The sequence below is a fragment of the Mesocricetus auratus genome, unplaced genomic scaffold (genome assembly GCF_017639785.1).
Source record: "Mesocricetus auratus isolate SY011 unplaced genomic scaffold, BCM_Maur_2.0 Super-Scaffold_6731, whole genome shotgun sequence".
Taxonomy (NCBI): Eukaryota; Metazoa; Chordata; class Mammalia; order Rodentia; family Cricetidae; genus Mesocricetus; species Mesocricetus auratus.
The window spans coordinates 3,993,780-4,065,868 of record NW_024429185.1 but is presented as its reverse complement, the minus strand read 5'-3'; the positions used below and the strand labels follow the sequence as shown (position 1 = coordinate 4,065,868).

The 72,089-nt window shown below is 38.9% G+C and overlaps 1 protein-coding gene across 1 annotated transcript; it reads right to left on the bottom strand.

The window, feature by feature from the left end:
• Nucleotides 1–18,694: 18,694 nt before the first annotated feature.
• Nucleotides 18,695–62,844, bottom strand: LOC121139158 (vomeronasal type-2 receptor 116-like). The gene is made up of 4 exons (XM_040742281.1): nucleotides 62,790–62,844; nucleotides 61,644–61,789; nucleotides 54,764–54,887; nucleotides 18,695–19,623 (listed from the first exon to the last, which is right to left on the bottom strand). The coding sequence occupies exons 1-4, from the start codon at nucleotides 62,842–62,844 to the stop codon at nucleotides 18,695–18,697; spliced, it is 1,254 nt and encodes a 417-aa protein (XP_040598215.1).
• Nucleotides 62,845–72,089: the final 9,245 nt, after the last annotated feature.

Below are 72,089 nucleotides of genomic sequence, written 5' to 3'. Positions count from 1 at the left end.
ATAATCCTGAACAATAAAGGAACTTCTGGAGGTATCACCATCCCCCACTTCAAGCTCTACTATCTAGGTATATTAGTAAAAACAGCTATGTATTAACATAAAAAACAGACAGGTGGGCCACTGAAATAAAAATGAAGACTCTGATATTAATCCACATGCCTACAAACACCTGAGTTTTAAAAAAGAAGCTAAAACTATAAAATGGATAAAAGAAAGAATCTTCAACAAATAGTGCTGACATAACTGGATGTTGCCATGTACAAGATTGCAGATAGATCCCTATCTATCACCATGCACAAAACTTAAGTCCAAATTAATCAAAGACTTCAACATAAATCCAGGCATACTGAACCTCTTAGCAGAGAAGTTCTGAAGTATCCATGAATGTATTGTCACAGGACATCAGTAGCACAGTCACTGAGATCAACAATTAATAGGTGAGACCTCCTGAAACTGAGAAGCATCTGTAAGGCAAAGGAAACAGTCAGAAAGACAAAATGGCAACCTGAAGAATAGGAAAATATCTTCACCAACCCCACGTCTGACAGAGGGATTAACTCTGAAGATTAGCATGACATGTAAAAGCTTTCCAATATTGATTAAAAACATGAGGTTTCACTCCAAAGTGGATTGTTTTATGAACTTAAAGATGACTGTGTTATGAAAAGGCTTTGCCACATTGTGTACATTCATAGGGTTTCTCTCCAGTATGGGCTCTTTTATGTATTTGAAGATTACTGTGACATGCAAAGACTTCACCATATTGATCACATTCATAAAGCTTCTCTGTAGTATGAATCCTTTTATGTATTTGAACATGACTGTAGCATGCAAAGGCTTTCCCACACTGACTATATTCATAGGGTTTCTCTCCAGGATGGGTTGGGTTTTTATGTATTTGTAGACCACTGTTCACATACTTGGCAATAAAGGAAACCTCAACAGGTATAAAAAAATTGGAATATCCCCCTGTATCTTATAAGACCACCATGGCTTAAAACTAGAATTCAACAATAGCACAAATTGCAGAAAATGATGTTTCTCTGATTTCTTTCTCAGCCCATTTAACATCTTTATATAATAGGGCTGTTGCCGTAATGACAAATGGCACAATTGTTGAGGGTATAGGTAACTGTTTATTGTAGAAATTACTTACAAGAGAAAACGGGCAGCCAAGATGAGTCAAACAGATTTCCGCCACCAAACCAGAATCTGAAAAGAGAGCTAGAGTGGCTGTGCAGCAGTCTTTTATAAGTACCTCCATACATGCTTCTAGCCACGCCTACAAGTGGGCCTGGCTAGTGGCATAGTTCACCGCCATGCCTCCAGTCATGCTCAAAGTGGGTGTGGTTAGCACTGCCCAATCATTACTACATCTGTATTCTCCATGGCTACTGGCACAGTCCTAAGTCTCCTCCTATATAGGGCTACTGATTTTTTTGAGTTAACCTTATATCCTGCCACTTTGCTGAAGGTGTTTATCAGCTGTAGGAGTTACCTGGTGGAGTTTTTCAGGTCACTTGCATAAACTATCATATCATCTGCAAATAGTGAAAGTTTGACCTCTTCCTTTCCAATTTGTATCTGCTTGATCTCCTTTCTTGTCTTATTGCTGTAGTAGACCTTCAAGTACAACATTGAAGAGGTATGGGAGAGTGGACAGCCTTGTCTTTTTTCTGATTTTAGAGGTATTGTGTTGAGTTTCTCTCCATTTAGTTTGGTGTTAGCTATTGGTTTACTGTATAATGCTTTTGTTATCTTCAGGTATGTTCCTGTTATCCCTGATCTCTCCAGGACCTTTATGATGAAGGGGTGTTGGATTTTGTCAAAGGCTTTTTCAGCATCTAGTGAGATGATCATGTGGTTTTTGCTTTTAAGTTTTTTTATATGGTGAATTACATTGCTAGCTTTCCATGTGTTGAACCATTCCTGCATCCCTGGGATGAAGCCTACTTGATCTTGGTTGATGATTTCTCTGATGTATTTTTGGATTCAATTTGCCAATATTTTATTGGGTAATTTTGCACCAATATTCATGAGGAAGATTAGTCTGTAGTTCTCTGTCTTAGTTGTGTCTTGTGTAGCCTGGGTACCATGGCAATTGTAGCCTCATAAAAGAGTTTGACAATGATCCTTCTGCTTCTATTGTGTGGAACAATTTGAGGAGTGTTGGTGTTAGATCTACTTGGAATTGCTCATTGAATTCTACACCAAAACCATCTCACTCTGGACTTTTTTTGTTGGAAGATTTTTGATGACTGCTTCTATTTTGCTGTGGGTGCTAGCCATATTTAAGTTGTTTATCTGTTCTTGATTTAATTTTGGTAGGTGATATTTATTCAGAAAAATCATACATTTCCTTTAAAATTTCCAGTTTTGGACCGACAGCCTCCAAAACAGAGAAACCCTGTCTCGTAAAACCAAAAAAAAATAATAATAAGTGTGGAAAACATAGCAGTCGACTAATATTCTAGAGCTCATAAGAAAATAGAGCAGAAATAAAACAGCATAGATGAGAACATGAAAATAAATTTCCTTCTTCTATGAAATACCAAATAAGGGTTTCAGCCTTCTTTAATTAAGGGGAAATTCATGTCCTTTTAATAACAGTTAAAATTCCTTTTATGGGAGTGATATATCATAACTAGTGGAAAAGTATTTCAAAACTTCATTCTTTTGAACATTAGTATTCCTGGAGTGTCTCTAAGTGTTCTCACAACATTCGTGCCCAGAAGTACACTTCACCAAGGAGTTATCCCAGTGAAAGTTCTTGTCAAATAACATAAAAGCATTTTTTAAAATGTGAAGTGCAGAGATATGCTCCTGTGATTCTGATAGACATTGCACAGCATATTTACTATGTGAGGTTTTATTTAAGTGATGGTTCTCAATAGGAGTCTACATGAATTATTCATTTCAAGAGACATATTTAGAAGGTTAGTTCTACCACAATAGATGAATTTAGAGTACAACACCTTTGAGTCTGTGAAATAATAAGAAGTATGGACACAAAGTTCACAAGACCTGTAAAATTTGTAGTTACTACCCTGTCTTGTTGCCTGTTTTTTTTTTATATTTGGACAGTTGATTTTCGGTTTTGTTTTTACTTCTAAGCATTCATTCCACCCAGACATCATTCTCTCTCTATACAGGATTATGTTTGGCATGCACTTGTGTGAGTTGAGAAGGCTATAAACACACTTCTCAAATGGAAAAAAATCTAGATTCTAAATCTGCTGTCTAAGTTGGAGTTTATTTCAATTTTAATTTACAAAATGAATTGTATTTGGTCTGTTAGCTATTTCCATATAGCTTATGTTTGCCTAAATTTAAAAAAACCCTCTAAAAAATTTCCAGTTTTGTAGAGTACAGGTTTTCAAAGTACGACCTCATGATTTTCTGGATTTCCCCAGTGCCTGTTGTTATGTTGTCCATTTCATTTCCGATTTTGTTAATTTGCATATTATTTCCTTTTGGTTAGATTGGTTAAAGGTTTGTCTATCTTGTTGACTTTCTTAAAGAATCAACTCTTTTGTTTCATTGATTCTTCGTATTGCTTTCTTTATTGATTTCAGCTCTCAATTTGATTATTTCCTGGCATCTACTCTTACTGGGTGAGTTTGCTTCTTTTTGTTCTAGGGCTTTCAGGTGTTCTGTTGTTTCTCTAGTGTGGCTTTTCTCCAGTTTCTTCATGTGGGCACTTAATGCTATGAACTTTCATCTTAGAACTGCTTTTAGGGTATCTCATAAGTTTGGGGATTTTGTGCCCTCAGTTTCATTGAATTCTAGTAAATATTTGATTTCTTTCTTTATTTCTTCCTTTACCCAGGAGTGAAGCAATTGATCATTGTTCACTTTCCATGAGTTTATGGGATTTCTTAAGTTTGTGTTGTTGTTGAATTCTAACATTAAGCTTTGGTGTTCTGATAAGATACAGGGAGTTATTTCAATTTTTTGTACCTGTTGAGGTTTGCTTTATTGTTAGTATGTGGTAGATTTTACAGAAGGTTCCATGGGGTGCTGAGAAGAAGGTACGTTATTTTGTGTTTAGATGGAATGTTCTATAGATGTCTGTTAACCCCAATTGGGTCATAACTTCTGTTAGTTCTTTTGTTTCTTTGTTATTTTTTTTCTGTCTGGAGGTCCTGCCTAGTGTTGAGAGAAGAGTGTTGAAATCTCTACTTCTAGTGTGTGAGATTTTATGATATGTTTTTAGTAGTGTTTCTTTCACAAATGTGGGTGCCTTTGCATTTGGGGCATAGATATTTAGAATTGAGACTTCATCTTGATGAAGTTTTCCTATTTTGAATATGAAATGTCCTCCATATATTTTGATTCATTTTAATTTGAATTCTAATTTGTTAGATACTAGGATTACTACACCAGCCTGATTCTTGTGTTCGTTTGACTGGAAAATCTTTTCCCCACCCTTTATTCTGAGGTAACCTCTATCTTTGACATTGAGATGTTTTTCTTGTATGTAGCAGAAGAATGGATTCTATCTTCATATCCATTCTGTTACTTTGTGTCTTTTAATAGGCAAGTTGAGACCATTGACACTGAGGGATATTACTGACCATTAATTGTTGATTCTTGTTTGTTTTGGATTTATTGCTGGTGGTGTTATTATGTGTGGGTTTCCCTCCCTTTTTATTTTGGTGTTTGGTAATGTGAGATTATCTATTGCCTATGTCTTTGTGGGTGTATTTATCTTTGTTTAGTTGAAGTTTTCCTTCAAGTAATATCTGTAGGGTTGGGTTTTTGGATATGTATTGTCATGGTATATATTGTTTTCTCCATCTATGGTACTTGAAGGAAAGTAGTCTGGGTATAGTAGTCTGAGCTGGTATACTTCTTCCATTAGCATTTGTAGGACATCTATCTAGGAGCTTCTGGCTTTCATAGTTTCCATTGATAAGTTGCCTTTAATTCGGATAGATCTGCCTTTATATGTTTACTTGACTTTTTCTTTAGCTGCTGTTAATATTTTCTCTTTATTCTGTAGCTTTGATGTTTTGGTTATTATGTGGTGAGGGGACTTCTTTTTGTGGTCCAGTCTATTTGGTGTACTGTAAGATTCTTGAACTTTCATAGGTACATCCTTCTTTTCTATTCTTAAATTTAAATTAGAAACAAGGTTGCTTCCCATGTAAATTCCAGGTCCCTATCACTTTCCCTCCCCTCCTCCCACACCAAGACCCTCAATATCTCTCATTTCTCCAGAGAGGGTGACCCCTCGATGGTAGTGTCCATATTCTGTCATTTCATCCAGGCCAGGGACTAGACCCTTTCCTGAGAGTCCAGGGTAAGACTGCATCTCTCATTGTAGGATGGGCACCCAAAGTCTATTTGTATACCCAGGATAAATACTGATCTCCTACACAAGGCTCAATAGATTACTTAGGACTCCTTACTGACACCCACGTACAGGGGGTCTTGATCAGTCACATGCTGGATTCCCAGGCATCAGTCTGGGATTCAAGAGCTGACCCTTATCACGTCAGCTGTTTCTGGGGGTTAAACCAGCACACTCTTAACCCCTTTGCTCATCAATCCTCCCTCTGAGTCACTGGATTCCTTGAGTTCACCTCAGTATTTAGCTGTGGGAGTCTGCTTCTTCCATCAGCCATTGAATGAAGGTTCTGTTTCCCAGACTCTGGCCATGGGATTGTAGGCTGGCACTCCCCAGATCTATGTCTAAAATCCATATATGAGAGAGTACATGCCATGTTTCCCTTTTTTATAACTGGGTTACCTCACTCAGGATGGTTTTTTCTAGTGCCGTCCATTTGCCTGCAAATTTCAGGATTCCATTGTTTTTTTCTGGTGAATAGTTCTCCATTGTGTAAATGTACCACATTTTCTCTATCCACTCTTCGTTTGAGGGGCACCTAGGTTGCTTCCAAGTTCTGACTATTTTTGATTTTAGCCATTCTGATATGAGTAAGATAGTATCTCAGAATTGTTTTCATTTGCACATAATTCCAACAACAACAACCATTCCAAATCAAAGAAGAATAAGCAATCAATGGTCATTAATATCCCTCAATAGTAATGGCCTTAACTCACCCATAAAAAGACACAGGCCAACAGAATGGATTCGAAGACAGAACCTATCCTTCTGCTGCATACAAGAAACACACCTCAGCCTCAAATAAAGATATTACCTCACAGTGAAAGGCTGAGAAAAGATTTTCCAATCAAATGGACCCAAGAAACAAGTGGGGGTAACAATCCTAATACCTAACAAAGGAGACTTTAAAATAAAATCAATCAAAAGAGATGAAGGAGGTTATGACATTCTCATCAATTCTGAACATCCATGCCCCCAAATACAAAGGCATCCACATTCATAAAAGAAATATTACTAAAACTTAAATCACATATAATTTCCCACACACTTATAGTAGGAGATTTCAACAATTCACTCTCACCACTAAACAGGAATACCAGACAGAAAGTCAACAAAGAAGCAAAGGGTCATTACAGAAGTAATGACCCAATTGGGATTAACAGATATCTACAGAACATTCCATCCACATAAAAAAGAATATACCTTCTTGTCACCACCACATGGAACCATCTCAAAAAGGAACACATACTTGGCAAAATATAAAACTTACAAAAAATTGGAATAACTCCATGCATCTTATCAGACCACCATGCATTAAAATTTGAATTCAACAACAACACAAATTGCTGAAACCCTACAAACTCATGGAAATTGAATGATACACTATTTCACCATTCCTGGGTCAAAGAAGAAAAAAAAAGAAATTAAAGACTTCCTAGAATTCAATAAGAATGAAGACACTACATACCCAAACCTATGGGACACTTTGAAAGCAGTGCTATGGGGAAGTTCATTGCACCAAGTGCCCATATGCAGAAACTGGAGAATAGTTACACTAGAGAATTAACAGCACAGCTGAAAGCTCTAGAACACAAAGAAGCAAACTTCCACAAGAGGAGTAGATGCCAGGAAATGATCAAATTGAGGGCTGAAATCAATAAAGTAGAAACTAGAGAAACAATACGAAGAATCAATGCAACGAAGAGTTGGTTCTTTGAGAAAATGAACAAGATAGACAAACCTTTGTCCAAACTTACCAAACAGCAGAGTGTGAACATACAAATTAACAATATCAGAAATTAAAAGGGGGACATAACAACGGACTCTCAGGAAATTCAGAGAATCATCAGGTCATACTTTGAGAACCTATACTCCACAAAATTCGAAAATTTAAAAACATGGACAACTTTCTGGATAGCTATCACTTGCTAAAATTAAATCAAGAACAGATAAGCAATTTAAATAGACCTATAACCCCTATGGAAATATAAGCAGCCATCAAAATATTTGAACCAAAAAATGCACAGGTCCAGATGGCCTCAGTGCAAAATTCTAACAAAAATACAAGGAGCAGCTTATACCAATTCTTCTCAAAGTATTCCACACAATAGAAGCAGAGGGGTCTTTGCCAAACTCTTTCTACGAGGCTACAATAACCTTAATCCCCAAGGCACACAAAGATATACAACTAAGAAAGTAACCTTCAGACCAATATCCCTCATGAACATTGATGCAAAAATACTCAATAAAATACTGGCAAATCGGATCCAAGAACACATAAAAACATTCACCACGATCAAGTAGGCTTCATCCGAGGGATGCAGGGATGGTTCAAAATATGAAAATCCATCAATGTAATCCACTACATAAACAAGCTGAAAAACAAAAATCATATGATCATCTCACTAGATACAGAAAAAGCCTTTGACAAAATCCAACACCCCTTCAAAAAAAGATCTTGGAGAGATCTGGGATAACAGGAACATAATTAAACATAATAAAAGTTATATACAGCAAACCAACAGCCCACATCAACTAAATGGAGAGAAACTCAACGCAATTCCACTAAAATCAGGAACAAGACAAGGCTGTCCACTCTCTCCATACATTTTCAACATTGTACTTGAAGTTCTAGTCAGAGCCATACGACAACAAAAGGAGATCAAGGGGATACAATTTGGAAAGGAAGTGGTCAAACTTTCACTATTTGCAGATGATATGATATTTTACATAAATGACCCAAAGAACTCTTTCAGGGAACACTTACAGCTGATTAACACCTTCAGCAAAGTGGCAGGCTACAAGGTCAACTCAAGAAAATCAGTAGCCCTACTATATACAGATGATAAAAGGGCTGAGAAAGAAATCAGAGAAACATCACCCTTTACAATTGCCACAAACAACATAAAATACCTTGGGGTAACACAAACCAAACCAGTGTAAGACCTGTATCACAAGAACTTTGAATCTTTAAAAAAAGAAATTAAAGAAGCCCTCAGAAAATGGAAATATCTCCCATGCTCTTGGATAGGTAGGATCAATGTAGTAAAAATGGCAATCTTGGCAAAAGCAATCTACAGATTCAATGCAATCCTCATTAAAATACCAGCACAATTCCTCACAGACCATGAAAGAACAATATTCAATTTTGTATGGAAAAACAAAAGACACAGGATAGCCAAAACAACCCTGTTCAACAAGGCAACATCCGGAGGCATCACCATCCCTGACTTCAAGCACTATTATAGGGATATAGTCCTGAAAATAGCATGGTATTGGCACAAAAATAGACAGGTAGACCAATGGAATCAAATTGAACACGCTGATATTAACCCACACATATATGTACATCTGATCTTGGACAAAGAAACTAAAAATATACAATGGAAAAAAGAAAGCATCTTCAACAAATGGTGCTTGCATAACTGGATGCTGGCATGTAGAAGAATGCATATTGATCCATGTATATCGCCATGCAGAAAACTTAAGTCCAAATGGATCAAAGACCTCAACATAAATCCAGCCACACTGAAACTCTTAGAAGAGAAAGTTGGTGGTACCCTTGAACAAATTGGTACAGGAGACAGCTTCCTGAGCATGACACCAGTGGCACAGACAGTGAGATCAACAATTAATAAATGGGCCTCTTGAAATTGAGAAGCTTCTGTAAGGCAAAGGACACAGTCAAAAAAACAAAAGGGCAGCTCACAGAAAGAGAAAAATATTCACTAATCCAACATCTGACAGAGGGCTAATCTCCAAAATTTACAAAGAACTCAAGAAGCAAGTCTCCAAAACACCAAAGGATCCAATCAAAAAGTGGGCTACAGAACTAAATAATTTTCAATAAAGGAGTCCAAAATGGCTGAGAGGCACTTGAGAAAGTGCTCAACATCCTTCGCCATCCAGGAAATGCAAATCAAAACAATTCTGAGATACCATTTCACTCCTGTCAGAAACGCTAAATTCAAAAACACCAATGACAATTTATGCTGGAGAGGTTGTGAAGAAAGGGGAACACTCCTTCACTGATGGTGGGAGTGCCAACTTGTAGAGCCACTTTGGAAATTAGTATGGAGATTCCTCAGAAAAAATGGGAATAAACCACAAGACCCAGCAACTCCACTCTTAGGCACATATCCAAAAGATGCCCATTCATACAACAAGAATGTCTGTTCCACTATGGTCATAACAGCATTATTTGTAATAGCCAGAACTTGGAAGCAACCTAAATGCCCCTCAAGCGAAGAGTGGATAGAGAAAATGTGGTACATTTACACAATGGAGTACTATTCAGCAGAAAAAAACAATGGAATCCTGAAATTTGCAGGCTAATTGATGGCACTAGAAAAAAAACCATCCTGAGTAAGGTAACCCAGTCACAAAAAGAGAAACATGGCATGTACTCTCTCATATTTGGATTTTAGACATAGATATGGGGAGGGCCAGCCTACAATCCCACAGCCAGAGAGTCTGGGAAACAGAACCTTCATTCAGTGACTGATGGAAGTACAGGCAGACTCCCACGGCTAAGCACTGAGCTGAACTCAAGAAATCCAGTGACCGAGAGTATGACCAAAGGCGATAAGACTGTGCTGGTTTAATCCCCAGAATAGCTGACCTGACAAGGGTTAGCTCTTGAATTCCAGACTGATGGCTGGGAATCCAGCATGGGACTGATCAAGACCCCCCTGAATGTGGGTGTTAGTGAAGAGGCCTAGGTAACCTATTGAGCCTTGGGTAGTAGATCAGTATTTATCCTGGGTATACAAATAGACTTTGGACTCCCATTCAACAATGAGAGATGCACTCTCACCCTAGACTCTTGGGGGAGAGTCTAGGCCCTGCCCTGGATGACATGACAGTCTATGGACACCCCCATGGAGGGCCTCACCCTCCCTGGGGAAATGAGGGTATATTGGGGGGTTGGTGGGAGGGCTCAGGGGAGGGGAGGGAAAGGGAGAGGTACCTGGAATTGACATGTGAAGCAACCTTGTTTCTAATTTAAATTCAAAAATAAAAAATATATAAAAAACAATGGAATCTTGAAATTTGCAGGCAAATGTATTGCACTAGAAGAAACCATCCTGAATGACGTAACCCAGTCACAAGAAGGCAAACATGGTATGTACTCATTGATATATGTATTTTAGACATAGAGCAGAGAATTGTCATCCTGCAGTCCCACTGCCATAGTTTGGGAAACAGAGAGCATCCTAGAAGAAGTGTGCATGGTACCCCAGAGAAGGAGAATGGGACTGGATCTCCTGAGGGGATTGAGTGCATGGGTGGAAGAAATGGGAGAGGAGAGGAAGATGGGGGAAAGAGAGGGGGAGAAGAGGAGGGGAGAGGAGGACATGGGGGAGCAGGAAAATTGAATCATGTGAAGAATAGAGGAGAGCAGGATGAGAGATATCATACTAGGGGGAGTTATTATAGGTCTGAGGAGAGATATGGCACAAGTGAGATTTTCAGGGATCTACAAGGATGACAGCAACTGGCATCCAGGCTACCTTAAATGCCCTCCACAGATAATGAAAATAATGACTACCTTATATGCCATCCTAGAGCCTTCATACAATGGCTGATGGCAGCAGAGTCAGACACCCACAGCTAAACACTAAACTGAACTCTTGGTACCCAGTTGAAAAGAGGGAGGAGTGATGAACAAAGGAGTAAAGACCCTGCTGGTAAAACACACAGAGGCGGCTGACCTGAACAAAGGGGAGCTCATGGATCTCAGACTAGAGACTGAGAGGACAGCATGGGACTGATCCAGACGCCCTGAACGTGGGTGACAGTATGGAGGCCTTGTCAATCTATGGAACCTCACATAATAGATCAGCATTTAGCCCATTCCACATAGACAGATGCCCTCTCAGCCTGAACACATGGGGTAGTACCTAGGGCCTATCTGGAATGATATACAGACTATGAAGATCCCACATGGAAGGCCTATATCTTCCTTGGGGAGTAGAGGGGGGAGTTGATTGGGTCGGGGTGGAGGGAAAGAGAGGGAGCTGGGATTGACAAGTGAAGCAAGCTTGTTTATAATTTAAATAAAAAAGAATTCTGGGAGTTTCTACTGTACTACTTTTCCATATTATCCCACAAATAAACACCAATTTCAGTCATTTCTCATTCTCTTCCTATCCCACCTGATCCATCCTGTTCTCATAAACTTCTGTCCTCAGCTTACTTGCAAAATCCATCCTATTTTCCCTTCCCAGGGAAGTTCATGCACCCCCAGCCCAAAGTTCCCTTGTTACTTAACATCACTGGGCTGTGAATTGCAGAGTGATTCTCCTTTATTTGACAGACAATGCTCACTTATAAGTGAGTGCATATCATGTTTGCTTTTGGGGGGGTTCAAAACACGGTTTCTCTTTGTAGCCTTGGCTAGTCTCAAATTTACAGAGATCTGCCTGCCTCTGCCTGTCTAGTGCTGGAACTGAAAGTGTGTACCTCTACTGCCCAGCATATATCTTGTTTTTGTTTTTGAGTCTGAGTTTGGTCACTTAGGAAAAATTTTTCTAGTTCCATTGATTTGACTGAAAAATTCATGACATCATTTTTATAAACAGCTGAATAATACTCTGTTGTGTAAATGAATCACATTTTCTTTTTCATTTATCAGTCTCTGAGGTACATCTAGGTTATTTCTAGTTTCTGGCGACATTGGATAAAGATTTGGTAACCATAGTTATGATAGTGTATTTGTGGTAGAATGGAGTGTTATTTGCATATATGCCCAAGAGTGTTATAGCCAGATCTTGAAGGAGAATTATAACATGTATTCTTTCCTGCCAGCTGCCTGGGTCTCCCCAATGTCTTAGCCCCTAAATAACACAAAAACATTATACTAATTATAAAGGTGTTGGCGATTTGCTATCATTTCTTAATGTTGAGCTCTGACTAATTATTAACACATAATTACTGATACATATTTTTTTTGGTTTTTCGAAACAGGGTTTCTCTGTGGCTTTGGAGACTGTCCTGGAACTCGCTTGGTAGTCTAGGCTGGTCTCGAACTCACAGAGATCCGCCTGCCTCTGCCTCCCGAGTGCTGGGATTAAAGGCGTGCGCCACCAATGCCTGGATATATATATTTTTATAAGGACTTATCTTTCCAAGGATGCAGGGTCATGCATCCTCTCTTACTGGGATCACATGGCAACTCTCTACTCTTGACTACATTTCATAGAATCCTCCTCAACTCCTAGTCCTACTTATCTTGCTTCCTTATTGGCCAACAGTGCTTTATTTATCAACCAATCAGACAAATATATACACAGAAGGACTTCCCCCATCAGAGATTGATTCCCAATTTTCTGAGTGACCTTAATATTGATTTCCAGTGTGAAAGTACAAGTTTCCACTCCTACCAGCAGTAGAGAATTATTCCCCTTGCTTTTTATCTATGTTATTGATATTAGCTTTTCTTGCAGGTATAAAATAGAACATTAAAGTACTTTTGATTTGCAGTTCCCTGATGGACAATAATATTGAACATTTCTTTAATTTTTTCTCACCATTTGAGATTCATATAGTGAGACCAGTCTGTTTACATCTATACTCCATTTTATAAATTAATTCTTTGTTTTTGTCATGGTTATTTTCTAGAGTCATTTATGAATAGTGTATATTAGCCCTCAAGATCTGGAGTTGGTGAAAAATATTTTCAATTTTGTATAATGCCATTCTGTCTTTTGACAGTGTCCTTTGCCTTACGGAAGCTTTTCAGTTTCAATGGGTCCCATTTATTAATTGTTGATCTTAGTGACAATAGTAAAAGCGTTTTGTTTAAGAAGTCTTTTGTGACAGTGTACTCAAAGCTGTTCCCTAATTTCTATTCTAGCAGGTTCAGTGTATCTGGATTAATGTTGAGGTCTTCCATGCATTTGGACTTGACTCTTGTACAGGGTGATGTAAAGAATATATTTAAATTCATTTATATGTAAACTTCTAGTTAGACAAGCACCATTAGTTGAAGACACATTCTTTTTCCAGTGTATTTTTCCATATTCTTCATAAAAAATCAGATGGCAACAATGTTTGGATTCATGACTGTTCATCAATTGCTTTCTATCAATCCACATATGTGTTTTAATGACAACACCATGTGGATTTTAGAACTACAGCCTTATGATTCCGCTTGAAATCAGGGATCATGATACCTCTGTCTATTCTCTTATTGCTCATTATTGTTTTTGCCATCCTGGGTTTCCTGTTTTTCCATTTGCTATTGAGCTGTCTTCTCAAAGTCAGTGAAGAATTATGTTGAAATTTTTCTATTATGGTATCTCTTTTCTTGCTTTCATCTATTCTTCCCCTGACTCAATCTTCCTGCTCCCTTACATCTTCATCTCCCCTCCTCGTCTCCCCTTCTCTTTCAGCTAACTTCATTACCCCTCCCTCCATGCTCCCAATTTGCTCAGCAGATCTTGTCCATTTCCCCTTCTCCAGGTGACCATGAATGTCTCCTTTAAGGAAAGAGATACAATTCTTAAGAGTAAAAGACAAACTGCTCAACACACTCTGAAAAAGACAGAGACAAAACTTTCCAATAAACCAAACAAAACTTTTCCTGGGAAATAAATAAAAATTTTCAATGAGGGAAGGCAAAATCTCACTCTATGCCTTAGATGGGGGAATGTTGGGATCCTGTAAAATTCCTTCTGTAGCACGAATAATAAAAACACAGAGTCAGATATTTGGGTTCAAGCTGAGAATCAGAAAAGCAAAGCAACAACCACTTGAGGTTCTCACCTCCACCAAGCTCAGCCCAAAAAGGGGCAATCCTATCCTCAGTGTGATTGCAGACTTCAATGTTCTCCACCAAACCTCAGACTGCATTGAGACTGCATTGAACTCCTGCCTTATATACCTCTCTAGTACCTGTATTAAAGGTGTGTAATCCCAAGTGCTGGAATCAAAGGTGTGAGGTCTGTTTCTCTTTTAGACTGGTTCACTCTCATGTAGCCTATGGTGGCCTTGAACTCACAGAGAACCATCTGCATCCATCTCCTGAGTGCTGAAATTAAAGGTGTAGCAACCACTGCCTAAATTCATTGGTTAACTAGTGGCTTAGGTGTATGGCTAACTGGTGCCTTAGTGTGTGTGTGTGTGTGTGTGTGTGTGTGTGTGTGTGTGTGTGTATGTGTGTCTGTGTCTGTGTCTGTGTGTCTGTATGTGTCTGTATGTGTCTCTGTGTGTGTGTGTGTGCATTAGGAGTTAACTACATTTATGGCTAACTAGTAGTTCAGTTCTGCACTCTGATCTTCAAGCAAGCTTTATTTGTTAGATTACAAACAAAATGTCACTATGACCATTCACATTCCACATAAGGATTCTGCAGAACAGCACCAGAATATGACTCACCAAAATGCCTTCGTAGATGCTTGCTGCATTTATCAGCATGGCAGTTCACTTCTATAGTCCTTGAACTGAAGGAAGCCTTGGAACTTTGTAACATCCCAAAGCACAGTACTAGGAGGTCGTTCAGAAGATATGTTATGAAACAAAAAGCCCACAAGATCATCAAGTATTGGGGTAACTTGAATATAATTGGCCCTCAGAAGCTCATAGGGAGCAGCAGTCTTAGGAGGTATGGCCTTGTTGAAGTAGATGTAGCCTTGATGGAGGAAGTTGTCACTGAGAGGGGTTGACATTGGTGTCTTATACGCTCAGGTTACAGCTAGTTCAATCCACTTCCTGTTGCTTGTGAATCAAGATTTTGGACACTAAGCTCCTTTTCCTGCACCATATGTGCCTGCATGCTATCATGTTCTGCCATGATGATAATGGACTAAACATTTGAACTGTAAGCCACCCCAATTAAATTATCTCCTTCATAAGTGTTGCAATGATCTTGATGTCACTTCGCAGAAATAGAAACCATAACACAGAAGTTGGTACCAGAGAATGAGGTATTGCCGTGATAGGCTTGACCATACTTGTTTTTATAGGAATATGGACCTTGGAACTGTGGATTAGAAAAGCAGTTGAACAATTCAAGTGCTGCTTAATGGACTGTATTAATAGGAGAAGTGGTTCTTCCCAGGGAAAAGGACTCTAATTAGTTGTCTAGGACTGAATGGTCAGCCCTGAAAATATGCACACAATTGACATTATATAGAGTCAACAGTTTATATTCAGGAATATATTTGTATATACAGAAACATTATACATGCAATATTAATTTGTGAAAAGGAGGCCATGAAAATTGAAGGAAAATTAACAGGGATATGTGGAGCCATGTGGCGGAAGAGAAGGGAGAAATGTTGCAATTAAAATGCAATAAAAAATAAAAATAGATATACAGAATTTGCCTTCACATTTCCAATATGTTCTATGATACAAATGAGAAGTTACAGGATAGGAGACCTTATTTGTCATGATAGAAACGATAAGTGCAATTAGAACTCAGAAATTTTCTGTTTTTTTTTTTTTTTGGTTTTACGAGACAGAGTTTCTCTGTATTGTTGTGGAGGCTGTCAGTCAGGCCGGCCTCAAACTCACAGAGATCTGCCTGCCTCTGCCTCCCGAGTGCTGGGATTAAAGGTGTGCACCACCACCGCCCGGCCTCAGAAAATTTCTTAAACTTAACATAGTTTCTAGGAAAGCACTTGGTTTTTGCAAGAATTATCCCAGCTCATTCCTTAAAGAGATATGACCTAGTGTTATAGGAGCTTCCATTTCTTCTTAAATTCCCAAGTATAAATGTAGCCAACACAGTAGTCACAATGACATATAGTGATAGTTGAGGTGATGTGTTTTGGAGGTTGATTTGTTCATTGGTAAGATTAATATTCTCAGGAAGTTTCTGTTCAGCATAGAGCACCATTATATCCTTCCTCAGATGCTGATTCTATGGATTGTTTTACCTTAAACCCCAGAGAGTCAAAACTATTAATGTAAATAAGTATAAGAATGATGAAGTATTAAACTTCCATATTATACTTTATTGAATATTCTATTTAGAAATTTTAGGTACTCTTTTTTTCACAGATGCATGCAGTCATTTTTGTAGGAATGAACCTCATCAGCTTTTTGTTCTCCAGTTTGGCCTGCTTGTTCATGTCCCCCTGTTTCAACTTGTATTTGGATGGTCACGCTGGTGAGATTTTATAGTACATGTTCTAATGTTACTAGGAGATACAATCGCAAGGTAAAGTCTCTGATCATCTGTTGTCCTAATCTTTCCCATCTTTCTTCCACAATGTTTCCTTAGTCCTGTGTTTGGGAGTGTTTTATAGACATACCAATTGGGAATAGGCTCAAAAACTCAACCATTTCATTGGTTGTAGTGTTCATTGAATTGTTTTAGGCAACTCCTACTTTTTGAATATGATAGATGCTCTCTAAGTCCCCATCTAAATACATCCCTAACACTAGGTACAAAAGGAAAATTTCCTTCTAGTATCCTTATATGTAGCCATCACTGAAGTAAATTATTTCACTTCTGTCTGTCACAAAAAGGACTCCTTCATGAGTAAAGGAGACTAAACTTATTTGACAATTTCATAATTTTGATTTTTTATTACTAAATATTGTCTATAGTGTACATGTGCCACATTTACATTATCTATTGTGTGGTTATATGACCTTCAGATTATTTCCATTTTAAGCTATTTTAATAAGGAATTGAACATAACCAATCATGTATCTATGAAAAATGATGTTGAGTTCATTGAATATGCCAAGGAGTGGTATGGTTGGGTCACATGGTAGAACTGTTTTTAGTTTTTTGCGAATTCTTTAAACAAATTTCCAAAATAAATGCTCCACTTTGTAATTCAACAAACAGTGAATTATGGTTCCCTTTTCCCAAAATACTCTCTGGAGTTTGTTGTTAGTTGTTCCTTTCATTTTGATGGCACATTCATTAAGAAAAGTACATTTGTGGCCAGGCGGTGGTGGCACACACCTTTAATCCCAGCACTTGGGAGGTAGAGGCAGGCGGATCTCTGTGAGTTCGAGGCCGGGCTGGGCCGACAGCCTCCAAAACAATACAGAAAGACCCTGTCTCATAAAACCAAAAAGAAGTACATTTGTCTTGAAAATTCTGATGTCTTTATTGACTTACGTTTGTAACATGAAAAATAAGAGACATAGAAACAAATATTGGAGTTCAACATGAAGATCAGAGAAGCAAACCAGCTGGCCACTATCTCTCACCTCTAGCTCAGGCTGAATTTGCTGATCCACAAGATCTTGACCAAGCCCCAAAGTTCTGCCTTTCCTCAGCATGGCTGGAGAATGAATGCTCCTATCTTCAATATGACCGGAGAATGAATGTTTGATATTTAGTCCTTGCTCATGTCTTATATACCTCCCATGAATCATAGGATTAAAATTGTAAGCTATAATTCTCTCTTAGATTGATTCAATATTGTGTAGATCTCGGTGACCTTCGGTGATCTGGGTGACTCATAGAGATCCAATTACCTCTTAATCCTGAGTTTTAGGATTAAAGGTGTGTACCACCGCCTCCTATCTTCTGTCTGCTGGGATTAAAAGTTTCTGTCTGGCTTCTGTGGCTTCTGGCTGACTTTGCTCTCTGAATTCACAGGAAAGATTTAATAAATCATAAATAATATGTAACTATAGATATGTTGATGTGGTCAATGGATACTGAATTTTCTTCATTCTTATGTATTATTCATACACATTTCTTTGGATTAACTGAGATTTTGCTGCTGTGATTGGGAGAGATTGGATTTTTTTCAAATATCAAATGGTGGGAAATAAAATATGCACAAATGGATAGTCTCCAAAAACATCAATACAGAAAATTAAGCTAGTGCTTCATAGGAGAAGACTTACAGAGAGTTAGAGCTTGAAACTGTTGAAAAATTTAAAGATGTTCAAATAAACGTTGTTAGATTATACTATTAATGTTAGCACATGAAGTGTGTATATGAATATATTTAATGCTAATTAGAAAACATGCAAATACATGTAGAATTTAATGTATTAGTATACAAAAATGTAGTGTAACAGTAGTTTGGCAAAACATAGTGTGAGATAAGGAAATACAGATATTCAAAATTTGGTTTTGATAAAATAGTGTCAAAAAACAGAATATCTGACCTGGGTAAACAAGAGATACCTTTCACGATGACAAGAAGGAGGTACATACTTAGAGCAAGAATCACACATTTATGACAATAAAGTGGGGGAAGTAAATAGTGACATGCTGATTGTGACAATTTGTAGTAATTCAAATGTTAGAATAATCCTAGAACCATATGTAGATAAAAGCAAAAGGAAGAGTTCAGTTTGATGATTGAAGTGTATTGTAACTGTCCCAAGATCCCATTTAGAAAACAAGCATGTTTAATTTTCAGGAGGCATTTTAGTTTGAAAGTGTTTCTTGTTCTTACAATAATAACTATAATTTTTTTCTGACCTTGACAAAATAACATAGCACTTTTGGAGAAAAATGCATCCAAGTAGCCCAGCACCAGAAGCCAAGATAGATATTACCTCAGTGACCACCACAGACCTGCCCTTGGTGCTTTGGTAGACAGGAAGGAAAGTAACCCAAACACTACAAAATACCAGCATGCTAAATGTCAGGAATTTGGCTTCATTAAAAGTATCAGGCAGGTTTCTCACCAGGAAAGCCAGGGTGAAGCTCCCCAGTGCCAGGCAGCCCAGGTATCCCAGGACACAATAAAAGGCAGTGACTGAGCCCTTGTTGCACACAATGGTGATGTGATCATATTCTGAATGTATATCTATGTCAATAAAAGGAGGTGATGTCCCCAGCCAGATGCCAATGAAAATAAGTTGGATCAGAGTGCAGAAGGGTACTATGAAGTTTGGTGCTCTTGATATCAGTAACCACCTCATCCTTCTTCCTGGAGAAGTAACTCTGAAGGCCAGTGCCACAGTAACAGTTTTGGCTAAGACAGTGGAAAGAGCCACAGTGAACACAGCTCCAAATACGGTGTGCTGCAGAATGCAAGTGGTTGGGTTGGGATGACCAATGAAGAGCAAAGAACAGAAAAAACAGAGGATGAGGGAAATGAGCAGAATATAACTAAGTGTTCGATTATTAGCTTTGACAATTGGAGTGTCTTGGTGTTTTAAAAAGACCCCCAAAACAGAAACTGTCAGTCCAGAGAAGCCCAAGGATAAGGAGGTTAAAATCATCCCCAAGGTGTCTTCATAGGATAAGAAGGCCACACGTTTTTTAATGCAGTGAATTCTCTGCATGTTAGCATATTGATTATCTGCACACCTCAAACACTGCTCCATATCTATTGGGAAATAAAAAGTTTTGAGAGAAATTTATTAGTAAGAGACAAGAAAATGAAAAGGTGCCCCAATTTGATATCTCTTGTCATCAAATAAGACCTTCAGTGTTTGGAACATTAAATTCCATCTAATGGAATATAGGCCATTACCTGTGATTTTATTGGTCTCCACAAACTAATAGTAATGTCCTCTTTCTAAAGAGAAAATGATGGGATTCCTTAACTAGAGACTTCAGCCCTGATGATGAATGTTGATAGTAATGACGCTTAGTCTGAAATCTACCACAAGAAAATGTGAAATACTACCCTAGCTATAAACGCTTTAATCAGCAATTGTTGAATAAAGTTTCTGCCTTGCCATCCTGATCCCACAATTGCTTTAACCCCCAATAAATTCACAGGAACTATATTAATTGTAAAATGTTGGCCAATATCTTGGGCTTCTTATTGGCTATCTCTTTCTTAATTTCTATTCATCATGATCTTGGCTTACCAGAGAACACCTGCCATATTGTCTCTTCATGGGCTCTACATGAGGACTCTATCTGCCTACTTTTGCCAGGAATCTCCCCAACTCCTAACCCTGCCTATACTTCCTGCCTGGCCAATTAGCCAATCAGTGTTTTATTCATCAATCAATAAGAGAAACATGTATACAGAAGGACATCTTCCATCTAACAATGGTGACCTATCTGCAAGATACATAATTACAACATTGGACAAACATTGTGGGAGTAACCAGCCACTATTTATTCAGATTTAGGGCCCACTCTATGAGAGAGACTAGCCTGACATTGCTCTTGTGCATAAGAACAGATCATTAGATAGGCCATAGGTGTAGGAAAATATCAAACACTGATGTTTTGCTGATTGAATACAGCAATGAAAGAACAGCTAACAACATTCTGCTATGCTGCTCATAAATCATCAGAAAAGCTTCATCCTGCAGTGAATGTGAACAAATACAAAGACCCAGAACTAGACCATATGTAGAGAGTGAGAAATCTTAGAATATGCATTCCTTAATGAGATATCTATCAAATTCCCCTCAGGAATCAAGTATCTTTGCTGAAAAGGGAGCTGAAAGTTCATAAAAGCCAATGGGGATGGAAGTGTTCAAAGAACCAGTACCTTATAGGCACAATAGGACTGACTCCAATAAGAACTCAATCTGTGGCAGTATACATGGGGCTGGCACAGGTCTAAGCAAGATGGGGATTCCAAGCTGAGAGGGGCAGTTGACACAGACCTCCACATATAACACAGAAACTATCTGACATCACTAACTGTTCATAAAGGACAACTTAATTTTCTCCAACAGCGTCTCATTGGGTATACAAACCATATTTAAGAACACATCATTTGCTCAGATATAGATAAATAACAAAAAATTATTTTCTTTGGTATCTGCTTTAATGTTTTGTTGTTGTTTTGATATGGTGTTTTGGTTTATTTTTTGTTTCACAAAACTTGGTCTGGGCGCTTTTTTCTTTTTTGTCTTACAGGTATTTTGCCTCTATATCATTGTTTCTGATTATGGATTTTTATGGGATTTCGCAGAGTATGAATATGTGTATCTCTACAAGATCTTGTGTATTTTATGACTTTTTATTTATTTGTTTGTTTTGTTTTGTTCTGGTTAGCTTTGTTTTCTTTTATTTGCTGCTGTTATATTTTGTATTCCCATTTGTATTTTAATGAATCATAAATGGAATTGCGAGAGAAGTGGAGAGAATCTAGGAGGAACTGAGAGTGGAAAAATCATGATAAAAATATGTTGTAAAAATATTTCAAAAGCAATAACCTTTACTTTTATAATCTTTACTACTGAAAGGCAGGAAAATAAACATAAAAATTAAAAACCAAAATTAAACATACAAGAAGCCTATACAAGAACCATAGAATTAAAGGACTGAAAAAATAATTCCAAGCAAATGAAACCAGGAAACAAGCTGGTGACCCTCTCCCAAAATCTTACAAAATCGACTTCCAACAAAGTTAATCAGAAGACATTATAAAGCATATTTTATTCTAGTCAAGGGACCAATAAGCCAAGAACATTACAACCTTAAACACATGAAGACTACACACTTGCACTCCCAATTTCTAAAGCAATATATTGCTAGAAATCAAGGTAATGACTGACTCCAATTCCGTATTATTGAATTCAATATGCTGCAATGTCAAACACACTGCTAGAAAAAAGTAAGTGGAGAGATACAAAGACTAAATGAAACCTTACATCGAATATACCTCATATATACACCAATGACTAAAGAATATTCATGGCATTTAGAAGCCCATGGAAGTTTCCACAAAATAGATGACAAGTCATGTATATTAATAACACATAAAATGGGCTAGAGAAATGACTCAGAGGTATAGAGCACTGGCAGCTCTTCCGGAGATTCTGAGTTCAATTCCCATCAAACACATGGTGACTTACAACCATCTATAATCACATCTGGTGACCCCTTCTGGTGTGCTTGCATACATGCCCTCAGAAGACTGTATAGATTTAAATAAATTTTAAAAGGTATTTTAATAACACAGAAAAGCCAACTGTACCATAAAATTTCAACAACTCCACTGATTCTGTCTTTACATAATACAAAATATCTGAAAACCAATAGCAAAATAACCTATAGAAGGTATATAAACTGATAGAGATTTATGACACACTATTAAATGACAAATGTATCAAGAAGTAAACAAGAAAGATAGGTACAACTTTCTGGAAACAAATAAAACAGAAAACACCAAATATCTTGGACATGCTAAAGGCAGTGCTCTGAGAGATATATATGTACCTTCAGGAAAAATAAAAAATTGTACAAATACATCTCTTAATTTTTAAACTCCGGAATTAGTTAACACAAAAAACAAAGAGTTCAAAATCTAGTATGTTGAACTATATGATAAAACCTAGATGGAAATTAATACGATTGGAACACAACCAAACAAGAAATGAAACTAAGAGCTAATTCTACAAAAACTAACAATACAAACACTGATAAGATGATTATTGCAGGACTGCCCAGAGAATGCATCTGAGAGTTCCCTCCCGGCAGGATCCTAAGCTCCCCAGATTCCTGGTCTTCTCCACCCTTGGAACAAGGCAATTCGGGCCTGTTTCTGGGCCTGCATTCCAGTGCCTGGGAATGGCCACTGAGGGTCCCCTCCCTGTGGGAGCCTAAGCACCCCAGATTCCTGGTCTTCTTCTCCAAGGGCATGGGACCAGGCAATTCAGGGGAATTCCTCAGGTTTGCACTCTCTCGGATCTCCTGGCCTGGGGACTGCAGCCACGTCTACTTACCCTCGAAAACCAAGCAACCAGATACCTGCAGGGAGAGCCACTCTGCTCCCAACCCCACTCAGGGCAGAGGGAAAAGGACAAAGAGGCCAGAGAGTGTTGCTATTGCTTGCACCCACCGAAAGGGAATGCTGGTCACCTGCACACCAGGAGATAAAAGGGCTCTTTATATACCCACTGGAGAAAGTGTTGGGAAAGAGAAAACATAAGAACACATGCAGTAACAAATATGACAAATATGTCAAAAAACAAATATGACACTACCAGAGTCTACAGATTCTACAACAAGATCTGAACACCCCAATGCAGATGAAGCAGAAGGGAATGACCCTAAAAACACCTTTGTGAAAATGATAGAGGCCATCAAAGAGGATATGAGAAAATCCTTTAAAGAAATGGAAGAAAAGACAAAAAATCCAACAAATGCAAGAAATGGAGGAAAACACGAAGCAAAACTTACAAGAAACAATTCAAACAGTGCAACAGTTGAAAGCTGAAATAGAGACAATAAAAAAACACAGTCTGACAGAATGCTGGAAACAGAAAAACTAGGGAAATGGTAGGTACTACAGATACAAGCATAACCAACAGAATACAAGAGATGGAAGAAAGAATCTCAGGTATGGAAGACACACTAGGAGAAATAGATTCATCAACCAAATAAAATCTTAAGTCCAACAAATCCCTAACACCAAACATCCAGGAAATATGGGACACCATGAAAAGACCAAACATAAGAATAATAGGTATAGTAGGTGAAGAAACCCATCTTAAAGGGACAGAAAACATATTCAACAAAACCATACAGGAAAACTTTGCCAACCTGAAGAAAGACATGCCAATGAAGGTACAAGAAGCATACAGAACACCAAATAAACTGGACTACAAAAAAGTTCCCTCAAAACATAATAATCAAGACCCCAAGCACACAGAACAAAGAAATAATACTTAGAGCAGCTAAAGAAAGATGTCAAATAACATACGAAGGCAAATCTATCAGAATTACACATAAATTTTCCATGGAAACTCTGAAATCCAGAATATCCTGGATAGGTATTCTATCAACACCAAGAGACCATGGATGCCAGCCCAGACTACGATACCCAGCTAAGCTTTCAATCAATATAGATGGAGAAAACAGGATATTCCATGACAAAACCAGATTTAAACAATACATATCCACTAACCCAGCCATTCAGAAAGTTCTAGAAGGAAAACTCCAATCCAAAGAAGTTAGCTACAACCAGAAAAACACAAGCAATATACAATCCCACTTTATCAAGAGCCAAAAGAGAAAAGGGGGGGAAATCCACACACGATTCCACAACCATCAACCATTCCAAAACAAACAAAAATGAGCAATCAAAGGTCATTAATATTCCTCAATACTAATGGTCTTCACTCGACCATAAAAAGGCACAGGCTAAGACAATGGAATCGCAGACAGTATCCAACCTTCTGCTGCATACAAGAAACACACCTCAGCTTTAAAGACAGACTTTACCTCAAAATTAAGGACAAGGAAAAGATTTTCCAATCAAATGGACCCAAGAAACAAGCAGCCGTAGCAATCCTAATATCTAACAAACTAGACTTTAAACTAAATTCAAGCAAAAGAGATGAAGGAGGTCATTTCGTATTCATCACAGGAGAAATCCACCAAAATGAAGTCTCGATTGTGAACATCTATGCTCTAAGCATGAAGGCATCCACATTCATAAAAGAAACATTAACAAAACTCAAACCACTTCTTGCATTTTTTGGTTTCTTTTTTCTTCCATTTGTTGCAATTTTTGGTTTGTTTTCTCTTCCATTTCTTTGAGGGATTTTCCTATATCCTCTTTTATGGCCTCTATCATTTTCATGAATATTTTTTCAACTGAGGAAATTCTTTAATCAGATTTTCATGTAGGCAAGTCTGTGAGGACATATTTTTAATTAATTTATTTTATTTTATTTTATTTTTTTAATTTTATTTTCCAGTTTAAATTTAGATAAGAATCAAGGTTGCTTCACAAGTCAGTTCCAGGTCCCTCTCCCATTCCCTCCCTTCCTCCCGTGCCCTCCCCTCCCCCCCCCCCCAGTTATCCTCTCATTTCTCCAGGGAGGGTGAGGCCCTCCATGGGGGTGTCCATAGTGTGTCATTTCATATAGGGCAGGGCCTAGACCCTTTCCCAAGAGTTCTGGGTGAGAGTGCACCTCACATTGTTCTATTGGAGTCGAAAGTCCATGTGTATACTTGGGATGGGTACTGATCTGCTGCCCAAGGCTCAATAGATTCCCTAGGCCTCTTCACTGACACCCAGATTCAGGGGGGTCTTGATCAGTCCCATGCTGGATTCCCAGGCTAATGCCTGGGATTCAAGAGTTAACCTTTGTCTGGTCAGCTGTTTCTGGGGGTTAAACCAGCCCAGTCTTAATCCCTTTGATCATCAGTCCTCCCTCTCTGTTACTGGCTTTCTTGAGTTCAGCTCAGTACTTAACCAAGGGAGTCTGCCTCTTCTTCGATCAGCCACTAAATAAAGTTTCTCTTTCCCAGACTCTCTGGCCATAGGATTGTAGGCTGGAACTATGTCTAAAATCCATATATGAGAGAGTACATGCCATGTTTCTCTTTTTGTGACTGGGTTACCTCACTCAGGATGGTTTCTTCTAGTGTCATCCATTTGCCTGCGAATCTCATGATTCCATTATTTTTTTCTGCTGAATAGTACTCCATTGTGTAGATGTACCACATTTTCTTTATCCACTCTTCAGGTGAGGGACATCTAGGTTGCTTCCACGTTCTGGCAATTACAAATAAAGGTGCTATGAACATAGTGGAACAGACCTCTTTGTTGTATGAATGGGCATCTTTTGGATATATGCCTAAGAGTGGAGTTGCTGGGTCTTGTGGTAGGTTTATTCCCATTTTTCTGAGGAATCTCCACACTGATTTCCAAAGTGGCTGAACCAGTTGGCACTCCCACCAGCAATGGAGGAGTGTCCCCTTTCACCACATCCTCTCCAGCATAAATTGTCATTGGTGTTTTTGATTTTAGCCATTCTGACAGGGGTGAGATGGTATCTGAGAGTTGTTTTGATTTGCATTTCCCGGATGGCTAAGGATGTTGAGCACTTTCTCAAGTGCCTCTCAGCCATTTTAGACGCCTCTATTGAAAACTCTCTATTTAGTTCTGCAGCCCACTTTTTAATAGGGTCCTTTGGTGTTTTGGAGACTTGCTTCTTGAGTTCTTTGTAAATTTTGGAGATCAACCCTCTGTCAGATGTGGGATTAGTGAATATTTTTTCCCATTCTGTGGGCTGCCTTTTGTCTTGCTGACTGTGTCCTTTGCCTTACAGAAGCTTCTCAGTTTCAGTAGGTCCCATTTATTAATTGTTGATCTTACTGCCTGTGCTACTGGTGTTATGTTCAGGAAGCTGTCTCCTGTACCAATTCGTTCAAGGGTACCACCCACTTTCTCTTCTAAGAGGTTCAGTGTGGCTGGATTTATGTTGAGGTCTTTGATCCATTTGGACTTAAGTTTTGTGCATGGCGATAGACATGGATCGATCTGCATTCTTCTACATGCCAGTCTCCAATTATGCCAGCACCATTTGTTGAAGATGCTTTCTTTATTCCATTGTATATTTTTAGCTTCTTTGTCAAAGATCAGATGTTCGTACGTGTGTGGGTTAATACCCGGGTTTTCAATTCGATTCCATTGGTCTACCTGTCTATTTCTGTGCCAATACCAAGCTGTTTTCAGGACTATAGCTCTATAATAGAGCTTGAGGTCAGGGATGGTGATGCCTCCAGACGTTGCCTTGTTGAACAGGGTTGTTTTGGCTATCCTGGGTCTTTTGTTTTTCCATACAAAATTGATTATTGTTCTTTCAAGGTCTGTGAAGAACTGTGCTGGCCTCGGTTTCCCTTCCCTCCTCTCCCCCCAGTACCTTTCCCTCTACCCCCTTCAGTTCCCACTCCTCGTCCACTCCTCCTCCATTTCTGTGCAGGAAAGGTCAGGTCTTCCATGAGCATTAGCAAAACATGGCCTATCAAGCTGAAGTAAAACTAAACACCTCCTCATGTGTTAAGGATGGGCAAAATGACACAGCATGAGGAGTAGTGTCCCAAAAGCCACTAAAAGGTGGCCATTTCTTGATTAATGGCTGATGTAAGAGGACCTGGCCCAGTGTAGCATTTATTTTTGCTCATTTTAGGGGCCCACCACACAGCTACCAAATAAATCTCACATGGTGTCTTGTTCTTAGTTATGAATGTCTGGCCTTAGCTTGGCTTGTTGCTAGCCAGTTTTTCTGAACTTAAATTAGCCTCTCTACCTTTTTCCTATGGGCCTTTATCTATCTGTATTCTGTATATCTTACTATACTTCTTACTCAGTGGCTGACTGGGTGACTGGTCCCTGATGTTCTCCCTCTTCCTTCTCCTACTTTCCAGTTTCTCCTATTTTTATATCATTTTTTAATTTTAAATAGCTTGTTTTACGTGTCAATCCCAGTTCCCTCTCCCTCCCCTCCTCCCGCACTCCCCTTCCCCCCCCACCCTCCCACCCTATTGCCAAATCCTTCCACATAGGGGATATCTAGAGTCTGTCATTTTACTCTGGGTAGGGTCCAGGCACTCCCCTAAGAGTCCAGGCTGAGAGAGCATCCCTCTTTGTGCTATAGGCACACGAAGACTGTTTGTATACCAGGGATAGACACTGATCCACAGCTCAGAGCCCCATAGGTTGCCCAGGCCTTCTCACTGACACTCACATTTGGGGGGGGTCCAGATCAGTCCCATGCTGGCCTCCCCACTGTCGGTCTGGGGTCCAAGAGCTCTCCCCTGTTCAGATCAGCTGTCTCTGCTGGTTTTGCCAGCCCATTCTTTGCTAATTAGCTCATCACTCCTCTCTCTCTGTCACTGGGTTCCTTGGGTTCAGTTCAGTGATTAATTGTGTGTTTGCCTCTGCTTCCATCAGTCACAGGATGAAGGCTCCCGGATGGTTATAGGCTTCAAGTTCATTATCAGGAATGGGCATTCGAGGTGGTCTCTCCACTATTGCTTAGCTTGCCAATTGGTGTTATCCCTTTAGATCACTCGAGGTCGCTCTGGTGCCTGATCTGTATTCGATCCTATGATTCCCTCTGTCTTTCCCTTGCTTGGTTAGGTTTTTATCAGATCGAATACAGTTCATGAATTTTTTAAGGTCATTCTTTTCTGCTTCATTTGCATTGGAATGTTGGAGTCTTGCTGGTGTGGAGTCTCTAGAATCTGATGGTATCATATTTGTTTTTCTGTTGCTGAGTGTGTTTTTGTTTTGTCTCCTTCCCATCTCTTCTTCTAGTAGGTGCAGAAAGAGCCCCTTACTGGTCTGGTGCTTAGGGGACCAGAGTTCCCTTTTGGTGGGTGCAAGCAAGTCCAATAATCTGGTAGTTCTTCTATTCCTCATCCTAGTTCTGGTCCTGTGGGTGGAGAAGAAGCCCAGGAATCTGGCGTGCGTAGGATCCCACCTGTTCCCCTGTTCTCATTGGTGGAAGAGAAGAACTGGGATCTGGGGTTCTTGGCTCCCTCCAGGATGGGAAGCTCTGTGGCAGCCTCCAGGCAATCCCCAGGCACTAGAATGCAGGCCTGGATACAGGGCCTGTTTTACTTGGTCCCACAGATGCTGGACCCGCTGATCCCCTGGTCTTGTTGGTGGAAGACAAGACATGGGATCTGGGGTGCTTGGCTCCCTCCAGGATGGGAAGCTCTTCAACCAACAGATATAAGTTAGATTCAGCAACATTGATAATCAAGTGTACTTTAGTAGTTGGTCCTTCCTTAGCAATCAAAAAACTGAAAAACACAATATCGTACAGTGTCCAGACTTTCTGTGTATTTTCCATCTTTATGTGGCTTATTTATTTATCTATCTATTATTATTTTATTTCTTTTACTTTTATTTATTTTTCTCTGAGACAGGCGTTCTCTTTGGAAATCTACCTGCCTCTGCGTCTGGAGCAATTTCTACCAGCATGCGCCACCACAACCAGCTTCTCTATTTACCACTATGCCATTTCTTTTTCTCTCTCAATCCAACTTACATTTTTAAACATACTGTAAACCTTTAGAGGTTTTTCTTCATCCAAGTCTGACTTTACTGTAAATCTTTATGTTTTACTGGTCACATGTCATATCTGTTAAAACCGCAGCTGTTTAAACTGCAGTTTTTCCAAGATGGCAGGCATAATCGTGATTCCAGCTCACTGTCTCAGTCTATGCTGACATCCAGCAAAAGCTGCCGGCTTGAAGATGTAGTCACTGCCACTTCCAGCTGTATGTACACACCTTTCAATCGTTAGAAGAGCCTCTTAAAAGAACCTTGCTTTTTTATGCTGAGTCAGGAAGACTCCCTTAAGCAAGCCGCCTGAGTCTCTGCTTGTCACTAGCAAAACAGAGCCCACCTGAGAAAAATGCTGCTACCAAGAACCCATGCTTTTCTCTGTCCTTTTGTTTCTAAAACTCCTTTAAAGCTTTTGTCATTCTGAGTGGAAATTCATGATCCCACTCCTGATCACCATTTGTAGAGAGTAGCCATTTCCTTGCTAGCAGCTTTGGTTTTTTTCCCCACCAGTCACCTGGGCTCTGCCACGTTGTAGTCTCCAAATAACAAACAAGACACTGTATTAATTATGAAGCTGTTGGCCTTGCTTGTTTCTTATTGGCTAGCTCTGACTTAAATATTTATCCCATAATTGTTAATCTAAGTATTTCTCTTACAAGAGAAAAGTTCCAGAGACCTTAATTCTCTGGTAGGCTACATCGTGACTCCCTGCGTTTCTCCTACCCAAAGTCCCACCTATATTGCTTCCCTATTGGCCAACAGTGCTTTATTGACATATACACAGGACTTCCCCATAAAAAGGGGGGAATTCCACACATAAATCCACCACCAACAGCCATTCCAAATCAAAGAAGAATGAGCAATCAATGGTCAGTAATATCCCTCAATATTAATGGCCATATCTCAACCATAAAAAGACACACGCGAACAGAATGTTTTGGAAGACAGAACCCATCCTTCTGCTGCATACAAGAATACACCTCACCCACAAAGACAGACATTGCCTTAGAGTTAAAGGTTGGGAAAAGACTTTCCAATCAAATGGACCCAAGAAACAAGCAGGTGTAGCAATCCTAACATCTAACAATTTAGACTTTAAAATAAAATTAATCAAAAGAGATGAAGGAGGTCATTACATACACATCACAGGAAAAATCCACCAAGATGAAGTTTCAATTCTGAACAACTATGCCTATATACAAAGGCATCCACATTCATAAAAGAAATATTACTAAATCTTAAATCACATATAAAGCCCCACACACTTATAGTGGGAGACTACAACACCCCACACTCAGCACTAGACAAGAATACCAGACAGAAACTCAACAAAGAAGCAAAGGAAGCAAAGGGTCTAGTAGAAGTAATGACCCAACTGGGTTTAACAGACATCTATAGAATATTTCATCCACATAAAAAAGAATATACCTTTTTCTCACCTCATGGGACCTTCTCAAAAACAGACCACATGCATGGCAACATAGCAAACCTCAGCAGCTACAAAAAAGTTGGAATAATTCCATGCATCTTAGTAGACCACCATGTGTTAAAATTAGAATTAAACAACACAAATTGCAGAAAACCTAAAAACTCATGGAAATTGAATAATGAACAACTGCCCCATTTCTGGGTCAAAGAAGAGATTAAAAAAAGAATTTAAAGACTTCCTAGAATTCAATAAGAATGAAGACACAACATATGCAAACCTATGGGACACTTTGAAAGCAGTGCTAAGGGGGAAGTTCATAGCACTAATTGCCCACATGAAGAACCTGGAGAATAGTTATATTAGAGAATTAACAGCACAGCTGAAAGCTCTAGAACACAAAGAAGCAAACTCCTCCAGGAGGAGTAGATGCCAGGAAATAATCAAACTGAGAGCTGAAATCAATAAAGTAGAAACTAGGAAAACAATACAAAGAATCAATGCAACAAAGAGTTCTTTGAGAAAATCAACAAGATAGAAAAACCTTTGTCCAACCTTACCAAACAGCAGAGTGTGAACATGCAAATTAACAAAATCAGAAATGAAACTTGGGACATAACAATGGACTCTGAGGAAATTCAGAGAATCATCTGGTCATAGTTTGAAAACCTATACTCCACAAAATTCAAAAACTTAAAGGAAATGGATGACTTCCTGGATAGCTCTATCTTGCCAAAATTAAATCAAGAACAGAAAAGCTATTTAAATAGACCTATAACCCTTATGGAAATAGAAGCAGTCATCAAAAGTCTCCCATCCAAAGAATGCTACCAGAAATTCAAAGAAAAGCTTATACCAATTCTTCTCAAATTATTCCATGCAATAGAAGCAGAAGTAAATGTCTTTGCCAAACTCACTCTACAAGGCTTCAATAACCTTGATACTCAAGCCACACAAACACAACTAAGAAAGAGAACTTTGGATCAATAAACATCATGAACATTGATGCAAAAATACTCAATAAAATACTGGCAAATTGGATCCAACAATACATTAAAACAAAAATTAACCATGACCAAGTAGATTTCATCCCAGGAATGCAGGATGGTTCCACATACCAAAATACTTCAATGTAATCCACCATATAAACCAGCTGCCAAACAAAAATCACATGATCATCTCACTAGATGCAGAAAAAGCCTTTGACAAAATCCAACACCATTCACTAAAGGTCTTGGAGAGATCTAGGATAATAGGAACATACCTAAACATAATAAAAGATATATACAGCAAACCAACATCCAACATCAAACTAAATGGACAGATACTCAATACAATTCCTCTAAAATGAGGAACAAGATAAGTCTGTCCACTCTCTCTATACCTGTTCAATATTGTACTTTAAGTTTTAGCCATAGCCATATGACAACAAAAGGAGATCAAGGGGATGCAAATTGGAAAGGAAGTGGTCAAACTTTCACTATTTGCAGATGATATGATATTTTACATAAATGACCCAAAGAACTCTTTCAGGGAACACTTACAGCTGATTAACTTTCAGCAAAGTGGCAGGCTACAAGGTCAACTCAAGAAAATGAGTAGCCCTACTATATACAGATGATAAAAGGGCTGAGAAAGAAATCAGAGAAACATCACCCTATACAATTGCCACAAACAACATATAATACCTTGGGGTAACGCTAACCAAACAAGTGAAAGACCTGAATCACAAGAATTTTGAGTCTTTAAAGAAAGAAATTAAAGAAGCCCTCAGAAAATGGAAAGATCTCCCATGCTCTTGGATGGGTAGGATCAATGTAGTAAAAATGGCAATCCTGCCAAAAGCAATCTACAGATTCAATGCAATCCCCATTAAAATACCAGCACATTTCTTCACAGACCTTGAAAGAACAATAACCAATTTTGTATGAAAAAACAAAACACCCAGGATAATCAAAACAACCTTACTCAACAAAGCAACATCTGCAAGCATCACCATCCCTGACCTCAAGCTATATTATAGAGCTGTAGTCCTGAAAAAAGTTTGGTATTGGCACAAAAATAGACAGGTAGAGCAATGGAATCAAATCGAATGACCTGATATTAACCCATACATGTATGAACATCTGATCTTCAACAAAGAAGATAAAAATATACAATGGAGAAAAGAAAGCATCTTTAACAAGTGTTGCTGGCATAACTGGATGCTGATATGTAGAAGAATGTGGATAGAGCCAGGCGGTGGTGGCGCACGCCTTTAATCCCAGCACTGGGGAGGCAGAGGCAAGCGGATCTCTATGCGTTTGAGGCCAGGCTGGACCGATAGCCTCCGAAACAATACAGAGAAACCCTGTCTCATAAAAACCAAAAAAAAAAAAGAATGTGGATAGATCCATGTCTATTGCCATGCACAAAACTTAAGTCCAAATGGATCAAAGACCTCAACATAAATCCAGCCACACTGAACCTCTTAGAAGAGAAAGTGGGTGGTACCCTTGAATTAGTTGGTACAGAAGACAGCTTCCTGAACATAACACCAGTAGCACAGTCAGTGAGATCAACAATTAATACATGGGTCCTCCTGAAATTGACAAGCTTCTGCAAGGCAAAAGACACAGTCAGCAAGACAAAAAGGTAGCCCACAGAATGTGAAAAGATATTCACTAACCCCACATCTGAGAGAGGACTGATCTCCAAAATATACAAAGAACTCAAGAGGCAAGTCTCCAAACGCCAAAGGATCCAATTAAAAAGTGGTATATTCTCAATAGAAGAAACTAAAATCCCTAAGAGACACTTAAGAAAGTGCTTAACCTCCCTAGCAATCAGGGAAATTCAAATCAAAACAGCTCTGTGATACCATCTTACTCCTGTCAAAATGTCTAAAATCAAAAACACCAATGACAATTTATGCTGGAAAGGTTGTGGTGAAAGGGGAACACTCCTCCACTGCTGGTGGGAGTGCCAACTCATACAGCCACTTTGGAAATCAATATGGAGATTCCTCAGAAAAATGGGAATCAGTCTACCACAAGAACCAGCAATTCTACTCTTAGGCATATACTCAAAAGATGCCTCTTCATACAACAAGGATGTCTGTTCCACTATGTTTATAGCAGCACTATTTATAATATCCAGGACCTATAAGCAACCTAGATGCCCCTCATCTGAAGAGTGGATAGAGAAAATGTGGTACATTTACACAATGGATTACTACTCAGCAGAAAAAAAATGGAATCTAGAAATTTGCATGCAATTGGATAGCACTAGAAGAAACCATCCTGAGTGAGGTAACCCATTCACAAAAAGACAAACATGGTATGTACTTACTCATTTATAGATTTTACACATGAATCAGGGGAGTACCAGCCTACAATTCCACTGCTAGAGAGTCTGGGAAACAGGAACAACCCTAAGAGAGATATACATGGTAGCCCAGAGAAGGCGAATGAGGCAAGATCTCCTGAGCAGATTGGGAACATGGGGGGAAGGGAGAGGGAGCCAGGAAAAGGAGAGGGGAAGAAGAGGAGTGGAGAGGAGGACATGCAGGGCAGGAAAGTTGAGTTGGGTGAAGACTAGAGTAGCGCAGGATGAGAGATACCATAATAGACTGAGTCATACTAGGTTTGAGGGGAGATCTGGCACTAGTGAGATTTCCAGAGATCTACAAGGATGACACCAACTGAAAAACCAACAATAGTTGACAGACTAAGGTAAATGCCCCTCCTTGACAGTGATTTTGAAGACTATCTTATATACCATCCTAGAACCTCCATCTAGTGACAGACAGAAGAATAGTCAGACACCCACAGCTAAACACTGAACTGAACTCCTGGACCCTAGTGACAGAGAGGGAAGAGAGATGAGCAAAAGGTGTCAAGACTGGGCTGGTGAAACCCAGACAAACAACTAACCTGAACAAGGGGAAGATCTTGGACCTCAGACTGATTGCTGAGAGGCCAGCATGGGACTGATCCAGATGCCATGACTGTGGGTGTCTGTGCGGAGACCTAGGCAATCTATAGGGCTTTGTGTAGTAGATCAGTATTTATCTCTGGGACACAAATGATCTTTGGGTGCCCATCCCACAAGGATGGATGTTCTCTCAATCTGGACATTAGGAGGAGGCCTGGGCAGTCTCCAGACACCCCCATGGAGGGCATTACCCTTCTGGGGAATGGAGTGAGGATTGGGTGGGCAGCTGGAGGGGGCTTAGAGGGGGAGCAGGCATGGAAGTGAGGGAGAGGGAGGTGAGACTGACATGAGAAGCAAGCCTGTTTCTAATTTAAATATATAATAAAAAGTTATATTATAAAATCATAAAAAGATGATTGTTCCAGGGATAAAAAGCCTCCAATCTAAAAGAGACATCTCTCAAATGTATTCAAAATGTAAATCTAAGACGCTTTCAAAGAAGAATTACTACCAGTACTTTGGTAATTATTCCAAAAGATAAAAAACACCTGCAAACTGCTTCTAAGACTTCGAAACTCTTCCACTAACAAAATTGTGGTATAAAATTAACAACTATAAAAAAATTATAAACCAATATCACTGATGAAATTGATTCTAAACTCTCAATAAAATAATTGCAAGACAAATATTGGCACAAAGCACGCAGATCATCCAAACAAGTAATGTTGGCTGATCAAAGATATGCAAGTCAATAAAAACAGTACATTATACAAATAGACTTCAAGTCAAAAATTACAGGATCACCACAAGGGTTGAGCAAATACCATTAATAAAAATAAGCCTGCCATTGTGCTTAAAGATCTATGGAGGGAAGACCATAAGAGAACATAATTCAACATAATTTAGAATAGATTTGACTAACCCATAACCAATATTGTCGTAAAGAAGAAAAACTAAAACCATGCTATCAAAATCAGGAAAATGTTCACTATGTATATGCTTAATTACAATGGTTCTAGTCATAGCTAGAAAGAAATGAATAGATAAAGATGATTAATGTATATAATCAGGAAAGTACTGCAAATTATCGCTATTTGCATATGTGATAAGCACATGTAGAAGGATCAATGAATACCAACAGAAAACTTACTAGATATGATGAATATGTAATTTTGCAAAATTGTAAGATCAAAATATCAGTAGATTTCTAGAGACAGATACATTATATGGAGTAAAAGAAATGCTGTGTATGCTTTCATTCACATTCCAGATTCACAAGATAAAAGATCAAAATAAAGTTACCTTATGCACCACATACAACCACCATTCTAACCCATATTTTGGACAACATGTATAAGATTCTAATCATGTTAGACCTCCTCATCCTCTCCTCCACAACACTTTCCCAACCCCTAGATCTAGTCAAGGCCCCACATCCAGTGTTTTAGCCTATTCTGAATAACTGATCTACTTTATTCCAGCATTCATTATCTGAACACAACCTATGTCCCTCCAACAACCTATATATCCCTTGATTACCACACCAAAACTTTCTGCCCAGACAGATCCTACACATCCTGATTCCTTTTCTAAACAGATGAATCTTCCTGAGCCTGCCTTTCACATATTCAATCCAACCCCCAGATCAAACCTAAGCCTAATCCATTGTCCTGGTCTAGATGAGACAACACTTCCCACACTAATTCCAGTTCTAGGCATGAGCCTGTACATATATCCCTGAATGCCAGCCCTATCTATGGTGTTCATTTGATTTCATTCCACTTAAGCCGTCTCCAAATTTTATGTCTGACCCAAACTGCACATTCTGGGCTCTATTCCATCCTACTGTGTCTATATCTGTCAGTGAAAACATGATTCTGCACACACTGTCCTCATTATAAAAATGTAAATAAAATAAAAGATCAAGACATTGTCCCATCCTCCTTGAAATCACCTGTCTAACAAAAATGGTCTCCAACAAGAATTACCCAGATGAAGCAATGGACAAATTGAGAGAATAAATATAAACATCATAAAAGAATTAATGAAGTTTAAATAAGACATGAAGAAAAGTTGAATAATTTTTCAAAAGCATGAACTTAAGGAGAATAAACTCTTGAATAAGCTTCATGGAAACAAAAACATTACATTGACTAAAATGATGGAGACAATCCAGGATTTAAAAACCAATTGCTAATTAAATTAATAATTTTTACATTCCAATCTAAGTTCCCACTCCTTCTTCTCCTCTCACTACCCCCACTCCTGCACACCCCAACTCCCATAATCTCTTTGGAGAGGGTAGGGGCTCCTTTAGGAAGTCTACTAATTTTGTCTCATCATTCAGTTGAGACAGGACCAAGACACCTCCCTACCCTCCACACTCCAGCATCTAGGGTAAGGAAGGTATCTCTCCATATGGAAGGGGCTCCACTAAGTCAGTTTGTGAATTAGAGTCATATCTTGGACCCACTGACACTGGACGCATGTATTATGCCAGCTACACCATTATCACCTATATTAAGGAAGCATAGTTGAGACTTATGTAGGTTCCCCATTTTTTCAGATTGGTGTCAGTGATCTCTAGCTCAGGTCAACCAATTCTGTGGGTTTCCCCACCATGGTCTTGACTCCTTTGTTCATATTATGCATCCTCAATCACTTTAATTGTACTCTAGGAGCTTGGCTCAATAGTTACTTGTGTATTTCTGCACCTGCTTACATCTGTTTCTGGAAGAGGTTTCTAGTTTCTCTGGGGTTGTGGGTTGTAGACTGAATGACTGCATACTGTATTTGGCTTTTGGGGTTTGAGTTAACTCACTCAGGTTGGTTTTTATTCTAATTCTGTACATTTGCTTGAAATTTTAAGGTGTCATCTTTTCTTACTGCTGAGTAGTACATCACTGTGTAAATACACATTTTCCCCAAGACATTTTATGTTATTTGTGACTATTAAAAAGGGTAATGTTTCTCTGATTTCTTTCTCAGTATGTTTAACGTTAATATTTAGGAGGGCTACTGATTTTTGAGTGAATCATATACTCTACTACATTACTGAGGGTATTTAATCAGTTGTAGGAGTTTCCTGGTAGAATTTTTGGGTCACCTATGTAAACTAACATATCATGAGCAAATGGCAAGGGTTTGACTTATTCTTTTCCTATTTGTATTCCCTCTATCTACATTTGTTGTCTTATTGCTCTATGCAGAACTTTGAGTTCTATATTGAATAGATATGCATAGAGTGGACAAACTTGTCTTGTATCACATTTCAATGAGATCATTTTGGTTTTCTTTCCATTTCATTTTCTGTTGGCTGTCAGGTTACTATATGTTGCCTTTATTATTTTTAGGTATGTACTTTGTATCCCTATTCTCTCCAGGACCTTTACCCTGAAGGGTGTTGGATTTTTCAAAGCCTTTTTCAGCATCTAATGAGATGGTCATGTGGTTTTTCTTTTTCAGTTTGTTTATATGGTGGATTACACTGATGGATTTTCATTTGTTGAACCATACCTGCATCTCTTGGATGAAGCCAATTCATGGTAGATTACTTTTCTGATGTGTTCTTGGATTCAATTTGGCATTACTTTATTACGTGTTTTTGCATCAATGTAAATGAGGGAGATTGGTCTGTGGTTCTCTTTTTTGTTTGTATCTTTGTGAGATTTGGATACCAAAGTAATTGTAGCTTTGTGAAAAGAGGGCAATGTCCCTTCTGTTTCTCCTGTGTGGAACAGTTTGACTCTTCTATGAATTTCTGGTAGAATTCTGCAGAGAAACCATGTGACACTTGGCTCATTTTGGTTGGGAGATTTTTGATGACGGCTTCTATTTCATTAGGGGATATAGGTCTATTTAAATTGCTTACCTGTTCTTGATTTAATTTTGGCAAGTGGTACCTATTGGACATTTCTCTTAAAGTTTCCAATTTTGTGGAGTACAGTTTTTCATGGTATGAACTGATAATTCTCTGGATTTCCTCAATGTCTGCTGTTATATATCTTTTTATTTCTGATTTTGTTAATATGGATATGCTTTCTATCTTTTGGTTCATTTGGATAAAGCTTTGTCTATTTTCTGAATTTCTCAAAGAAAAAACTCTTTGTTTCATTGATTATATTGTTTCTATTTTATTGATTTCAGGCCTCAATTTGATTATTTTCTGTCATCTACTCCCTCTGGTATGACTTTGTTTCTTTTTGTTCTGGAGAGTTCAGGTGTTTTGTTAATTATCTAGTGTGGTATTTCTCCAACTTCTTTATGTAGGTTTTTATTGCTAAGAACTTTCCTCTTAGCATTGATTTCATAGAGTCCCATAAGGTTGGGTTTGTTGTACACTCATTTTCATTAAATTCTAGTAAAACTTATCCATGAATCCAGCTCTACAGAAAGTGCTAGAAGGAAAACCTAGATCCAAGGAAGATAACTACACTCACAAAGACACAGGCAATATATAATCCCACTTTACAAAACACCAAAAGAAAAAGGGAGGAGAAACTACACAAAATAACTTCACTAACAATATATCAAGCACAAACAAGAATCGTCAATCAATGGTCATTAATATCCCTCAATGTCAACAGCCTCAAATTGCCCATAAAAAGACACTGACTAGCAGAATGGATACGAAGACAGAACCCTTCCTTCTGCTGCATACAAGAAACACATCTCAACATCAAAGACAGATGTTATCTCAGAGAAAAGGGTTAGGAAAAGATCTTCCAATAAAACAGTCCCAAGAAACAAGCAGGTGTAGCAATCCTAATATCTAATAAACTAGACTTCAAATTAAAATCAATCAAAATAGATGAAGAAAAACTTTAATTTTTTCTTTATTTTTTTCCTTGACCCAGGGGGATTAAATTCGGCATTATTCAGTTTTCATGCATCTGTAGGGTTTTTAGAATTTGTATTGTAGGTGAATTCTAACTTTATGCCATGGTGATCCAATAAGATCCAGGGGGTTATTTGTGTGTGTGTGTGTGTGTGTGTGTGTGTGTGTGTGTGTGTGTGTGTGTAGATTTGCGTTGCAATTGAGTATGTGATTAATTTTAAAGAAGGCTCTTTGGGATGCTGAGAGGAAGGTGTATTCTTTTTGTTTGGGTGGAATTTTCTATAGATGTGTTTTAAGTCCATTTGAGTCATAACATCTGTTAGACCCCTTACTTCCCTGTTAATTTTCTCTCTGGTAGACCTGACCACTGGTAAAAGTGGAGTGTTAAAGTCTCCCACATCTAGTGGGGGGTTGATGTATGGTTTAAGGTTTAGTAATGTTTCTTAATGTGGGTACCCTTGTATTTGGGGCTTTCATGTCCAGGATTGAGAATTCTTGCTGAATTTTTCCTGTGATGAATATAAAATGTCCTTCATGATCCATTTTGATTACCTTCTGTCTGAATTGTCTTTTGATAGATATTAGGATAGCTACACCAGCTTGCTCCTTAGGTTCACTGGCTTGGTAATTTTTTCACAACCCTTTACTTGGAGGAAATGTCTGTCTTTGAAGTTGAGGTGTGTTTCTTGTGTACAGCAGAAGGATGGATGCTGCTTTTGTATCCATTGTGTTAGGCTGTCTATTTTTATAGGTAAGTTGAGTTCTTTGACATTAAGGGATATCAATGACCAGTGGTTATTGACACCTATTATTTTTTTGATAGTGTTGGATGATATGTGTGTTTCCTTTTATTAGGTTTTTCTGTTGTGGAATTATTTATTGCCTGTGCTTTCCTGGATAGCTCTAACTTCCTTGGGTTGGAGTTTTTCAGAATCATTTATTGCTTGTGAATTCCTGGGTACCTCTAACATCCTTGGGTTGGAGATTTCCTTCTAGTACTTTCTATATGGTTTGATTTGTGGATAGGTGTTGTTTAAAAGTGGTTTTCTTGTGGAATGACTTGTTTTCTCCATCTATAGCAATTGAAAATTATTCTGGGTAGAGTTACATGAATTGGCATCCATGGTCTCCTGAAGTCTGCATAATGTCTGACCAGCACCTTCTGGCTTTGAAATTCTCCATTGAGAAGTAACATATTCTGATGGGTCTATTGTTCTATGTATCTTGAACTTCGTCCTTTGCAGTTCTTAATATTATTTCTTTTTTCTGTATATTATGTGTCTTATTATTATGTGGTGAGAGGACCTTCTATGAGTCTGGTCTATTGGGAGTTCTTCAAGCTTCTTGAATCTTTTTTTTAAATTTAAATTTAAAATTATAAATAAGGTTGCTTCACTTGTCAATTTCAGGTCCCTCTCCTTTTCCCTCCCCTCCTTCCACACCCTTCCACAACCCCTACAATATCCCCTCATTTCCCCAGGGAGGTTGAGGCCCTCCATGGGGGTGTCCATGGTCCATCATTTCATCCAGGGCAGGGACTGGAACCTCTGCTGAGAGTCCAGGATGAGAGTGCATCTCTCATTGTTGGATGGACACTCAAAGTCCATTTGTATATCCAGAATGAATACTGATTTCCTACCCAAGGCCCAATAGATTACCTAGGCCTCTTCACTGACACCCACATTCAGGGGGTCTTGATCAGTCCCATGCTGGATTCTCAGGCATCAGTCTGGGATTCAAGAGCTAACCCTTGTCAGGTTAGCTGTTTCTGGGGATTAAACCAGCCCAATCTTAACCCCTTTGTGTAGGAGGAAACAATGCTCCACCATTAGCCATGTGACTTATTAGAGGCACATACAGATGAGGTAATAAAAGGGCAGTTTACCACACCAATAACCACACCCACTTTAGGCATGACTAAAGATGTATGCAGACATAGTCGGTGAACTAAGTCACTAGCCAGGCCCACTTTTTGGCATGGCTAGGGGCGTATATGGAGGAAGGAATAAAAGACTAAGTATCAGAAGTCTTGCCCACTTTCCATCTTTCAGTTCGGCAGTGAAAAACTACTCAGATCATCTGGGTTACTTGTTTGTCTCTTGTGAGTAATTTCTACAATACTTACTTTCAGGAAGTGTGCCCTTTATATCGTTGCAGCATCACCTTTGCTCATCAGTTCTCCCTCTCTGTCACTGGATTCCTTGAGTTCATCTCAGTGTTTAGCTGTGAGAGACTGCCTCTGTTTCCATCAAGCATTGAATGATGGTTCTGTTTCGAAGACTCTCTGGCTGTGGGATTGTAGGCTGGCACTCACCAAATCTATGTCTAAAATTCATATATGAGGGAGTACATGCCATGCTTCTCTTTTGTGACTGGGTTACCACACTCAGGATGGTTTCTTCTAGTGCCATCCATTTGACTGCAAATTTCAGGATTCCATTGTTTTTCTGCTAAATAGTACTCTATTGTGTAACTATACCACATTTTCTCTATCCAATCATCAGTTAAGGGGCATCTACATTGCTTCCAAGTTCTGGCTATTACAAATAATGCTGCTTTGACCATAGTGGAACAGACATCCTTGTTGTATGAATAAGCATCTTTTGGATATGTGCCTAAGAGTGGAGTTGCTGGGTCTTGTGGTAGACTGATTCCCATTTTCCTGAGGAATCTCCATACTGATTTCCAAAGTAGCTGCACGAGTTGGCACTCCCACCAGCAGTGGAGGAGTGTTCCCCTTTCTCCACAACCTGTCCAGCATAACTGTCATTGGTGTTTTTGATTTTAGTCATTCTGACAGGAGTAAGATGTTATCTCAGAGTTGTTTTGATTTGCATTTCCTGGATGGCTAAGGATATTGAGCACTTTCTCAAGTGCCTCTCAGCCATTTTAGACACCTCTATTGAGAACTATTTAGTTCTGTAGCCCACTTTTTAATTGGACCCTTTGGTGTTTTGGAGACTTGCTTCTTGAGTTCATTATAAATTTTGGAGATTAGCTCTCTGTCAGGTGTAGGGTTAGTGAATATTTTTTCCCAATCTGTAGGGTGCCGTTTTGTGTTCCTGACTGTGTTCTTTGCCTTACAGAAGCTTCTCAGTTTCAGGAGGTCCCATGTATTAATTGTTGACCTCACTGTCTGTGCTACTGGTGTTATGTTCAGGAAGCTGTCTCCTGTACCAATTTGTTCAAGGGTACCACCCACTTTCTCTTCTAAGAGGTTCAGTATGGCTGGATTTATGTCAAGGTCTCTGATCCATTTGGACTTAAGTTTTGTGCATGGCAGTAGACATGGATCTATCAGCATTCTTCTACATGCCAGCACCCACTTATGCCAGCACCTTTTGTTAAAGATGCTTTCTTTTTTTCATTGTATACTTTTAGCTTCTTTGTTGAAGATCAGATGTTCATACATGTATGGGTTAATATCAGGATGTTCAATTCGATTCCATTGTTCTACCTGTCTATTTTTTGCCAATGCCAAACTGTTTTCAGGACTACAGCTCTACAAGAGAGCTTGAAGTCAGGGATGGTGATGTCTCCAGATGTTGCTTTGTGGAGTAATGTTGTTTTGGCTATCCTGGGTCTTTTGTTTTTCCATACAAAATTGATAATTGTTCTTTAAAGGTCTGTGAAGAATTGTGCTGTTATTTTAATGGGGATTACATTGTGTCTGTAGATTGTTTTTGGTAGGATTGCCATTTTTACTACATTAATATTACCTATCAAATAGCATGGGAGATGTTTCCATTTTCTGAGGTCTTCTTTAATTTCTTTCTTTAAAGACTAAAAGCTCTTGCAATACAGGTCTTTCACTTGTTTGGTTAGCATTACCCCAAGGTATTTTATGTTGTTTGTGGCAATTGTAAAGGGTGATGTTTCTCTGATTTCTTTCTCATCCCTTTTATCGTCTGTATAATGTAGGGCTACTAATGTTCTTGAGATGATCTTGTAGCCTGCCACTTTGCTGAAGGTGTTAATTTGTGGAGTACAGGCTTTCAAAGTATAACCTGATAATTCTCTGAATTACCTCAGAGTCCATTGTTATGACCCCCTTTTCATTTCTGATTTTGTTAATTTGTATGTTTACACTCTTCTGTTTGGTAAGTTTGGGAAAAGGTTTGTCTATCTTGTTGATTTTCTCAAAGAACTAACTTTTCATTGCATTGATTCTTTCTTGTTTTCCTAGTTTCTACTTTATTGATTTAAGCCCTCGGTTTGATTATTTCTGGGCTTATACTCTTCCTAGGGGAGTTTGTTTCTTTGTTGTCTAGAGCTTTATAATGTGCTGTTAATTCTCTAGTATGACTGTTCTCCAATTTCTTCACGTGAGCACTTAGTGCTATGAACTTGCCTCATAGCACTGCTTTCAAATTGTCCCATAGGTTTGGGTATGTTGTGTCTTCATTCTTATTGAATTCTAGGAAGTCTTTAATTTCCTTTTTAATTTCTTCTTTGACCCAGGAATGGTGCGGTTGTGCATTATTCAATTTCCATGAGTTTGTAGGGTTTTTGAAATTTGTGTTGTTGTGGAATTCTAATTTTAACACATGGTGGTCTGATAAGATTCATGGAGTCTCTTCCAGCAGCATCAGGTAAACAGGCCGGCTTCCCGGCCTGTGCCCCAGTGCCTGCAGATCACCTGGGACCTGCACAGAGCTCCCAATCCCGGCGGGAGCCAAGCACCCCACACTCCGGATCTTTGCTCACACCAACGAGACCAGGAAAGGAGAGGAGGCTGGGAGTCCAGGGAAGCGGCGGTTCTTCCAGCAGCATCAGGTAAACAGGCCGGCTTCCCGGCCTGTGTTCCAGTGCCTGCAGATCACCTGGGACCTGCACAGAGCTCCCAATCCCGGCGGGAGCCAAGCACCCAGACGCCAGGTCTTCTCTCCCACCAACAAGACCAGGAAACCAGAGGACCCAGGGAGACCAGGGGAGTAGCTGTCCTGGATCAAGTACAACAGGACCCAGCATAGGGTCCAGGGGACCAGGTAAGAGGATAAGCGCCCCAGATTCCTGTTCTTCTTCTCCACCCACGGGACCAGCATTTGGACAAGGAATAGAAGAACCACCAGATTATTGGACTTGCAAGCACCCACCAAAAGGGAACTCTGGTCCCCAGACCAGTAAGGGGCTCTTTCTGCTCCCACTAGAAGAAGAGATGGGAAAGAGACAATACAAAAACACAGTCAGCAACAGAAAAACAAATATGACACCGCCAGATTCTAGAGACTCCACACCAGCAAGACCCCAACATTCCAATGCGGACGAAGCAGAAGAGAACGACCTTAAAAGCACTTTCATGAAAATGATAGAGGCCCTAAAAGAGGATATTGGAAAACCCCTCAAAGAAATGGAAGAAAAAACAAACCAAAAAATGCAAGAATTGGAAGAAAAAAACAAACCAAAAAAGGCAGAAAATGGAAGAAGAAATGAAGCAAAAAATGCAAGAAATGGAAGAAAAAACAAAGCAAAAAGTGCAAGAATTGGAAGAAGAATCATACCAAAAAAGGCAGGAAATGGAAGAAGAAACAAAGCAAAAAATGCAAGAAATGGTAGAAAAAACAAAGCAAAAAATGAAAAAATGGAAGAAGAAACAAACCAAAAAAGGCAGGAAATGGAAGAAGAAACAAACCACAAAATGGGAGAAATGGAACAAAAAACAAACCAAAAAATGCAAGAAATAGAAGAAAGAACAAATCAAAAAATTCATAAAAGGCAACAAACAGATGAACAGATAAACAGAGAATTGCAAGAAGCAATGCAAACACTGCAAGGGTTGAAAACTGAAATAGAGTCATTAAAAAAAACACAATCTGAAGAAAGGCAGAAAATAGAAAAGCTGGACAAACAGACAGGCACTACCAATACAAGCATTACCAACAGAATAGAAGAGATGGAAGAGAGAATCTCAAGTGTTGAAGATACGCTAGGAGAAATGGATTTATCAACCAAAGAAAACCTTAAATCCAACAAATCCTTAACACAAAACATCCAGGAAATATGGGACACCATGAAAAGACCAAACCTAAGAATAATAGGTATAGAAGAAGGAGAAGAAATCCAGCTCAAAGGGGCAGAAGGCATATTCAACAAAATCATAGAAGAAAACTTTCCCAACCTTAAGAAAGACATGCCAATGAAGGTACAAGAAGCCTACAGAACACCAAATAGAGTGGACCACAAAAAAATCCCCTCGCCACATAATAATCAAGACCCCAAACATACAGAATAAAGAAAGAATATTAAGAGCAGCTAAGGAAAAAGGTCAAGTAACATATAAAGGCAGACCTATCAGAATTACACCTGATTTCTCCATGGAAACGCTGAAAGCCAGAAGGTCCTGGATAGATATTCTACCTACACTAAGAGACCACGGATGCCAGCCCAGACTACTGTACCCAGCAAAGCTCTCAATCACTATAGACGGAGAAAACAAGATATTCCATGACAAAACTAGATTCAAGCAATATGTGTCCACTAACCCAGCCCTACAGAAAATTTTGGAAGGAAAACTCCAACCCAAGGAAGCTAACTACAACCAGAAAAACATAAGCATTAGAGAATCTCTCTCTACCAACAGCCAAAAGAACAAAGGGATGAAATTCCACACATAATTCCACCAACAACAACCATCGCAAATCGAAGAAGGATGAGCAATCATTGGTCATTAATATCCCTCAATATTAATGGCCTTAACTCACCCATAAAAAGACACAGACTAGCAGATTGGATTCGAAGACAGAACCCTTCCTTCTGCTGCATACAGGAAACACACCTCACCCTTAAAGACAGACATTACCTGAGAATTAAAGGTTGAGAAAAAATTTTTCAATCGAATGGACCCAAGAAACAAGCTGGGGTAGCAATCCTAATATCTAACAAACTAGACTTTAAAATAAAATCTATCAAAAGAGATGAAGGAGGTCATTACATACTCATCACAGGTGAAACCCACCAAGAGGAAGTGTCTATTCTGAACATCTATGCCCCAAATACAAAGGCTTCCACATTCGATAAAGAAGCATTATTAGAACTTAAATCTCATCTAAAGCCCCACACAGTTATAGTGGGAGATTTCAACACACCACTCTCACCACTAGACAGGAATACCAAACAGAAACTCAACAAAGAAGCAAAAGGGCTAATAGAAGTAATGACCCAACTGGGATTAACAGATATCTATAGAACATTTCATCCACATAAAAAAGAATATACCTTCTTCTCACCACCACATGGAACCTTCTCAAAAATCGACCACATACTTCGCAACATATCAAACCTCAGCAGCTACAAAAAAATTGGAATAACTCCATGCATCTTATCAGACCACCATGCTTTAAAATTAGAATTCAACAACAACACAAATTGCAGAAAACCTACAAACTCATGGAAATTGAATAATGCTCAACTGCACCATCCCTGGGTCAAAGAGGAAATAAAAAAGAAATTAAAGACTTCCTCGAATTCAATGAGAATGAAGACACAACATACCCAAACCTATGGGACACTTTGAAAGCAGTGCTACGGGGAAGTTCATAGCGCTAAATGCTCACATGAAGAAACAGGAGAACAGTTATACCAGAGAATTAACATCACAGCTGAAAGCTCTAGAACACAAAGAAGCACACTCCCCCAGGAGGAGTAGACGCCAGGAAATAATCAAATTGAGGGCTGAAATTAATAAAGTAGAAACCAGGAAAACAATACAAAGAATCAACGCAACGAAGAGTTGGTTCTTTGAGAAAATCAACAAGATAGACAAACCTTTGTCCAAACTTACCAAACAGCAGAGAGTGAACGCGCAAATTAACAAAATTAGAAATGAAAAGGGGGACATAACAACAGACTCTGAGGAAATCCAGAGAATCATTAGGTCATACTTTGAAAACCTGTACTCCACAAAATTCGAAAATTTAAAGGTAATGGATGACTTCCTGGACAGCTATCAATTGCCAAAACCAAATCAAGAACAGATAAGCAATTTAAATAGACCTATAACCACTATGGAAATAGAAGCTGTCATCAAAAGTCTCCCAACCAAAAAAAGCCCAGGTCCAGATGGCCTCAGTGCAGAATTCTACCAGAAATTCAAAGAACAGCTTATACCAATTCTTCTCAAAGTGTTCCACACAATAGAAGCAGAAGGGTCTTTGCCAAACTCTTTCTACGAGGCTTCCATAACCTTGATCCCCAAGCCACACAAAGATACAACTAAGAAAGAGAACTTCAGACCAACATCCCTCATGAACATTGATGCAAAAATACTCAATAAAATACTGGCAAATCGGATCCAAGAACACATCAAAACAATCATTCACCATGCTCAAGTAGGTTTCATCCTAGGAATGCAGGGATGGTTCAACATACGAAAATCCATCAACGTAATCCACCATATAAACAAGCTGAAAAACAAAAATCACATGATCATCCCCCTAGATGCTGAAAAAGCCTTTGACAAAATCCAACACCCCTTCATGATAAAGGTCTTGGAGAGATCTGGGATAACAGGGACATACTTAAACATAATAAAAGCTATATACAGTAAACCAACAGCCAACATCAAACTAAATGGACAGAAACTCAACGCAATTCCTCTAAAATCAGGAACAAAACAAGGCTGTCCACTCTCTCCATACCTTTTCAACATGGTACTTGAAGTTCTAGCTATTGCCATACGACAACAAAGGGGGATCAAGGGGATACAAATTGGGAAGGAAGAGGTCAAACTTTCACTGTTTGCAGATGATATGATAGTTTACATCAATGACCCAAAGAACTCTACCAGGAAACTCTTACAGCTGATTAACACCTTCAGCAAAGTGGCAGGCTACAAGATCAACTCAAGAAAATCAGTAGCCCTACTATATACAGATGATAAAAGGGCTGAAAGAGAAATCAGAGAATCATTACCCTTTACAATCGCCACAAACAACATAAAATACCTTGGGGTAACACTAACCAAACAAGTGAAAGACCTGTATCGTAAGAACTTTGAGTCTTTAAAGAAAGAAATTAAAGAAGCCCTCAGAAAATGGCAAGATCTCCCATGCTCTTGGATAGGTAGGATCAATGTAGTAAAAATGGCAATCCTGCCAAAAGCAATCTACAGATTCAATGCAATCCCCATTAAAATCACAGCACAGTTCTTCACAGACCTTTAAAGAACAATTATCAATTTTGTATGGAAAAACAAAAGACCCAGGATAGCCAAAACAACCCTGTTCAACAAGGCAACGTCCGGAGGCATCACCATCCCTGACCTCAAGCTCTATTATAGAGCTATAGTCCTGAAAACAGCTTGGTATTGGCACAGAAATAGACAGGTAGACCAATGGAATCGAATTGAAAACCCGGGTATTAACCCACACACGTACGAACATCTGATCTTTGACAAAGAAGCTAAAAATATACAATGGAATAAAGAAAGCATCTTCAACAAATGGTGCTGGCATAATTGGAGACTGGCATGTAGAAGAATGCAGATCGATCCATGTCTATCGCCATGCACAAAACTTAAGTCCAAATGGATCAAAGACCTCAACATAAATCCAGCCACACTGAACCTCTTAGAAGAGAAAGTGGGTGGTACCCTTGAACGAATTGGTACAGGAGACAGCTTCCTGAACATAACACCAGTAGCACAGGCAGTAAGATCAACAATTAATAAATGGGACCTACTGAAACTGAGAAGCTTCTGTAAGGCAAAGGACACAGTCAGCAAGACAAAAAGGCAGCCCACAGAATGGGAAAAAATATTCACTAATCCCACATCTGACAGAGGGTTGATCTCCAAAATTTACAAAGAACTCAAGAAGCAAGTCTCCAAAACACCAAAGGACCCTATTAAAAAGTGGGCTGCAGAACTAAATAGAGAGTTTTCAATAGAGGCGTCTAAAATGGCTGAGAGGCACTTGAGAAAGTGCTCAACATCCTTAGCCATCCGGGAAATGCAAATCAAAACAACTCTCAGATACCATCTCACCCCTGTCAGAATGGCTAAAATCAAAAACACCAATGACAATTTATGCTGGAGAGGATGTGGTGAAAGGGGGACACTCCTCCATTGCTGGTGGGAGTGCCAACTGGTTCAGCCACTTTGGAAATCAGTATGGAGATTCCTCAGAAAAATGGGAATAAACCTACCACAAGACCCAGCAACTCCACTCTTAGGCATATATCCAAAAGATGCCCATTCATACAACAAAGATGTCTGTTCCACTATGTTCATAGCAGCTTTATTTGTAATTGCCAGAACATGGAAGCAACCTAGATGTCCCTCACCTGAAGAGTGGATAGAGAAAATGTGGTACATCTACACAATGGAGTACTATTCAGCAGAAAAAAATAATGGAATCATGAGATTCGCAGGCAAATGGATGACACTAGAAGAAACCATCCTGAGTGAGGTAACCCAGTCACAAAAAGAGAAACATGGCATGTACTCTCTCATATATGGATTTTAGACATAGTTCCAGCCTACAATCCTATGGCCAGAGAGTCTGGGAAAGAGAAACTTTATTTAGTGGCTGATCGAAGAAGAGGCAGACTCCCTTGGTTAAGTACTGAGCTGAACTCAAGAAAGCCAGTAACAGAGAGGGAGGACTGATGATCAAAGGGATTAAGACTGGGCTGGTTTAACCCCCAGAAACAGCTGACCAGACAAAGGTTAACTCTTGAATCCCAGGCATTAGCCTGGGAAGCCAGCATGGGACTGATCAAAACCCCCGGAATCTGGGTGTCAGTGAAGAGGCCTAGGGATTCTATTGAGCCTTGGGCAGCAGATCAGTACCCATCCCAAGTATACACACGGACTTTGGACTCCAATAGAACAATGTGAGGTGCACTCTCACCCTGACCTCTTGGGAAAGGGTCTAGGCCCTGCCCTATATGAAATGACACACTATGGACACCCCCATGGAGGGCCTCACCCTCCCTGGAGAAATGAGGGGATAACAGGGGGGGGAGGTCACGGGAGGAAGGGAGGGAATGGGAGAGGGACCTGGAACTGACTTGTGAAGCAACCTTGATTCTTATCTAAATTTAAACTGGAAAATAAAATTAAAAAAAAAGAAGAGAGAAGGAGGGGCTAAGGGGATTTCTGTGGCTTTGCAATTGGGAAAATGTATAGAGTAGGGTTTGCTGACTGCTCCTCAACTGTTCCTTGTGTAGAGTGAAGTCTTCCCACCAGCCTGGTTCCAGAGTTGCATCAGTCCCGAATAAACATACAAAAAAAAGATTCATGGAGTCAATGTTTTTGTAACTGCTAAGGTTTGATATGTTGCCAAGTTTGGTCGATTTTTGAGAAGGTTCCATGGGGTGGTGAGAAGAAGGTATATTCTTTTTTATGTGAATGGAATGTTCTACAGATATCTGTTAATCCCAATTGTGTCATAACTTCTATTAGACCCTTTGCTTCTTTGTTAAGTTTCTGTCTGGTATTCATGTCTAGTGGTGAGAGTAGGGAGTTGAAGTCTCCCACTATAAGTGTGTGGGGTTTTATATGTGATTTGAGTTTTAGTAATGTTTCTTCTATGAATGTGGATGCCTTTGTATTTGCGGCATAGATGTTCAGAATTGAAACTTCATCTTGGTGGATATCTCCTGTGATGTGTATTAAATGACCTCCTTCATCTCTTTTGCTTGGTTTTGTTTTAAAGTCTAATTTGTTAGATATTAGGATTGCTACCCCTGCTTGTTTCTTGGGTCCATTTGATTGGAAAATCTTTTCCCTACCTTTAACTCTGAGGTAATATCTGTCTTTGAGGTTGAGATGTGTTTCATGTATGCAGCAGAAGGATGGGTTATGTCTTCAAGTCCATTCTGTTAGCCTGTGTCTATTTATGGGTGAGTTAAGGCCATTAATATTGATGGATATTAATCACCATTGGCTGCTCATTATTCTTTGATTTGGAATGGTTGTTGTTGGTGAAATTGTATGTGGACTTCCACCCCTTTTTTCTTTTGGCTGTTGGTAAAGTGGGATCATTTAATGCCTATGATTTTCTGGCTGGAATTAACTTCTTTGGGTTGGAGTTTTCCTTCCAGAACTTTCTGTAGGGCTGGATTAATGGATATGTATTGCTTGAATCTAGTTTTGTCATGGAATATCTTGTTTTCTCCATTTATAGTGATTGAGAGCTTTGCAGGTTATAATAGTCTGGGCTGGCATCCATGCTTTCTTAGTGTGGGTAGAATACCTATCCAGGACCTTCTGGCTTTCAGAGTTTCCATGGAGAAGTCAGGTGTAATTCTGATAGATTTGCCTTAATATGTTACTTGGCCTTTTTCCTTAGCTGCTCTTAATATTCTTTCTTTATTCTGTATATTTGGGGTCTTGATTATTATGTGGCGAGGGAACTTTTTTGTGGTCCACTCTATTTGGTGTTCTGTAAGCTTCTTGTACCTTCATTGGAATGTCTTTCTTTAGGTTGGGAAAGTTTTCCTCTATGATTTTTGAATATGTTTTCTGCCCCTTCGAGGTGGTTTTCTTCACCTTCTTCTATACCTATTATTCTTAGGTTTGGTCTTTTCATGGTGTCCCATATTTCCTGGATATTTTGTGTTAGGGATTTGTTGGACTTAAGATTCTATTTGGATGATGAATCCATTTCTCCTAGTGTATCTTCAACACCTGAGATTCTCTCTTTCATCTCTTGTATTCTGTTGATTATGCTTGTATTGGTAGTACTTAACCATTTGCCCAACTTTTCTACTTCCAGCCTTCCTTCAGGTTTTTTGTTGTTGTTGTCTCTATTTCAGTTTTTAACCCTTGCACTGTTTGAATTGTTTCTTACAATTTTCGTTTTATCTTTTTGGGCATTTTTTGCATTTTTTGAATTTTTTGGTTTGTTTTTTCTTCCATTTCTTGCATTTTCTGGGTTGTTTTTTCTTCCATTTCTTGCATTTTTTTGGTTTGATTTTTCTCCCATTTCTTGCAATTTTTAGATTGTTTTTTCTTCCATTTCTTTGAAGGATTTTCCTATATCCTCTTTTAGGGTCTCTATCATTTTCATGAAGTTGTTTTTAAGGTCATTCTTTTCTACTTCATTTGCATTGGAATGTTGGAGTCTTGCTGGTGTGGAGTCCCTAGAATCTGGTGGTGTCATATTTGTTTTTCTCTTGCTGAGTGTGTTTTTGTATTGTCTCCTTCCCATCTCTTCTTCTAGTGGGTGCAGAAAGAGCCCCTTACTGGTCTGGTGGTTAGGGGACCAGAGTTCCCTTTTGGTGGGTGCAAGCAAATCCAATACTCTGGTAGTTCTCCTCTTCCTAGTCCTAGTCCTGGTCCTGTGGGTGGAGAAGATGCCCTGGAATCTGGAGTGTGTAGTTTCCTACCTGGTCTCCTGGTCACATTGGAGGATGAGAAGACCCAGGATCTGGGATGTGTGGCTTCCACTGGAATGGGAAACTCTTTGGCAGTCCCCAGGCACTGGAAGGCAGTCCTGGATGCAGGGCCTCATTTACCTTGTCCTGCTGGTCCCTCTGGTCCTGTTGGTGAAAGAGAAGACCTGGGATCTGGGGTGCTTGACTCCTGCCGTGATGGGAGGCTCTTTGACAGTCCATAGGCAGTCCCAAGGCACTGGAAGTGCTTCTTGTATCTTCAAAGACATTTCCTTCTTTAGGTTGGGAAAGTTTTATTCTATGATTTTGTTGAACATGTTTTCTGTGCCTGTGAGTTGAACTTCTCTCTTTTCCATCTCTATTATTTTTAGATTCAGTATTCTTATAGTGTCACAGATTTCCTACATGTTTGGAATTAAGGATTTGTTGGATTTAAATTTTTCTTTGAAAATGATTCTATATCCTGTATTATATCTTCAATGACTGAAATTCTTTCTTTCATCCCTTGTATTCTGTTGTTTATGCTTCCATTTGTAGTCCCTGATCATTTACTCAGATTTTCCATTTCCAGAATTCCCTCAGTTTGTCTTTTCCTTTTTGCCTATGTTTCAGATTTAAAGTCTTAAATAATTTCCTTCATTTCTTTGGTAGGATTTTTAAGGCATTTGCCAGTTTCTTCCCATTTTTTGCTTCTCTTGTCCTCCATTTCTCCTAGAGAAGTTTTCATTCACTCTTAAATGGCCTCAATAATTCTCATAAAGGTATTTTTAGGTAATTTTCTTTGAATCATTTGTGTTGGGATGCTCACATCTTGCTGTTGTAGAACTACTAGTTTCTATTGGTGTCATATTGTTCTTTTTATTGTTGAGCACATTCTTACCATGTTGTCTAGGAATCTCTTCCTCTAATTGGTATAGGTGGAGTTTGTGCTGTCAGGGGTCTCTCTATCTCCAATTGACATAGTTGGGAGCTGTGGCTAAGTCAGGGGGTCTCTCTATCTCCAGCTGATATAGATGGAGGCTTTGGCTAAGTCAGGGTGTCTCTCTTTCTCCAATTGGTATAGTTGGAGGCTTTGGCTAAATGGACTGCTCCTTCAGGAACAAACTGAGCAGAGTCTCTGCTGAATCTTCCTTTGGGTAGAAGTGGGCCAAAGGCTCAGGTGGTCACTTCTTGAGGTATTGGTGCAGCTACAGCTCTGATGATGGCTCTGGCCATCAGAGGTGGGGCCACTGCTCCATGATTACTTTTCTAGGTGTAGGTGGTGCTGAGGGTCCAATGGTTGCTATACCAGCAGAATATCTCCAAGCCAAAAATGTAGGTGGATGCTGGCTGGATACAGGTACCCTTTCCTAGAAGAACTTCTTGTGATAGTTTCTGGAAGCCACTGCTGGAAAAAGCTGCCATTGTCTTATTCAGCATTTGCTCTCCACTCCCAGGCTTGAGGCTCAGGTCACTCCCTAACATTGTTTAATGTCTGAGGCTCAGGCATCCCTTTGACACTGCTCAAGGCCTGAGATTCAGGACTTCCTCTGACACTGCTTCTGAGCTAGTGGTTAGGGCCTCCCATTGACACTGCTCCTGGGCCTAAGGCTCAGGTCTCCCTCTGTCACTATTACAGGCCTGAGGCTCAGGCTATACTTTGAGGCTACTTAAGGGCTGGTGGTTCAGGCTTCCCAGTGACACTGCTCCAAACCTGAGGCTCAAGCCTTCATCTGCCATTGCTTCCAGGCTCAGTTTGGGGTCACCCAAAAAGCAATTTGTTAGTGAAATAGAAAAAGAAATGAAGATGAAAGACAGGTGAGAGACGCTTCTAATTTTTAAATAAGACAGTAAAAGAATTCTAGTTGATAAAATTAAGTAATTAGCAAGAAAGGGATGTACTTGTCCTTTGCTTGTGATATATTTTGTATTATTACTTTAATAATAGAATGTTGAAATCAATTAATTCAATAAATATTTTGTCTTTAAATATATTTTCTAATTGATATATTTTCTGTTTTATTTTGCTTTGTTTTGAGACAGGATTTCATTTTGGTGCTTTGGACCCTATCATGGAACTCACTCTGTAGACCAGGCTGGACTTAAACTCACAGAGATCCACCAGTCTCTCTTGAGTGCTGAAATTAATGGTGTGCACCACCATAGCCCAGAATGATATGAATTTCTTGCATTTAAAAGGGAATAATAAAGGGAATAATTGTGTTGATAAGGTTTATACTTACTTGTTTCATTAGAGATCTCATTTTCTGAACAAGGGATACAATCAAAGCAACAGATGGCCTTTCCTTCCACATGTGCTTTCCTGAATCCAAGACCACAACTCTCACTGCATAGTGACTGTGGGATCTGAGGAAATTTAGAGCTGCATTAGCAATTGTTACATCACTCATGCAATGTATCAATAAATACAATGACTCAGTAAATTGAAACTTTAAACATAATAGGTGCTCTTCAGTAAAACTGAATCTTTAGAAGTTATTCTTGTGCATATGTTCATGGTCTAAATACAGCACTCAAATCCTGATACTTTCTGAGAATTCATGGAAACAGTAAGATTTGGATCCTGATGAATGCAAGCTCACTAAATTTATACTTTAAGTGGGGGATATTTCCATTCTTATACCAGATGATTTTACTTGCCAATAGACTATCTTGTAGAGAATAATTTCCTCTGCCTTGCACTTCAACTGCAATACCATGATATAAGACAAATATCAATAAAATGCCTGACTTAAGGAAAAACCATCTATACTCTGTGTGTTCGTATAGATTTAGTTCCCTACAAAATTTTATACTGAGGACATTTACACAGACATTGTACTTGAATCTTATGAAAGACATAAATCTTATGCAAAGATTGGCAAAAACAGAAGACCAATTTCATAAGTGTAAACAAAAATTCTGAAATATAGTTGAGAAATGTTCATTGGAGGCCAATAACAGAGCAACCATAAATCAAGAATAATAAAAACAAGAATGTGATACTAGTTGATTGTTTGCATTTGAAAATATTATGTTAGCTTCCACCAACCTCTGTAAATCCTAAAGGCCACTCTATCATGTCCTTATGTAAGGTCAATTGATGGCCAGGTGGAGCAAATGGAGAAAACATTCTTATTTTCAATGTGTGTACAAAATGTGTTGGGAAATGACAATAGTTAAGTATATCATATTCTGCCACAGATTTCCTTTTCTCATCAAAAATCACTTGGTTAGAATCCAAATGGTCAAGGTGAATATTCCTTAGAAAGGAGTGTATCTAGGAGAAATAAATGGCTCATGTTAACACAGAAAGCAATATGTGGAATAGCTCTTCATCTCTTTTATTCATTATATCACAATGCAGATTTAGCACAGCAATAAGTAAAGCATAACGAGGTTAATGGTATGAAAAAATTAATATCATAACATTGCCAAGTTCAAAAACATGAAACAAAATGAACTATGAATCAGAGTATGATTAACTATTGTACATCCAGATCTCAATATTGTAGTGGAAGCTTCACTTATTCAAAGACAATCTTGATGTACATAGTTCATAAGTATGCTCATGAGATATTAATACATAAATCCCAATTTAGCTGGGACTGGGCTCTGCCACTGAGGCTTCCATCCCGGCAGAGGTGGCAGGAACCACGGTACCATACTTTCCTGTTCCACCCACGGAACTAGGACTAGAATGGCTGCCTGAGCTTGGGACTGCCACAGAGGCTTCCATCACAGAGGCAGGAGCAAACTCACCCTAGCATCCTAGTCTCCTGCTCCACCCACATGACAAAGACTATCCTGGCCTTTCTCCAGAATACACTCCTGTGCCTGGGGTATACCACTGGGGCTCCAATCCATCCCAGTGGAATCCAAAGCACCACAGCATCCTAGTGTATTTTTCAACCCACAAGACCAGGAAGTGGAGAACTACCAGAACAGTGGACTTTCTGACACCCAACAGAAGGGAACCTGGTCCCACACCCATCTGTAGAGGAAGAGGCACCCTCTGGAACCCACTGCAAGAACAGATGGGAAGGATACAATATAAAAACACAAAGAGCAACAGAAAAACCAGTATGACACCGCCAGAGTCCAGACACCCTACACCAACAAGACTGGAACACCCCAACACAAATGAACTAGCAGAGAATGACATAAAAAAACAACTTCATGGAAATGATAGAGGCGCTCAATTGGACATGAGAAAATCCCTTAAAGAGATGGAAGAAAAACAATCCATAAAATGCAAGAAATGGAGCAAAAGACAAAACAAAAATTGCAAGAAATAATTTAAACAATGCCAAGGGCTGAAATCTGAAACAGAAACAATAAAAAAATACAGTCTGAAAGAATGGTGGAAATAGAAAAGCTGAGAAAACAGCCAGGTACTACAGTTGCAAGAATATACCTTTTTCTCAGCTCCACACAGAAACTTCTCAAAAATTGACCACATACATGGCAACATAGCAAACCTCAACAGCTCCAAAAAAATTGGAATAACTCCATTTATATAACCAGGCCTTCATGTCTTAAAGTTAAAATTCAACAATAACACAAACCGCAGAAAACCTGCAAACTCATGGAAATTAAATAATGCAGAATTGCACCATTCCTGGGTCAAAGAAGAAATAAAAAATGAAATTAAAGACTTCCTAGAATTCAATGAGAATGAATACCCAAACTTATGGGTCACTTTGAAAGCACTACTAAGAGGAAAGTTCATAGCACTAAGTGCCCCAATGAAGAAACAGGAAAATAGTCACACTAGAGAATTAGCAGCACAACTGAAAGCTCTAGAACAAAAGGAAGCAAACTCACCCCAGAGGAGCAGACACCACGAAATAATTAAATTGAGGGCTGATATCTATAAAGTAGAAACTAGGTAAACAATACAAAGAATCAATGTAACAAAGAGTTGGTTCTTCAAGAAAATCAACAATATAGACAAACCTTTATCCAAACTTACCAAAAAAGGCAGAGTATGAACATGCAAATTAACAAAATCAGAAATGAAAAGGGAGACATGACAATGGACACTGAGGAATTATAACCTGATGAAAATATGACCTGATGATTCTACCAGAGAATCATCAGGTCATATTTTAAAAAGATGTACTCCACAAAATTTGAAAATTTAAAGGAAATGGACAATTTTCTGGATAAATATCACTTACCAAAATTAAATCAAGAACAGATAAGCAATTTAAATAGTCCTATAAAACCTACGGAAATAGAAGCAGTCATCAAAAATCTCCCAACCAAAAAAAGCCCATGGCTTCAGTGCAGAATTTTACCAGAAATTCAAAGAGCAGGTTATACCAATTCCCAAAAAAGTATTCCATGCAATAGAAGCAGAAGGGTCTTTGCCAAACTCATTAAACGGGGCTTCAATAACATTGATACCCAAGCCACATAAAGGCACAACTAAGAAAGAGAATTTCAGACCAATATCCCTCGTGGACATTGATGCAAAAATACTCAATAAAATAATGGTAAATCGGTTCCAAGAACACATCAGAAACCTCATTCAACATGATCAAGTAGGCTTCATTCCAGGGATGCAGGGATGGTTCAATATATGAAAATCCATCAATGTGATCCACCATATAAACAAACTGAGAAACAAAAATCACATAATCATCTCACTAGATGCTGAAAAAAGCCTTTGATAAAATCCAACACCCTTTCATGATAAAGGTCTTGGAGAGATCTGGGATAACAAGTACATACCTAAACATCTTAAAAGCTATATACAGCAAACCAACAGCCAACATCAAGTTGAATGGAGAGAAACTCAAGGCAATTCCTCTAAGACCAGGAACAAGGCAAGGCTGTCCCCTCTCCCCATATCTCTTCAATATTATACTGGAAGTTCTAGCTGAACCAATAAGAAAACAAAAGGAGATCAAGTGGATACAAATTGGAAAGGAAGAGATAAAACTTTTACTATTTGCAGAAGATATGATAGTTTACAAAAAACTCTACCAGGGAACTCTTGCAGTTGATAAACACCTTCAGCAATATGGTAGGAATCAAGATCAACTCAAGAAAGTCAGTAGCCCTACTATATACAGATGATAAAAGGGTTGAGAAAAAAATCAGAAAAACATCACCCTTTACAATTGCCACAAACAACATAAAATACCTGGGGGTAATGCTAACCAAACAAGCAAAAGACCTGTATCACAAGAAGTTTGAGTCTTTAAAGAAAGAAATTTAAGAAGACAGCAGAAAATGGAAAGATCTCCCATGCTCTTGGATAGGTAAGATCAATGTATTAAAAATAGCAATCCTGCCAAGAGCAATCTACAGACTCAATGCACGTCCTATTAACATACCAGTAGAATTCTTCACAGACCTTGAAAGAACAATTCTCAATTTAATCTGGAAAAACAAAAAAACCCAGGATAGCCAAGACAACACTGCTCAACAAAGCAATGTCTGGAGGCATCACCATCCCTGACTTCAAGCTCTATTATAGAGCTTTAGTCCTGAAAACAGTTTGGCATTGACACAAAAATAGACAGGTAGACCAATGGAATCGAACTGAAAACCCTGAGATTAATCCACAAACCTACGAACTGCTGATTTTCGACAAAGAAGCTAAAATTATACAATGGAAAACAGATAGCATCTTCAACATATGGTGCTGACATAACTGGATATTGGCATGTAGAAGACAGCAGATAGATCTATGTCTATTGCCATGCACAAAACTTAAGTACAAATGGATCAAAGACCTCAACATAAATCCAGCCACAATGAACCTCTTAGAAAAAAAGTGGGAGGTACCCTTGAACGAATCGGTACAGGAGACTGCTTCCTGAACATAACACCAGTAGCACACACACTGAGATCGACAATTAATAAATGGGACCTCCTGAAACTGAGAAGCTTCTGTAAGGCAAAGGACACAGTCAGCAAGACAAAAATGTGCCCCACAGATTGGGAAAAGATATTTACTAACCCCACATCTGACAGAACACTGATCTCCAAAATTTACAAAGAACTCAAGAAGCAAGTCTCCAAAACACCAAAGGATCCATTTAAAAAGGGGGGACTGATCTAAATAGAGAATTCTCAATTGAGGAGTATAAAATGTCTCAGAGACACTTGAGAAAGTACTCAACATCCTTAGCCATCAGGGAAATGCAAATCAAAACAACTCTGAAATATCATCTTACTCCTGTCAGAATGGTGAAAATCAAAAGTACCAATGACAGTTTGTGCTGGAAAGGATGTGGAGAAAGGGGAACACTCCTCCACTGCTAGTGGAAGTGCTAACTAGTACAGCCATTATGGAAATCAGTATAGAGATTCCTTAGGAAAATGGGTCTGACTCTACCACAAGACGCAGCAATTCCACTCTTAGGCATATACCCAAAAGATGGCCAATCACACAACAAGGACATCTGCTCCACTATGTTCATTATATGTAATAGCTAGATCCTGGATGCAACCTAGATGCCCCACAACTGAAGAGTGGATAGAGAAAATGTGATACATTTCCACAATGGAGTACTACTCAACCGAGAAAAACAATGGAATCTTGAAATTTGCAGGCAACTGGATGGCACTAGAGGAAACTATCCTGAGTGAGGTATCCCAGACACAAAAAGACAAACATGGTATGTACTCACTCATATATGTATTTTAGATATGGATCAGGGGAGTGTCAGCCTATAATCCCAGTGCCAGTGAGTCTGGGAAACAAGGAGGTTCCCAAGAAAGATGCATGATACCCCAGAGAAGGTGGAATGAGGCAAGATCTCCTGAGCAGACTGGGAATATCAGGGGAGGGTAGAGGGAACCAAGAAAGAGAGAGGGGGATAAAAGGAGGGGAAAAGAAGGCATGGGGGAGCAGGAAGGTTGAGTAGAGGTAAGAATAGAGTAGGATGAGAGATACCATAATAGATGGAGTCATTATAGGCTTGAGGAGAGAGCTGACACTAGTGAGATATTCAGAGATCTACAAGGATAACACCAACTGGAAAGCTAAACAATAGTGGAGAGACTACACTAATAGCCTCTCCTTGATGATAGGGTTGATGACTATCCTATATGAAATCCTGGAACCTTCATTCAGGGACTGATGGAAGCAGAGACAGATACCCACAGATAAACACTGAACTGAACTCCTGGAACCTAGTGACAGTGATGGAGGAGTGATGAGAAAAGGGGTCACGACCATGATAATGAAACCCACAAAAACAGCTGACCAGATAAGGGAGAGCTCTTGAATCTCAGACTAATGGCTGAGAAGCCAACAGGGGACTGATCCAGACTCCATGAATGTAGTGTCAGGGAGGAGGCCACAAAAATCACTGGGGCCTTGGGTAGTAGATCAGTGTTTACCATGGTTTATGGATGAGCTTTGGGAGCCCATTCCAAATAGAGGGATGCTCTCTCAGCCTGAACACATGGGGAAGGGCCTAGGTCCTGCCGAGGATGAAATGACAGATATAGATACACACACACACACACACACACACACACACACACATATATGTATATATATATTAGTAATGTTTTATCAACAGCATTGAAGCTTTCATAAAGTTATTTTTATATGTCATGTCTTATGGAATTTCTAATGAAATCATCTTTATATAGAAAATATATTCTGCTGAAGTTGAACTTACTTAAATTAAATGACAAAATCATAGGATGGGGGAAATGGAACAAGAGATGTGGATGATGATACAGTGCTGGAAAGCAGGAATTTAATTCTCAACTTACATAATAAGGAAAGATGACTCTAGCAAGTTGTCATTTACTTTCTGTGTGAATGCTGTAAACCCAGTCCCATATGAGAATTGGTGTAGTCTAACACACACACACACACACACACACACACACACACACACGTATAAATTCAAAAAATAACTGAATGATAATGTTGATTTAAAATGCCTTTTCTCTTTCATGCTGGTATTTTGTTCTTCAATATTATATCATTACCTATCGTGTTCTGACTGCAAAGTGAAAAATAGTTTTCTTCCTAAGATTTCTATAAAAACATATCTTAAACCATACACTTTATTTTCCCATAATTTTTTTCTGTAGAAAATTGTGGTTCTTATCATTTGTGCCATTAAATGTAATGTCCATTACCTTCCAGGGGAAATGCCCCAGTCTCTTTACACCTCCTAGTCCCTGAAATTCTGCTTGATGAAGCAATAAATCATGAAGAGCATGAGCCACAGCATACACAGCATTGTAGAGGTTGTAACTCTCCTCACTTATGGCCATGTCGATAACTGGATAAGATAACATCCCCAAGGAAGCATTCAGGGGACAGTTCTCCAGTATGGTACAGTCAGAATCAGAAAATGAACAACCAAAAAAGAGAGACCAGAATATAGCTAAGTAAATGTCATTTGGGTATTTAGAGGGATTGACGGTATGGATAAATTTTCGAAACCCTGAGATTTCCTTATGGTGGTGTGAAAACATGAGAGAACCATGAAATGGGTCAAAAAGTATACTATGTCTTATTTTGGAAGAATGATATGGTGATGCCATGACCCAGACTTTTTGTGTCATTCGAGAATTTTCTATCATGTAAAATAAGGTGATCAGAGAATCAGAGTCAAAATAGAGTATAATAACATTTACTGATGATTTCAAGATCTGATGATAATGGTCCACTTTAAATTCTGGAGACGCTGATGATTTGCTGATTGGCACAATCTCCATAAAGGCCACACAGATACTGTTCTTGTCTATTTGTATTCTAAAGTCATGCCAAAACTGAATGCTTCTTTCATCTTCTGAGATATACAGCCCCACCCAATTCCAGCGGAAATGAAGTATTAAAGAGATCACAGCTTGGGCCAGAAATGTGTCTTTAGGTGCTACATGATATAAGGAAGGTAAGTGGATATTGCTACTCATAGTAGGATCATAACGTCCAATGGTGAGCTAAGGGAAGAAGACAGTTAAACATAATATGAAGATAAGTCTTCTACAATTAGAAGACCTGATTTGCCCTTAACAATAGCTATATGTTTTAGGAAGGACAACTGGCTCATCTCATAGTACAGAATGTTTTGAAATGGTAATGATTAGACTCAGATTTGGAAAAGTCATTGTCTTGTACCACCACTCTATTACTAATGAAGATCCCAAGTAATTAAGTTTAAACAAAAATTTTGCATAATGCATAAATCCAGTCTCCACTCTTCATCTTCCCAATGAATATATCATTATCCGTGAATGAATAATCAATTCTCTTCACTCCATAGCTACAATACTCACCTGTGGAATTTTGTACAACTCCAGCAGTTCTCCAATAAGCGCAGATGATGTCCATGATGGTCCTGAAATTAATACTACAGACTTGCTCTCTTTTCTACAGTTGTAGTTAGGAATTATTTTGTCTATCCCTGAGATCCACATTAAAGAATGATACATTATGTCTGCATCAATAAATGCAATATTATACACATCTAATCCCAAAGTTATGTTGGGTAAAATATGAGAGTTTCTGTTGTTCTCTTCAATGGCAAAGAGGAAAGAGGAAGGAGAGAAAAAACATGTATGTCTTGGTCTTAAACCTATTAAGATGAGAAAGAATCATTAAGAAAAGGTTGCAAGTTATGATTTTATTTAAAGATAATGTCAGAATTTTATAATTTGTAGCTCATATGTTGACCAATTTAATAAATCAAATTTCTATTTTGCTAACATTTATTACTATTACAAAACTGGATTTTATCATTAGGGTTTATTGACATTTGCAATATATCTTACTATTTCACACTCTGTTATTAGCAAAAATAGTCATTCTTTTCCTATAGTTTCCCATTTTCTGTGCTAAGTTCTCCTTGTACTTTGTTCTAGTACCTCTATTATACTTAATTTAATAATTACTGTTTTTGTATAGATACTTACAACTGTACAACTACACCATGTTGATTAATTTAGTTTTGCTTATATGTGTATATACATGTAAATGTATATGTATATGAATATGAATTGTTATTCATATGTATTTATATTTACATATAGCTGTAGGACTGACTAATTCATACTGGATAACCAATTAGATGACTCTTTCCTGTTGAAGACTGACTATCCTTCTCTTGGCAGTCATTATTAGCCTGTTGGAAATGGGCTTGGGATTTATTGTATTTCCTCATTCACGTGGGTATGCCTATGACTACTGTCATTCCTCAAGCTTATTTGGGCTACGATACCATTGAGAATTCATTTTAACAGCTGTTCTTCCTGTTGAGACTACACAATGTCACATAAGATGATATTTCAGATATAGATGTAGGAACTCCTTAGTCACTTATTCTCTGTGGATATCAGTAATTTAATTTTCTCTGTATATTGCAAAAAGAAATTTCTTTAGTAAAGGTGAAAAATACATTTATTTCTAAGTACAAGTATAAATATTGAGAACCTGGTTAGAAATTACACTGGTTTGAGAAAGTGTTAACCTGCTCCCCAGTACTCCATATTTGAGCCAACAGCTCTGTGTTACCAGATGCTGGCTGGATCAAGGGACACGAGCCCCAGACTGAACCCTCTCTCTGGGAGACTCCATATTCCCTTCCACAACTCCATCTTCTTTATCAGAGACCAGGTTGGTACAAGATACAACCCACTGGCCACTAACACTCCTTAAAGCCTACTTAAAAGCTCCAGGCTGCACCCCTTTGCCTGTGCTCCATGATCTCTCTCTCAACTTTAGCTGAAAACTTCTGCTTAAACCCAAGAAACGCCTTATTCTAGGGAACTAGCTCAGACAATGCCTACCACAAGTTAATCTCTGAAACTGGTCCAACAGTCTCCTGCTGTTTCCCTGTTCTGCATGTCACATCCTAGGTCACTACATCAGTGGAAAACTTACACTTTACTGGAAGCCATTCCATTACAGAAATCACAGAGACCAAGCAGGTATGTAGAATACCAGAGGCCACACAGGTACTTCGAAATTCAGAGGCTAAGTTGGCATAGAGAAACTCAGAGGTCTTGTAGGTGACAAAACAGCAGGATAGACACTTTACTGGACATAAAAATGCACTACTCAACAGAATACCATGCCAGTTAGGTTGAAAGGTCAGAAATCATAGGACAAAAACATACATCTAACAAAGACAAACTCAGGAACTGACAACCAGAGCTTTAGTCATCCCAAACCAAGATGCCTACATGCCAGTGTAGGAACACAATTAACAACAGGACAATATTGCCTCACAAGAACCCAATTATTCTAAGACAGAAACAACTGAATATTCCAACCCAGATGGATCACAAGAAGATGATGCTAAAAATAATTTTAGGAAGATAATATGATCTTTAAAGAAGAAATGGCAACATCCACTAAAGAAATTGAGAAAAAAAAGCAAAACTATTGGAGGAAATTGATACATTTTCTCAAAGAATGCAAAAATATCAATAAAACAAATAGGAGAATGAAACTGTTCAAGACTAGAAAATGGAAGTAGAAGCAATTAAGAAAACACAAACAGAAGAAATTCTGGAAATGGAAAATCTGAGTAAGAGAACAGGAAATAAAAATGCAAGCATAACCAACAAAAAAAAAAAACAGACAGAAGAGGGAATCTCAGGCACTGCAGATACAATAGAAGAAACAGATTCATTGCTGAAAATGTTAAATCTAACATAATCTAGCACAAATGTCAAGAAATCTTGGACATTATAAAAGGACCAAAACATAAGAGTAATGGGTACAGAAATAGAAGTATTTCTACCCAAAGGACCGGAGAAAAGATTCAACAAAATCATACAAGAAAAACTTCCTTACTTAAAGAACATGTCTATAAATGTATAAGAAGCTAACAGAACACCAGATAGATTGGACCAAAAATGTCACCCTGCCACTTAATAATCAAGACATTAAAATACAGACAAATTGAACAATATTAAAAGCTGAAAGGAAAAAGCCAAGTAAGGTAAAAAGGTGGATTACTGGAATTGCAGTAAGCTTCTCAATGGAAGGCATAAAAGCCAGAATGGCCTCAACAGATGTCTTGCACACTCTAAAAGAACATGTATACCAGCCAAGATTACTATACCCAACAGAACTTTCAATCACCATAAATGAAGAAAACAAGGTATTGCATGACAAAGTCAAATTTAAGCAATATATCTCCACAAATCATTACTTACAGAAGGTTAAACAAATAAAACACAAACCCAAGAAAGTTAACCTCATCCACAAATACACAGGCAATAAATAATCCCGCACCAACAAAAGCAAAGGAAGGGAAACACACACACACACACACTACCACCACCAGCAACAAATTAACAGAAATTACCAATCACTGGTTATTAATATCTCTCTATATCAATAGACTCTATTTATCAATAAAAAGACACAAAATAACAGACTGGTTATAATCCTTCTACACTCAATAAATATACCTCAACACCAAAGATAGGCATTAAATCTGAGATTTTCCATGCAAATTAACCAAAGAAGCAAGCTGGTGTAACAATTCTAATATATAACAAAGTAGACTTTCAACCAAAGTTATTCAAAAGAGACAGAGAAGGATATTTTCATCTCACCAATCAAAGGGAGAATCTACAAAGCTGATGTCTCAATTCTTCACATCAATGCCTCAAATGCAAAGGTACACACATTTATCAAAGTTTACAACATATATTGAATCTCACACATCCATTGGAGGAGACTCCAGCATCCAACTCACATAGTGGACAGGTCATCCAGACAAAAACTGAAGAGCGAAATGATGGAACTAACAGACATTTTGACACAAATGGACCTCACAAATGTCTACAGAACATTCAACCCAAACACAAAAGGAGATACCTTCTCAATAATTCATGAAACATTCTCAAAAACTGACCATATATTTGATTACAGAGCAAGTCTTAACAGATACAAGAAAATTGAAATAAACCCCTGTACCTTATCAGACCATGATAGATTAAAGTTGTATTTTATCAAGATAAATGAGAAAAAACCACAAACTTACAGAAACTGAACAACTTTCTACTGTATCACCACTGGGTCATGGAACACATAAAGAAATTAAGACTTCCTAGAATTCACTGGAAATTATTGCACAACACACACAAATTTATGGGACACAATGAATGTTTGCTAAGAGGCAATTTCATAGCATCAAAGGCCTTCATAAAGAAATTAGAGAAATCTTGCCAGGCAATGGTGGTACACTCCTTTAATAGCAGCACATGGAAGGCAGAGGTAGGCAGATTTCAGTGAGTTCAAGGTCAGCATGGACTGCAAAGTGAGTTCTCTGTCAGCCAGGATTGCAAAACTGACAAATCCTGTTTCAAAGAAACATGATAGATGATAGAGAGATAGATAGATAGAGAGATAGAGAGATAGATAGATAGATAGATAGATAGATAGATAGATAGATAAGAGAGATCTCATGCCTGAGACATAATAGCATCTAATAGCATACCTGAAAACTCTAGAACAAAGATACAACAGGAGTGGACTGCAGAACATAATCAAACTGAAGAATGAAATCAATGAAATAGAAACAATAGAAAAAGTTAATGAAACAAAGATACGGCTCTTTAAAAAAATCAGCAATATGGAAAAAACCTTATCCAAACTAAGTAAAAGGCAGAAAATAGATGTTCAAATTAACAAAATAAGAAATATAAAGGGGAATATGACAGCAGTCAAAAAAAGAATCGTAAGAATCATTAAGTTATATTTTAAAAACCTATATTCCACAAAACAGGAAAATGTAAAAAAAAAAAACAAAAGGACTTCCTCAATAAATACTTCTTATCAAAGTTAAATCAAGATCAGATGAACAATTTCAAAACAATTACAACCCCTAAGGAAATAGAAACAGTCATTAAAATCTCCCAAGCATAAAATAGCCACAGACAGATGGTTTTAGCACAGAATTCCAACAAACCTTCAAAGAAGAGCTAATACTAACACTCCTCAAATTATCTCACAAAATAGAATCAGAGGAACATTGCAAATTCATTTTCGAGGCCAGAGTCACCCTGACACCAAAACCACATTACTGGCTCAACACAGAAAAAAAATTCCAGACCAATTTCCCTCACGAACATTGATGCAAGATTAATCAATGAAATATTTGCAAACCGAATCAAAAAACACATCAGACAAATAATCCACCATGATCAAGAGGGCTTCATACCAGAGATACAAGGATGGTTCAGCATACAAAAATCTCTCAATGTGCCTGGCGGTGGTGGCACACGCCTTTAATCCCTGCACTCAGGAGGCAGAGGCAGGCAGATCTCTGTGAGTTCAAGGCTGGGCTGGACCGACAGCCTCCAAAACAATACAGAGAAACCCTGTCTTGTAAAACCAAAAAAAAAATCTCTCAATGTAATCCCCCATATAAACAAACTGAAAGAAAAAAGTTCTTGATCATTTCATTAGGTGTAGAAAAGGCTTTTGACAAAATTCAATGACCCTTAACTATAACAGACTTGGAGAAATCAACAATAAAAGGGACATTCTCAAACATAACAAACGAAATTTCTGTCAAGCCTATAGCCAAGAACAAAGAAAATTGATACAATTCCGGTAAGATCAGGAATGAGACAAAGATGTTCATTCTTTCAATATGTATCCAATATAATATTTAAAGTCCTAGCCAGAGCAACAAGAGAGCTAAAATAATTCAAGGGGATACAAATTAGAAAGGAAGAAATCAAAATACTTTTATTAGCTGATGATATGATATTATATATAAGCAATTTAAAATTTTTGAACAGAAAACTACTACAGTTGATAAACACCTTCAGGGAAGTGACAAGGTTAACTCAAATTATCAGGCACTCCCCCCATGTACAAATGATTAATGGTCTGAGAAAGATATCAGGAAAACAACACCATTTACAATACTTACAAGTAATATAAAATATCTTGGAGTAACTCAAGCAAGTGAAAGACCTATATACTAAGATTTTCAAGTCTTTGAAGAAATAAATTGAAAAAAATATCATAAGGTGGAACAATGTCCCAGGCTCCTGGATTAGTAGGACTAGCATAGTAAAAATGTTCTATTCCACATGAGCAGACTAAAGGTATTTTATAGTAAGTCATGCACAATTTGGTGTTGAGTCTCAAAGGAAGTATATGGCGAGGTGACTTCTTTTTCTGGTCAAGCCTATTTGGTGTTCTGTAAGATTCTTGTACTTTCATAGGCATATCTTTCTTTAGGTTAGGGAAGTTTTCTTCTATGATTTTGTTGAATATGTTTTCTGTACCTTCAAGTTGAAGTTCTTCACCTTCTTCTATACCTATTATTCTCAGGTTTGGCTTCTTCACGGTGTCCCATATTTCCTGAATATTTTGTGTTAAGGATTTGTTGGTTTTGAGATTTTCTTTGGTTGACGATGCTATGTCCTCTAATGAGTCTTCAACACCTGAGATTCTCTCTTCTATCTCTTGTATTCTATTGGTGATGCTTGCATCTGTAATTCCAGACCGTTTACCGAGCTTTTCTATTTCCAGCATCCCTTCATTCTGTGTTTTCTTTATCGTTTCTATTTCAGCTTTCAATCCTTCAACTGTTTGAGCTGTTTCCTTAATTTTCTTGGTTGTTTTTTCTTGGTGCTCTTTAGATTCTTTGAGAGATTTGTTTATTTCTTGAATTTTTCCCCCATTTCATGGATTTTTTTGTTTGTTTTTTCTTCTATTTCTTTAAGGGATTTCCTCGTTTCTTCTTTGAGGCTCTCCATCATCTTCATGAAATAACTTTTAAGGTCTGTCTCCTCTTCTTCATCTATGTAGTGCTTTTCAGATCTTGCTGGTGTTGGATCCCTGGATTCTGGTGGGGTCGTGTTGGTGTTTCTATTGCTGAGTGATCTCTTATTCTGTCTTCTTCCCATCTCTTCTTCCAGTGGGTGCTGGTGGGGGCTTTCTGTTTCCACTGGTCTCCTTCCTTACTGCAGCTGAAGCTGAAGCTGGCCTCGCTGGGGTTGGGGTCTTGGAGGGGCTGATCTCTTTCCTGAAGCTGGGCTCGCTGGGTTGGTGTCTTGGAGGGGCTGATCTCTTTCCTGTGTGGGCGGCTCTTCTGAAGCTGGGCTCGCTGGGTTGGAGTCTTGGAGGGGCTGATCTCTTTCCTGTGTGGGCGGCTCTTCTGGAAGCCGGGAGCGGCCCCGAAGATGGAGGGGGATGGGTGATGGGCAGGTGGTCCCAGCCGGGGATCCAATCTCACCTGAAGCTGGGCTTGCTGGGTTGGGGTCTTGGAGGGGCCTGTGTGGGCGGCTCTTCTGAAAGCTGGGAGCGGCCCCGAAGATGGAGGGGGATGGGTGATGGGCGGGTGGTCCCAGCCAGGGACCCAATCTCACCTGAAGCTGGGCTCGCTGGGTTGGGGTCTTGGAGGGGCTGATCTCTTTCCTGTGTGGGCGGCTCTTCTAGAAGCCGGGAGCGGCCCCGAAGATGGGGGGATGGGTGATGGGCGGGTGGTCCCAGCCGGGGACCCAATCTCACCTGAAGCTGGGCTCGCTGGGTTGGGGTCTTGGAGGGGCCTGTGTGGGCGGTTCTTCTGGAAGCCGGGAGCGGCCCCGAAGATGGAGGGGGATGGGTGATGGGCGGGTGGTCCCGGCCAGAGACCCGATCTCACCTGAAGCTGGGCTCGCTGGGTTGGGGTCTTGGAGGGGCTGATCTCTTTCCTGTGTGGGCGGCTCTTCTGGAAGCCGGGAGCGGCCCCGAAGATGGAGGGGGATGGGTGATGGGCGGGTGGTCCCAGCCAGGGACCCAATCTCACCTGAAGCTGGGCTCGCTGGGTTGGGGTCTTGGAAGGGCTGATCTCTTTCCTGTGTCTTTTTTTTTTTTTAAGATTTACGTATTTATTACATCTACAGTGTTCTGTCTACACGCCAGAAGAGGGCACCAGATTGAATTGCAGATGGTTGTGAGCCACCATGTGGTTGCTGGGAATTGAGCTCAGGACCTCTGGAAGACCAGCCAGTGCTCTTAACCTCTGAGCCATCTCTCCAGGCCCAAAATGTGTAGCCCAGGCTGGCCTCGAACTCGTGATCCTCCTGCCTCTGCCTCCTTCAGCAAATCCTACCGGCGTGCGCCACCACAACCGGCTGATGAATCAATAATAAAAGTGGACTACATTCACACATTGTTGAGAAAAATGAAATTTGAAACTCATATGTAAATGTAGAGAGTGCAACCAACCATTGTTTGTGGTAACACAGATCCAGAAAGACAAATATGCATGTATTTGAATTTAGAAAAGTATACAGTTTGACTGGGATATACATGTAGGTCAGGGAATGAAGAACTGATCATGTGTAAATGAATGCCTTTTAGAAAGTAGTACAGCTTGAAAGTCAAAAATATGATAGGAAATCTTAAAATAGAAGGTCAGGGCAGAGGCCCATATAGAGGAGGGAGTGTGGATTGGGATAAATCACCCTAAAGGTCCTTTGAATAAAACAAAGGGAAACAAGATTGTAAGAGATTTCATATATACAAACATATACATATGTACATATATGTGTATCCCTGATATATTTGTATATTTCTGATAAGATAGATGATAGATAGATAGATAGATAGATAGATAGATAGATAGATCTGTTGACCAATATGAAGCAAGATAGGTGGGACTAGGAGGGATCACCATGTGATTCCAGGGAAGAGAGGATAGTTCAGGATGATGTCCTCGGAAAGATAAGTCCTTATAAAAATATATATTAGTATTCATGGGTTACTACTTAAGACAGAACTAGCCAATGAGAAGCCCTGGACATTTGGCCAGCAGCCTTGTGATGAATCAAGTCTCTGTGTGTTATTTTGGGGGTTCAAGTGGTGATGGGACTCAGGCAGGAATCCCACAACAGATATATATATATATATATATACATATATATATATATTCTTCTTTTGACATTTTTGAAGAATTATGTTGAGATCTGATAGGGGATTGCACTGAATCTGCAGATTGTTTTTGGTAAACTGCCCTTTTTACAAGGTCTAGTCTCCATAATAAAGAGCATCAAAGATCTAATGGAGTTTTCACCCACCCTCCCCTCTCCTTTGCTGCCCCCATCACTCCCAGTTTACCTAGAAGATCTCATCTAATTTCTCCTCACAGGGCAATTAATGCATCCCTCTTAGGGTTTGCTTTGTTATCTGGCTTCTCTGGAACTGTGGATTATAGTCTGGTTATTCTTTTCTTTACATCAAATATACACTTAGGATGGTTTAGTTCATTCAGGATGGCTATTTTCTAGTGCTATCCATTCAAGTGCAAATTTCATAATGCCATTGTTTCTTATAGAGGAGTAATACTCCATTAGATCTCTGATGCTCTTTATTATGGAGATTAGATATTGTAAAAAAAAAGGCAATCTTACCAAAAACAATCTGCAGATTCAATGCAATCCCCCATCAGATCTCAACACAATTCTTGAACGATGTCAAAAGAACAATATTCAACTTCATATGGAAAAAGAAAAATACAGAATAGTTAAAACAATCATGTACAATAAAGGAATTTCAAGGCGCATCACCATCCCTGACTTCAGTCTCTACTATAGATTTATAGTAATAAAAACGGATTG

What these genes read in the sequence shown, in the direction of transcription:
- LOC121139158 (XM_040742281.1), bottom strand. Translation starts at nt 62,844, where the DNA reads ATGGACATCATCTGCGCTTATTGGAGAACTGCTGGAGTTGTACAAAAT. An exon ending in AGTTGTACAAAATTCCACAG is followed by an intron (nt 61,790 to 62,789) that starts GTGAGTATTGTA and finishes TATCTTATCCAG; the next exon opens with TTATCGACATGGCCATAAGT. An exon ending in TGGGGCATTTCCCCTGGAAG is followed by an intron (nt 54,888 to 61,643) that starts GTAATGGACATT and finishes AAATTTCCTCAG; the next exon opens with ATCCCACAGTCACTATGCAG.